This window comes from Colossoma macropomum, unplaced genomic scaffold (assembly GCF_904425465.1).
Source record: "Colossoma macropomum unplaced genomic scaffold, Colossoma_macropomum, whole genome shotgun sequence".
Lineage (NCBI taxonomy): Eukaryota > Metazoa > Chordata > Actinopteri > Characiformes > Serrasalmidae > Colossoma > Colossoma macropomum.
Window position 1 is genome coordinate 154,194 of NW_023495989.1, and position 66,670 is coordinate 220,863.

Here is a 66,670-nt window from a genome sequence, read left to right on the forward strand (position 1 = left end):
TGATGAATAGACTAACAGTATTTTTTTCATAACACTTACATTAAAAGTAAAGAATGTTTTTTGCTTTTTTTTCCTGTAAAGTTGCCGTTTTGAAGTTGTTTTTATGATATAATGAAATATAATCATTACCATATATATAAGTATCTGTACCTTTTAAAAATATAAGCATTGTTTGATGTCCACAGTGCAGTTTTAAAGGGTTCAATAACACACAGTTCAAATCTGTGATTAAAAGGCTCCAAATGTTTTGTCCTGTGTAACTCTACAGCTTGTTTCTTATTATTTTTGACTGTGGATGTATGAAACATTTCACACTTAAGTTACTCTCACACTTAAAACTCTGCTCTGCCTTTTACACAGCATGTAATTAACTACATGAAGTTATTGCAACCTAATATGGAAAATTAAACTCAGAAAATGTACAAGCATGCTAGAATAAACCATCTGAGGCATCTGCAGAACTGTCAGTTTAGGATTTACTGAGGTTCACCATCATTAATCACACTATATATAATGTACTCAGCTAATTAAACCCTTTAACTGTAGGCTTATTATTCATTTATTCAGTTTAGACTTTAGACTGCTACAAATTATTTAGTAACTATGATTCTAATATATCAGTTATGTAGTTAGAAATTTCTTGTATGTTATTTAGTTTGGTGTGTGTCATATCTGTGTTTTTCTGTGTTTGTGTCAGTAACATGATGTGCATTTCTTGTGCGCAAATCCATTATTTTCTTACAAAATAATTATATAAATACATACACCACATATAATAATACCTACTTTATATGAATACATTTTCAGTGCATCTATACAAAGTTTGCTAGGCATTTTTGTCTCGCAATGTTTAAAATTCTCAGGTGGTGTGACTGTCCAACCATAAATGCAGAGAAAATAAGCTATTAAAAAAGTTAATGTAGTCATATAAAATTCTAGAATAGTTTGGCATTATTTGATGGTTGTCTTTAATTATACCACAACATAACAACTTTAAAAGTAAACTAGGTCTATAAATTCTGATTTTGTCAAGCGGCACAACCGACAACAAAAGACTTTTATTCTGACATGCTGTTGAGAAAGAGAGGGCAGAATATTGCATCATAAATAAGACCCAGAGTGACCTTCATGGTGCAATGCTAGGGTTAATGACCCTTTTACAAATATTGAAAAATTGTCATTGTTGAATAATGGCTGAGTTTATGAAGTCAGGTGGTGTAACCCCAGGAAAAGACTGACAAGGTTTTATTATAATAATATTTATTTATTTGAAGAAAAATGTAGCCTTGAGTTCAAGGATTTTTGAAAAATGATATTTCACTTTATGAGTTTAAGAGATTAGTCATTTAAAAGTAAGTAATTTTCCAGCAAAATGATAACTTTAGGAACAGTTCTGATAACTTTGTTTTTATGTGTATAATCTCTGCTGATAATACACACACACATATTTATACAGTGCCTTTTAAAAGTTTTCAACCCTTTCCCAATCTTCAGATTTGTCTGGATTACAAATGACAAATGATGTTTTGTGTTGTGTCATATTTTAATTTTAAAAAAACTGACCTTCAAAATGAATTCATTTAAAGAGAATCTAGTTTTATGTACAAAAATATTTGTGAGTCACATCAAGTCCAGTCAAGTCAAAGTTTATTTATATGGCGCTTTTTACAATAGGCGTTGTCACAAAGCAGCTTTACAGAAAAATCCGCGTCCAAGCCCCCATGAGTAAGCCAATGTCGAGGCAAGGAAAAACTCCCTAAGAGCAAGAGGAAGAAACCTTGAGACTCAAAAGGTGAACCCATCCTCCTCTGGTCAACACCGGACAGCAAACAATAACACAAGCGCAAAATGAACAAAGAATAAGATTTTACCATTAGTATAAAATATTAAATTACAAAAAATGGGAAAAGCAGGTGGAGCAATGGCCATGATTAAATAGCATCATCAGGAGGGTCAGTTCATGCAGGTGAGGTTTACACACCGCTGTACAGCAGGAAGCGTCATGGTGGTCAAACTGGTTCAGAAGATGGACAAGCAGTGGGCACCTGATCAAGGCAGATGAAACAACAGCATCAGACCACACAGGATTGGCAGCTGTTCAGCTCGGCAATGTCTAAATGAAGACGAACTGAATGACTAACTGAAAAAGGCTGTTTGCATAAGTATTCAATCCCTGAGCTGTGGAAACCCCAAGTTTAGATATTGCACTAATAAGGAACAATGAGGAGCTTACAATTGGCCTTTACCTGAGAAACATTAAAGAAGTTCACTTTTTCTGGATAAAAGATCCCCTTAGTTCCAGTACCATTGGTGAGACTGTGAATTCAAAGGAAAAATGACAATTAAGACAAAGAGCATTCTAATGAAATTAGAGATAAAGCTTTAGATAGGCAGAAGAATGGAAAAGGCTACAAAATAATTTCCAAATCTTTGGATATGCCAGTGAGCACTGTTGGATCAATTGTGAGAAAAGGGGAGCAGCATCGTACCACTCAGGCACTGCCTAAACAAGGCCATCCTTGTCTAAACCAAAACACAGCTTCAGAGCAATTTTTCAACAAACACCACCCTAGCAGTGAAGTATGGGGGTGGCAGCATCCTGTTGTGGAGATGCTTTTCTTTAGCAGGTTAAAATTGAAGGACAGATGGATGGTGAAAACACAGGGGGATAATAATTCCAGGCGAAACGCTTAAGCAACACAAGAATGGTAGAACAACAAAAAGGTGAAAGTTCTACAGTCCAGATCTCAGATCCATAATCTAGATCTCAAGTCAAATGAGAATTTGTAGCATAGGAAATTGTGGTCCTTATTATGTCAGACTTAATCATAGGGAGATGTGGACAATTTGCACATGTGTTAAATGTATAGATTTCAAATCCAACATTTAACATTTACAATTATATTTAACATTCATATTTCTTATTTACATTATTTATTATATTTAATTTTTCAAACATATTTTACATTTTTACATTTGGTGCTCCACAATAAACAAGTGTGTGATGTGGTGGAGTTTAAAATCACCTCTAAAATATTTTGAATCACTGTTCAAAAGTTTACAATCACTGTTCGAATGTTTAAAGTCACCATTCAAAAGGTTGCAGCCACTGTTTAAAAGTTTACAATCACTGAACAAAAGTGTAGAATCATTGTTCAAAAGTTTACAATCACTGTTCAAATCTCTGAGACGCTCAAATAGGTACATTGTCTTGGTTCTGAGTTTGTGGACCATGTTTCAGTCTTTGTTGATGTGTTATGTCTCCATGTTATTTTAAAGGTTAAATCATGAAAACAGGCTTGCACCTTCAGAAAAAAGGGTACTAAACTGTCACAGGGATGGTCACCTCAGAGGTACATTTCCAGTGCTTTAGTTAGGATACACAATTATACCATATTCTGTTGGAATTATATTTTAAGTTGCATTGACTCCATATACACTGTTTTGACTCCAGGCTTTTATTTGACCCTTCTATTCATAAGCATTTAAGCTATGTAAAGGACAGCATTGTAGCCTATTGAAGGCCTAGAAGTTTTTCAATCAGTTCCTTGTAGCCTTTGACCAGATTATTCAATAAAATGGTTTAAATGCACCAACTAGCTCTAAAGGGATAAACTGCAAGTCTTTTATTAGTTATTGAGTTGTAGAAGTGTTTAGAAGTTTTAAGAAGAGGGACTTTTTTATTTTGTGTGTTTTGGATTGTTTTTTTTTATTTATGGTGTGTGTGTGTGTGTGTGTGTGTGTGTTGGTGATTTTTTCATAATGTGCATGCATGTTTTTATTATTGGTGTGTTTTTATGTGTGTGTGTGTGTATATTGTGTGTTTTTTGGTGATTTCCTTTTTGTGATGTGTGGATGTTTTTGTGACATACGTGTGTGCATGTATTTTATGGTGATTTTTTTTGTCATGCTTGTATGTGTGTATGCATATATAGTTTTTTGGGTAATGTTTGTTTTTTTTGGCGTTTTTTGTGATTTTTATTATTTTTTAAATTTATTTGTGTGTGTGTGTGTGTGTGTGTGTGTGTGTGTATTCTCGGTCATTGTTTCTCCTGAATGCTGAATGTCCGCTGTGTCCATTTCCCCATTTCATATTCTTGTCTTGCTCTACGGTCTCTCTTCAGTGGGTTTGTAGAAGGTGATCATCAAGCTACCACCAGTGGGGTCTTCTCACATTCCATTCTCCTCCACATCTCCTTCTTCCTCCATGAGCGCTTCTCTCTGTCTGTGGAGGAGTGGGCTCTACTCTAGAATGTTCTCTCGTTCCTCTCTCTCTGTTGTCCTCCACACTGTGAAAAGTCTCTGGAGCTGCACTCCTCTGGGCTCTGGAGTTGCTTTTTACTGCTCTTCTCCAGACTCACTCATATTCTTTATGATAAAGCTCCCAGTTCTTCCTGTTACCTTTCTGAAGAGCAGACTCTCTATCCGGAGGGGTTTCATTTACACTGAGATAGATTGTATCAGGTCTACCTACTGCTCTGCCTACACTCATGAGCAATTCTATTAGAGATTATAATTTTCTATATTTTTTATTATTATTTTTCATATTTTTTTAAAACTGTCAAATATTGCACTATAACCTCTTCACAACATTGCCCTAGCAGACTGGACAGGACTGTGATAGAGTGGTTCATAGTTTAGGGACCATGAGGCATGTACCTGTTCTCCTTTCCTCAGCGGCAATTCTCTACTCTTTGTTTCTCCCCTCCTTTGCTGATGGAGATGAGTTTTATCTTCTCCCGCGCAGGTTCTTGAGGCCTCTGGCTGTGTCCCTTGCTGTGTCCATCCATGTTGATTTCTCCATTGGCCTCTGGTTCCTTCTAAACCGCCTCTGTCTGCTGGAGCCATTCTCATCTACATCTTCTTTTGTCTCCTTCTCTTTATTGCCCATTTTGTACTTCCCAGCCTTCCATGAGTTCCTCTGCTGGTCTTTCTCTTTTTTCATTTTCTTCAGCTTTGTCCATAGGAGGGTCCTTCTTCATCACATCCGCTTCAGCTATTGGAGAAAAGTTGGAGAAATCAAGCAGCAGTTGTAGAGTTTGGATTTACTTTTTGTGTTTTGAATAGCTATAAAGTTGGGCCACTGATTTGCATTGCTTTGATGTTTTCTCAGCCATGAAAACTCAGCATTAGATGTTCCAAAGTTTGCTGTTTGTGTTCAGTGTTTAATGCCTTCAGGCTCAGATTCAAGATCCATTGGTGTCATGTTTTCCTGCTTCCATCCCTTTTCCTTACCAGGCCCCAGGTGTGACATCTCATGTTCATTACTTACCCAGCGATTTGTGGTCAGTTTGCAGTTTGGATGTTGACTGCTTTTGGTCCGACCATCTGAATCTGCAGTGTGCAGTGCATCTGTAAAAATAGAACAAATATTGGCCTAATTGTCCTTCTCTGTAATTTGACCTCTCATAAATAAAGGTTGATTCTTGAAGATATTTGCACAATACTTCATATATATATATATATTATAATATATATATATATATATATATATATATACATATATATATATGTATATATATCAGCATTTTATTCTTTAAAGCTTTGCAAGTCTGAACAGACAAAACAGTCAGTTGAAATCAATGAATAAAACAAGATGATATTATAAGGGGATAATCTCCAATCAGCTATTTGTTACTATGCAGTGTATACAGTTAATCTACTCTGGTTGCTGGCTCTCTTAATTTGTCTAAATCTGTCTTTTTCTGATTCATGCAGTTGTTAAGTTTTCTAGAAGTTCGGACCACACCATCATATACTCAGGAAAGAGTATCATGATATAAATGATCACAGTAACGGTAATACATCAGTATAATGACCACCCCTATGCTTATCTACTGTCCTCATACTTTTCCGTTACTTCAATTTAGCAAATTAAAAAAAATTGCCTAGCTGTACTGCAATTTTAATATATTCTTTTGTTTTACTTACCTAGAACATGGCTGTTAGTTATTTCAGTCTGATCCAAGTGAATGAGTTGTTCATTAAGGTACAGTCTTGTTGGAACAGGAACAGGCCTTCTTCAAACAGTGCCACAAAGTTAGAAGCGCATACTTGTCTAAAATGTCTTTGTATCCTGTATCAATAACATTACCCTTCACTGGAACTAAGGGGCTGAGCCCAAATCCTGAAAACAGCCCCAGACAATTATCCCTCCTCCACCAAACTTAACTATTAGTCCTGTGCATTCTGGTACACAGCATTCTTCTGCTATCTGCCAAAAGATTCATCCATCAGACTGCCAGATAGTGAAGCATGATTCATCACCTCAGAGAACATGTTTCTACTGCTCCAGAGCACAGTGCCAGCATGCTTTACATCACTTCAGCTGAAGCCTGGCATTGCAAGTGATTTTAGACTTGTGTGCTGTTTCTTGGCCATGAAAAATCATTTCATGAAGGTTCTGATGTACAGTTCTTGTGCTGATGTTGCTTCCAGAGGCCGTTTGGAACTCTGTAGTGAGTGACAAGACAGAGGATGTGTGAATTTTAGGCACTATGTGCTTCAGCACCCACTTTGAAAAACTGAGTTTGCATGGTCTACTGCTTTGTGGCTGAGCTGTTATTGCTCCTATACACTTTCTTTTAAGAATAGTAGCATGGTAGAAATTTCATGACTTCTGGAAAAGGTGGCATTCTACTTCCCCTGTTTGTTTATAAGATTGCATGGCTGGATGCTTGATTGTATACACCTGTTAGTAATGGGTGTGACCTGAACTTAACGATTAAGAGGGGTGTCCACATACTTTGGCCATATAGTGTATTTATTTCTTTTACTCAACCAGGGGTTAATCATTACTAGCCTCCGTCTCATTGAGGTGAAACTGCTCATCAGTGGTTTTAGTGTCCTTCACCTTCAGCATGTGTTCTCCTGCTGTTACATGAATAAATATCAGCAGCTGTCTGAATTTATCATTATGATTTGATCTAATTTGATGACACTGAACTGGCCACTCACCCTGAAGTTGGTCACTGACCTCTTTCATGGCTTTAATGATTTCAGCACCATTCACAATTTTCATGTCAGTTGCTGGAACAAATTATATTTTTCCTCGAATTTAAAACTTTATTTCTTGCCTATATATTTTCTGACTTCAGTATTTATACTAGGAAAAGGGTTATTTGTCATTCAATACACAACTATGACCTGATTTTAGTTCAGGGACAGAATAATACAGCAGTTAATCAGCTGTTTTATAGTCATTATGATGGCTAGTAATCATTTCATGCGTCATGCTAAATGTAACTGTGTTTTGCCTAGAGCAGTGAAATGTGCAGAAACTTGGACAGCAGTACTAATATTGAAGTGAATTCATTTAACATTATTATTATCTTGTTATACATTGTATTCACTTATTTGTCTCACCTAGAGGTTCCATCATAATCTCATTTCTGTCCTTGGTTGAATTCCTTCTTAAACAAGAACTAAGCATCAGTGGTTTACTTACCAGACGTTTCTCCATAGTCTCCTCCAAGTTATAGTCCATGAGCTCTCTGATGGCTTTGGTGTCAGTTTTATCAGCCATCAGCTTCATCTCATTCTCTAATTTCAAATCAATAAACATGCTCAGTTTTTCAGCTATGTTATTTTCATCATATCAGCTATTCATGTCCTTTCCTCACCTAGAAGTGTGCTGTTTGTTTCAGTGTCTTCCAGGAGAATTCACATCAGCTCTTTAATGCAAAAAAACAAAAACATCACAGTCTGGCTCAGCAATAACTTACTCCACTTTTTTTTTGTTGTGTTTGAGCAACATGTTTCTGTGCAAAATCATCACAGAGATGCACATGCAATTAGGGGGGTAGAAAGCAAGAGAAAGTGGCACTCTTTAGAGCAGAAAGCAACCATGACAAGGAGTTCTTGTGCTGTAAACTCCACCAACTGCAGAGAAGGTGGTTTGAGAATGTTTAATATCCCAAAGGGGATCACATTTCTTTACCAAACACCACAGATTATGGACACACGCCATCAAAAAGACAGATTCGGGTCCCGATGCTCCCAAAGGCAGCAAAAGACTGTATATCTGAATGTAATGTGTCTGACTACCACTTTTAATACCGGTAGTATTTTCTGACACAGTGATTTAGATGAGGCTGAAGTCAGTTTCCTATTCCTTTCATCTTGTTCAAATTTTCTCGTCCCACCTTAAATGGTGCATGAGTGGGCCTGAGGCACCAAAATGGAACTACTGCACCATTTAAACAGTTGGCAAATAGGGAGCTGACATCAGCTTCAAGTGATTTAGGCCATCAAAATATCCTACCTACAGTTTTTGTGTAGAGCTCTACTTATAAATATGCACTACAATAGGACATTTCAACAGGTTGAACAATTCGTCAGAACAATGGTATGTTTCTGTTTGCTAACATTAGCTACTTAGATAATGAGTAAGTTAGCACTGTGTGTGATTCATATAAATGATAGCTAAACTAAATAATATTGGTTTTGTTCAGTAGGTTATAACCTAACTGCCCAACTAAATCATCTGTTCGCTTAGCTGAGCAACACTAACAGTACCACCATGCTCCTGATATTATCAAATAAGGGGAGGATAGACAGGCTCAACAAACAACTAAACCAGGTTGGATGACATTCATGTCAGCAAGCCATAAAGGTTTTTGTGATTTGAATAGCTACTATTAGGTAAACATTTAGAGAATAGCAAACTTAGTGGGGTCTTCATAGAGACCTGTTGACTAGACCATACTGATAGTCAACTATTGTTACCTGATGGTTTGCACAATATTATATTAATAAGCAAATGAAAGACAAATAAACAGATCCAACTCAGAAATGGCATTTTATTATTGAGTAGACATACCCAGTGCATACCCAGTATTGTTTATAAACAGGAAACCCATCTATAGCCTCCACAGAATTTATTACACACTTTGTTTTATTATTATTATCATTTTTCAACAGTAGTCATAGTAGAATGTTGTTGAATTTTTGTTGACATTCTGATCTGATGTCATAGAGGACCAAAGGCTATGCTGTCTGATCTCATAATGGGTTAAAGGCCTTGCTATCTGATGTCATAATGGATCAAAGGCCATGCTATCTGATGTCATAATGAATCAAAGGCCATGCTGTCCGATCATATAATGGGTTGAAGGCCGTGCCATCTGTGGTCACAATGGATCAAAGGCCATGCCGTCTGATTTCATTATTTCTTAAAGGCCATGCCATCTGATGTCATAATGGTAAAGATGCAGATAAGTTCCATTCACGCTATCATTTCAAATCAGTCTGTGTGATGGCTGGAGAAAGCTGTGACACTGGTGAACTTGGGAATTCCACTACAGGAGTTTAACAGTGCTAACTGTTGATATTCACTAATGTTAACACAGGAAACCATGAGCTGAAGACAATGCACGCTAAAGCCGAGGCTGATGCCATTAAAGACTTTTTTGAAAACTGCTTCTTACAGCAGAAACAGTTAAAATGATGATGAGTGCAGAGGCTGAGTCTGAAGATGAGGCCATTGAAAGACAGCCCAAGCTGCTGGAATTGTCAAAAGGATCAGACATTCATGCATGTATTTTGGAGCTGCCCAGTAAATGTTTTTGGTGTAAGATTCATGATTGTAGTGAGGATGACAAATTATCAAATTCCCTTTACCCCTCACCTGTTTATTTTAAGTGACCCCTATTTTAAGTGATGAAAATGCTACCAACTGCAACCTCCCAGCTGGTTCATATGGCTATGATGGTGGGGAAGAGGTTTCTGGTACAAAAATGGAAGAGAGACAAGGCTACTTCTCTAAGAGAATTGCACCTTTCAATAGGTAGCATTGCAGCTTATGAAAGACTAGCTACCAAAGTAATTAACAAACTCAGAAAAATGGTATAAATACTTGAGATATATTGATGCCCATTACTATTAGCTGAGAAGCCTTGGAAAAGCATAAGTATGTATGTTTTTTAAGATCCCACCTCATTTTTCCATTCAAATTTTGTAGCTGTAGTTACTGAATTACATCTCCTTCCCTAAATCAGATGTTTTGGTTGTACACATAAGAATTTGTGGTAGACCATTTTACCCCCTTCATCATGATCATAATCAGAAGCAGCAGAAGGATCATCTTGGGCACCAAATAATTTGGAAAATTGCACAAAAATTACAAAATTGGCTACAATCTCACTGTATTGCATACTTATGAATAACTGTAGCTCAGTACACAATAGTTACCTCATGTGTAATGCTGTCTGGATCCAGCAGTTGTATTGTTCGGCCCTCAACTGTGAACCAAGAGATAATTATTTTGCACATTACACAATTGACGTTATCATCTACATGTTAGCCCACATGTACTAACTTTCTACCAAAGACTTGCAGATGCTGGAGCCATCTGGGTCAGAAGAGGAACTCCCAGCTACGCCCTCCATTAAAGCGTGGCCTGATTGTCACTTAAGGCCATTTCTTCTGCTACAGTGTATTCAGGAGGTGGAGGGCCAGAGCCAGTTTTTCTTTTTTCATTCCTTTTAGCTGTAAGAAATATCAGAGCACACTGTCACAGGCCAAATCAGCCAAAGAAAACAATAAGGCAATCAACATTATGGCAGAGGGCATACTTACCACTTGGTGTTATATTTTTAGATTTTGTCTTGATCTGACAATTACAATTAGCAGTTAGTTCTTTAAATTTTCATTTACAGTTTCTTTAAATGTGCTGGGAAACACACTGAACCTTTACATTATCTATACACACACATTTATGCAGTCAGCTTTTTTTTGGCCAAGCGCTGTCACAAGCCTTGGCAGCAGCAATAGTATTGTTTTTTTGTGGTAATTATGGCTTTAAAATCTTCAAAGGACAATATAATCATCACTCGTTCTTCTGCTTAGGAATATACAGCTTCAGTCAAATGTTTATATGTTTCATCAACACAAAATATATTGAGCACAAAACCTTTCATTTCAACTGCAATATAATATTGTGTCTATGTTCTTGAGTTTTGCTTTCTACCTCATTATAACAACTTATTTAGCCATGAAAATATTGTACTCACAGTGTCACATTAGAGCTGTTGCCAGATCAAACCCTGAAACCATGTAAACAAGAAACCAAGAAAACAAGTTTATTTAATCCCTTAAATGGCCAAAGCCCATCGGCAGGTCCAAAGATTTATTACATAATTCTATAACCTAAGAATAACTCAGCCTGTAGTTACTGAATAATATGCCTTAGTATGTAATAAGCCTGGGATTTTAAGGTGTTAAGTTATTAACTGCTTAGGGGAAAAGTGGTTTCGGACACGAGCATATGCCTGAACCAAATAATGCTTACAAAACTAACTAACATGAAAAAAAAGAAAGAAAAATGCATAACTGCCTACTTAAAACAGGAGAACATTTTCCCAAATGTTCACAAAGAGCTTCATAGAATCTAACAAAGAGAAGTGAAGAGAAGAATGGAGTAAAGAGTTTCGGGCTGACAGGCCCTAAACGTCTCCCTGACCTCTTTTATACAGGAGGGCACCCCCTTGTGGCCAATCACAGACCTGCACATAACACAACAAAACAGGGAAAAAAACACAAAATGCCAACACAAGGCATATATGTGTATATATATATGTGTGTGTGTGTGTGTATGTGTGTGTGTGTGTGTGTGTGTGTTACCACTCTGAATAACCCTGTTTGTGGATGCTGCACTCTGAAAGTATAATTGTGTTGAAGTGCTGTGTGAACATCTTACTGTAAATATCCAGCAGGTGTCTCAGTTTTATCACTTGTGGCTTGTTATAATGTTTGATACAGGATGTCACGTGTTGGTGCCGCGAGCTGTGAGACTTCTGGTGCCTAGTACGAGACACATTTACGGACTCTACCCATCTCTTATAAACACATGTTTGGTATTTCAGTAGAGAATTGTACTAGTAGAACCGTAGTAGAGTATTACACTTCTCAGATACCTTCTTGTCACGTAAGTTTCAATATGCCATATATTTTTGTCTTTTTTGTGCATCTGCTGGTGTATTCAGCCTGAGCAGTGTTGTTTCATTTAACCCCAGTCTTTAAGAGTTTGCATCACAGTTGCATTGCTATGAGTGTTTTGGTGTGTGTTTGTGCTGACTGCTTGCTGAGGTGGATGAAGTGCCATCTGCACTCCCTGTTATTTGCTGTTGCTGTTTGCCTGCTGACTGCTGGACTGCTCCTGCTTTGCCCTTTGGACGGGTATAGAATATTTAAGGACAGGGCCTGAAGTGCAGCAGGGGTGACAACTGTAGAGATAACAGAAATCAGTTTACTGCTAGATACAAGAGAGAAAGTAGCACTTTACTTCATAGATAATAAGTGATAATGATACGGTAATAGTTTGGTAACAAGTTCAGCTTGACATGCTAATTTTCAAGTTGTTACTAAAAAATAAGCTAGTAATTGTAATGACAGTAAGTTGGAAATCAAATGATAAAATAATGGTAACAAGTTGTACTAACCTAATTAATTTTAGTTGTTAATAAATGATAAGCTGAGAAGTTTGATTAATAAGTATTTTGCCAGATCTGTGCTTTACGTAACAGTATTACAGGTAACACAAAGGAAACATGTGATGTTGCATTTTCCAGCTCTGATTCTATTTAATTGCAGTATATTTACCTCATCTATTCCTGATTATCAACTCTTTTACATCTGGGCCAACATATCAAAGTAAAGAGCAACCATGGCTGATTATAATGCAGTAATTTATCAGAATTGATCAGAATTTCAGTGCAGTTACCTATATTATTTTGAAGAACTACCGATAACACCTGATGTGATATACAGCGACTAAATGAAAAATAAGACGTAAAGTAATAAGTTTGCATTTTACAAAAACTAGTTAATTTACTTGTTACCACATGAAGTAATTTTTTAAGTTGATTTTTACAATGTGGGAAACAAAGTAGAAACATGTAATTTGGTATTCTACAGCACTAATGACTACTTTGTTGTTTTTGGGGTAACAGCCCTATTAATTCACTTGTGATTCGAAGCAACTTTAAGCCTTTTGAATACACTAAGAGAATTTTGAATGCACTTCATGCACTCATATGAAACTTGGCTGTGCCTCAAGTTATCTGAAGTTACTTACTTCTGTGAAAATGGTGCTTTTCCTGTGGTTTTCTTTTGGTCAGCGCATAGCGCAGGCAGAAGTACAACTGCAGATTCTCAATACATTTCTCATGACCACAAACAATACAGACTCTTTCATTTACAATTACTGTAATAATTTAAAGCAAGGAGTTTTAAGTTGGGGGTGCTGAAATTGTAAGTAGTATATACATGCCATGAATGGTGATGTCATGCAAAATGATTTACCGTGGTAATATTTGGCAGCTCTGGTGCACAGAAATGGCCTACAGCTCTGCCCACGCTTTCACTCTTTGCACTTCAACCTACAAGCAGCCATCAGTGGGTGGGGGAAGTGATTTGGCTCTCTATGACGAAAATACATTAACATAAACAGCGCACAGCTGCTGCAGGTTTTAAATAAAACACATTATTATTATTATTTTATTTAGTTTTTTTTTCACAAGTTAAACAAATTGTCATTATTACTAAAATTATTATTAGTGGTAGTAGTAGAAGTAGTAGTAGTAGTATAGAACTGGGGTCTTTGGGATCCCAAACAACAAGAGAATAAAGCTAATTTCAACAGAACATGAGTGTTAAGCTACAACAAAAGTTAACACTACTAGGGTTTTAGCAGTAGGTGCAGAAAATATGTGAAGTCCTCTTTGCATTTTCTAGCATTGCTCTCCACCATTATAAAATCCTCAAGGCCTGTTACTATCAGCTAGCCTCAAAAATGTATTGCAGAATTAACCACAGCAGCTTCATGTGCCTGTAACTTGGTCAACTGTCCTATGTCTGAGTTGTAACTACAATTTTTTTAACCAAAAACTGATCACAATTAGATCGGCTCACAGGTGATCTTTCTTTTTGATTTTCAAGTAGAGGAGAACGCTCTTTTTATCATATAAAGGTTTGCTGCAGGCTGACTACAAGAATCAGACATGTCATTTGTAGCCACATGGCTGATGATGGAGCTCATCCATGTACTTTTCTTTCTTCAATGCCCAGGTACAGTATGTATTTTCCCTGTCTACTGCACACTCTCCACATATACACCCTCAGGCACACTGAGCAGGAGTCATACTACATTGTTCAGAGCAATGAATACTTAATAGTCAATCAGCTAAACAGGAAGCAATGCCAAATTAACATGCTATTTATTGTCCTAAATATCATGACTAAGCATGTTTTGTATTCAAATACATTCCAGCTATTGTAGCCAAAAAATCACATAGCTATATGACCTTTAAAATATTTTGGATTAACACTCTTAACCTCATAAAAAATAGTAATAAGCATCATGTCTTGTATGTATTCCATTGTGGTTCAAGGCGCAGGTGCTATAACAGGTATTCTAGTATATCACTGACTTGTACAGTCATATGCAAAACTTTGAATGCTGATGAAGTTATGTGTTTTGTTGATTTTCTAAGTAAAAATAGGTTAACATATGCTCTACAGGGAACTTATGGCAATTTGTCTGCAAACAAATTGCACTCTGCTTTTGTTTTATACCACTGACACCACCCAAAAAATAATCAAAACAAAACACAGCTAGTGCAGAAGCCTCTCATACAATGCAATAATGCAGGGTTACTCATTGCAGGGTAATGCTGCTTCCACTAAAGCAATAACAATAACAATGATGACGAGTAGCGCATGCACAGCTCACTCAAGTGCTCAAGCTTGAAGCAAAACCAGCCTTATCTCAGTTTCAGTGGTTTGCCCACTGACCATGAGCAGAGAAACATAGGTTTGTGCTATTAATAAAGGAAGAAACTTTGTCATACGGAGGAAAAGAACATCTGTGCCAGCATTTCACCACTGCTGACTAACATTACACTGAATTCAGTTCATGCAGTAAAGTTGCTGCTGCAGCCGCTTTGAGAGGAACAGTTCATTTTCTCCCTCAAAAGCTATCATCATCTGAGAGAGCAAGTTCTCAACAAGGAGTAGATGTTTGTAAATTGGAGCCAATGTTTGTGGCAAACATTACAGTGGCGCTATGGACCATGATGACCTGGCAAACCCTGCCAGGATGTGTGCATGTTTAGCTTTTTGCCAACTAGTTTATTGTTAGCAAGCTGTTTTAACACCTCCAGTTAACCTGGCTTATTTAGCATTTTGGCTATAGTTATTATCACCTATCCATCGATTTATCACTTTTAAGACGTTAGCTGACATTATTGTACCCTGATAGCTGTGAAGGAATTTTTCCATGAAGCATTTAGTTATATCCTTTATTTAGTTTGGACTCCCACATTGTTGTGTGTTTGGTGTTCTCCAACAATTCTGGACACATTCTCAAATATTAAGCTTGGCAACTATGACAAAGATGAAGTGACACACCTTTCTCTGTTGAGCTGAAGTGATACGAATGCCTATATTTCTGAGGTAGTAAATGTCCATAAGACAGTAGTGGAACTTGTTTTACCCAGCATTTACATGCTTCAGTTTCTTGTGAAAAGGGCCTACTAGTATTTTTGCACTTGGGCTCCCCCCTACAGTTGCAGAGTTTATTTCACTTTTACGCCACTGTCACAAATACAAATCACGCTCTGAGCCCCCTCACGTACACATGAATTTGTTGTGCACACGCATCATATGGATGCTACAGATTACCTTTGTGCTTTCTATGTTCCTATATATAAACAACCAAAATTACAAGTGTAATTTTAGCATTCATAGGCCTGCATAAAGCACATGCACACGAAGGGGAGTCGGATTCTGCTGGGCACCCGCAAAAACTGTAAGGGTCTGCACCCCCGGCCGCCAGCAGAGGGCGACAGCGGCAAGGTGCCCAGCCTGCGCCGCCGGCTGCCAGCAGAGGGCGACAGTGGCGAAGTGCAATAACTTTAGGGAACTCCAATTCCCAGAAGCCCTCGGGCTGATTAGGCCCAACCTGACACACCTGTGGACTCCTCTACTTAAGGCTGTGGCAAACAGCAGCCCTTTGTCACACCTTTGTTGAGGGGTGACTGGTACAGTATGCGGCCCCTGGTGGGTATTTAAACAAAAAGAAAAGAAAAAACAAACACAGAGGGCTGGAAAAAACAAAGGAGAGTAATAGCCCCAAAATTACTCAAAAAAAAAAAAAAGACACAAGAAGGCTTGAGCTACAAACCGCTCCAAGCCATACAAAAGGTATTTTGTTCTAAGAGCAAACAAGTGAAACAAAGTCTGCCTTCCCATCACAATTACAGTAGAAGTGTCTTTTGTTTTCTCGTTATCTTTTATTTCACGTTTCTAATTCAGCCTTTGTTTGAGCACGCTGCTTTCAGCTTCTCCTTTGTTTGTCGTTTTTCCCACCTTTTATTTCCCGTTCCTTGAGATACATTACATCAGTGGTTCGAACCTGGCTCTGGGTCACCCCAATCCCAACATGCCAAATTCACATCCCATTGCCTCAAAAAATTTATTTAACACCCTTTCTCACAGGTTTTTATCTTTCTCACAGGTTTTTATCTTTGCACTTGGGTCCATAACAAAAACATCAAATAAGAAAGAGCCATGTCGACTTAGAGTACATATTACAGGAGTAAGAGCAAGAGTAAAGGGAGAGTAAATATTACAGGACTTTATTACAGGAAGCTGCAAACTTTCAAGACTTATTTGGTGTGAGGTTGACAAAGACAAACCATACTCTTTGGCATGAGATGAATTTATTTCTTCGCATGTTAGCCTGAAATGGGACTCAGGTTAGATGACTTTCATCGCCCAGAAAAAACATAAAACTCTGTAAGACATGGGTGATATAGCCGTCAGTGTGTGCCGTAAAGCATTACACAATTCTTGTAACAGGTTTCGTGCCGACTCCTTCAAAGTTACCTAGCTCTATAGCAGGCATTTAACTCTAACGTTCGATCAATAGGGGGAGTAGGGCACTCATGATCCCTGACCTCAAACTCTGCCTACAAGCACAGCCATTGGCTCACAAGTCACTGACACTTTATTGCCTCCCTACTGAAACATTTGCGTAATTTAGTGTACTTTATGATAATGCAATTTAGCTTCAGACCTGTCCAGGGTGTATCCTGCCTTCCACCCAATGACTGCTGGGATAGGCTCCAGCTCCTCCCATGACCCAGAAGGATAAGCGGCTTAGGAGGTGTGTGTGTGTGTGTGTGTGTGTGTGTGTGTGTGTGTGTGTGTGTGTGTGTGTGTGTTTAGCTTCAAAGCTAGCCTTCTGTTAGTTTCAAATTTACCAACATATTTTATCCTTGACGTTTGACCCCAACAATTTAAACCTCTGGGAAATATCAAAGTTGTGGTGAAAATTCTGCCCCCCCTCACTACTAGCATTGTGGTTCATTTTGGTCCATTGCTCTTGGAAAACCATCCCCCTTGTAGAAACCATGCCTGAGTCAGTTTGATTGTTTGGGGTCACTGTCTTGTTGAAGTGTCCATCCACTCCCCTTTCATGAGTGATAAGATTAAATTCTCCTCTAATATCTCCTTGTACATCTTGTGATGATGAGCAATGACCCAGTACCGCGTGCAGGGTAGCAGCCCTATATCATGACACTCCCACCTCCGTACTTCACTGTGGATTTGGTGTTCTTGAGATCATAAGTGCAAGCCTTCTTTCTTCAAACATCATAAGCTGAATTATTATGGAGTAACAAAAGAGTTCTGTTTTTGTACAAAATTCCAAAAGAGTTCCAGTTTGACTAAATGCTGTGCCTCTTTTTTTTTAGCAGAAAAGCAGCTTTCAGGTTGTTCAGGTTGATTAGTTGTGGTTCCATGAACTTTCTCTTATTGAACTAACCGTGCTAACAAGGATGTTTATGGTCTTTGATAGGGCTATGTAGCTTTTTTATTTGAGTGTTGTTTACTAATAATGGGCCTTGTTCACCAATATCTTCCTAAGTTTTTTCTTAAATTTGTTCTTGAGAAAAGTCCCAAGAAAAAGTCTACATCATGACATGTTCTTAAACCGCAGAACTGTTAGCACCTTTTGTGCTCTTGAGTGTGTGTAGATTCTGTTTTTACCTAAGAACTAATCCCAAATAAGAAAACACTGGTGAATGCCAGAATCTTCCGAAAAACAGTGTAAGTGGGTTATAAGAAGAACGGTTGGTGAATGTGGCCCTTTGTCACTAAGAACTTTGTGAAGATCCTTCACCTTAACCATGACCATTGAAGAACTGGGTAAGGGGGTCTAACAAAGTATGCAGGGAAACAGATGGACTACAGTCTGTAATAGTAGAACTACAAAGTGCACCTATATGGTAAGTGAAGCTGATGAACTGCACAGTGAGTGTAGAAACAAGGATTTTAATGTTATGGCTGATCAGTGTATACATATTTTAACATAGTGTCTGAATACTTTTCCCTATCAGTTTCATTTTTTAAACATGTCTTTGTTCACAGCATGAATACATGCTTACATTCTTTCCATATTTCTAAATACAAAGCCAAAAGGTGTTACGTGTGTAAATTTGAAGTAGATATGTGTGCTAGAAATATATTAAATGACAAAACCTAAAGTGCTAGAATACCTGTTTCCCCTCACATTATACGTCATACTTTATTATGCCAGGTATCTTGCTATTTACTGGTTCTAATCAAATTGTAAACCTCTACAGGTACATTCTCCTCTTCAAACACCTCTAAAACTCAACCACATCTTCAACCTCTCATGTTGCCTAACAATCTTAAGAGGGCATTTTCTTCACCTTAAATTATGCATATAGTCATAGATTCATCTTCTCTGCAGTACAGGAATAGTGATGCTCTTTTTTCTGTTTTGTTTTTATTATCTGACCTTAGCCTTCTCACTGATTGTGATCTGTCATTGTCACTCACTTGTGCCACTTGCTGTCATTTGAGCAGGCTTAATAATTGTGATAAAGTTGTGGGTGTAACTTCAACTGTAGCTGCAGCACTGTAACTTTAGACCCCACACTTTCAGACCTCCTCCCTTACGACTACACCACCTAATGGCATATTTTGAACCACAGTTTCAGCTCTCTTAGCACAAGAGTAAAAGGTCAATCCAACTATTACTACAGTACTCTTATTAGATAAGAGAAACCATTTTTAAAGAGAAACTACTTGCATCCACATTTTTTATTCTTTTCTTTTATAGTATAGTATTTGTATATAGAGTAGGTTCACAATTAAGGTACGAACCAGTAAAGAGCAATGACGGCCATCATTTATTTATGTACCTTTTTCACAGTGCCTTATTAATTTGCTATATACAATAGTAAAGCACCATAGGGAATGTAAACCAGTACAGAAAGATAAGACCACATCAACTGCCTTTTTGTATTGTTCAGTTCTAAGGGGTGTGTACCTTTTTACTTTTAAACTGGGCCTTGTCCATACCCACAATACATACAAACATTCTGCATAAATCTTTTGAATGTATTTAGTTGGTTGACACTCTAATGACAGTCTCCGACAGCCTACTGGGAAGAAACATGAACACTGTGTCCCAATTCAGGGGCTGCACACCTTGAACCTCAGAATATGCTGGCTGGCGAAGGATCCACCCGTTGGATCCTTCGTTGGCGTGGAAAAGAAGGATACATTTCTCGACCGCATATGAAGGAGCCTTTGAAATGGGACAGCCTAGTCACACAGCTGTGACGCAATCGGCCTTCATTACTGATTAGCCACTCGTTCACACAGCCTGGCTCTCCATCTTCCAGCCAACGCTCATCCACAGCAGAGACGTTGGGTTTTTTTCAGTATGACATAGTCTCTATGCTATAAAACACACCCAGACAACAAATGTACACTGCACCTGATTGAGGGCAAATGTAGTGCTGCATCCGGTCCAGATCCCCAAAGCAGAGCTGGCCCTGGTGTCTTTTTGCACAACGGCCCAATACCAGAACCGATCTGTTTTACAAATCTGTACCAAAACAGATTAAAAACCAGCCCAGATGAGCAAAGAACAGTGTTACATCTGGCCCTGAATTGGTGCAAGTCTAAATATTATCTTCATATCTGACCCAAATGTGGCATGGACCCGGTTCAGAAGAGGTTCAAGCTCAAGTTCATACAAGCAGCTCTCTCGTTACAGTAGCTACCGAGCCTCTCGACCACTATGTCATATTACATCCAGAGCTGAGAGTTTGGGTCTGACACAGCTTGAGTCTGATAGTTAGACCCTTCTTGTTTCGTTTGAACTGCTATTGCCAAGAGAGATTGGCACTCATAAAAAATGCTTCTCAGCTTGATACTGCAAGGTCAGAAATAACTGTGGTGTAACTATTAAAATGTTCTTTCACACATTTTCAAAATGCACACTGTCAATGCACTGTTAGACCCCTATTAAAGAACTATTCTTTAAAAGCCTTCCTCTATGGCATCACTCCAAAGAATCTTTATTGGCCCTTTACCTTTTGAAAAGTGTATTTTTAAAAGGTACTAAACTTTCCTTATCAAACATTCATCATTTTAAAAGCTGTTGTTTGTGATGTGCAAATTTTGGCCAGATCAGTTAGAAGGTGTTAATTCTACATTGATGACCAGGCAGTGTGATCACAATATATGAACACTGCTCTCACTATTGAAGTAGATGATGGGTTTGCATGAGTGGCTACAATATGTGTTAGATAAACTAGCCAACTATTACAAGTTATTTTGTCTCGTTCTTTTAAACACTGCATGGACTACATGTAGCGCTTCAGTTCTGACCTTCTGACTGAAGGTTTTTCTGTAACAAAGGTTTATATTAGGGTTTACTTTTGTACAGAGCAATTCTGACAATGAAACTAAAGGTAAATTCTGTAGTAAAGTTCTTAGACTCGATTTGAGCCCCATAGACTTCAGACTCAACTCTCATTCACAGCCCAGAGACTTGAAGCTCAACTCAGAATTGACCTGTAAACAGCTATGCTATGAAATGCACCTTTTAGGAGCTGATCAAATGGATGGGTGTACCTAATAAAGTGGACAATGAGTGTATTGTATATTTAGATACAAATCGAAATGAATACACTGTATAAGAGGTTTAATACAACAGTATAACAGGTCTTTCTGACACTCAGGGTCATCTAAGTCTGCGGACACTGCACAACAAATGACAGTTAGGAAAGACATGGTTACTGAAACGTAAGGACTTTACGTACAATCCATCTAAATACCAAATTATGAACTCATAATTTCAGTTTTATTTGTTTATTAATTTTCTTTCTTTCTTCCTTTTTTATGGCAGAGACTTTTATGAAGCAACTTATGCAAACGTTAAGCCTGAGTGGCATCCAAATGACTCCAGTGCAGCATGTTTCTTATAAAATATCAAGCACATTTCCATCATGGTGAACAAAACCACATATCTCCAAAACCTTTATAGGAGAAGAAAAAAAACATCCTTCGCTTTTATTGTAGGTTAACGCTAAGATTTTTGGACCATTTCCACAGATGCATTCATCACGAAATTTTGGCACATTATAAACAGCAGCTGACATCTGTAAAAAAAATAAATAAATAAAATAAAAAGCAAGAAAAATTGAGAAGGTTTTGTTGACTGCAATGATTTGTTTTCAACCCCTAAAAATCCCAGGCTTATTACATACTAAGACTTTTTTTATCAGGAACTACAGGGACTCTAATGCAAACTGATTAAGCTATTCTTAGCTTATGGAAGTGTGTTAAGACTTTGGACCTGCTGGTGAGCCTTGGCCTTTTAACGGGTTAAAGGGGATATCCACTTACTTTCATGCATTTTCATGCACATTGTACCTACTTTTTTTTCTTTATTTACTACTATTTCACCATCATTAACATTACATATAAAACACAGAAGACACATATACGACCATTTTAGATAGCAAATAAAATCACTATGTTTGTGTTGTAGACATTGCGCACCCTGGTTCTTGTCATTGCCACTGTAAAGAAATTACTTTACAATGAACCATTTCACATCAAACCACACTGAATAATTTTGGTTGCATCTCAATGATTGAATTATGCATCAATTTTGTAAAATCAGTGAAATATTATGGAATCCTGTTTCCACCACTGAAGAAAATAGCCATTTAGTGAGTCATTATAATGAGAAGGTTTCCCATAATTATAACATAGCAAGTCATAATTTGAGATGCTAAGATAAGTATCTCAGAAGTGTGCCTTGCTATCTCATAATAGAGATCCTATCTCATAACATCAGCTAGTATCTATTGGTATAATTTGTATTAGTATAATTATGACTGACTATCTCATAACACAGGGATCCTGTCTCATAATTATGACTTAGTTTCTCATAATTATGATTTATAATATCAGAAATATGACTTGCTATCTCATAATTATGACTTACCATCTTCTTAACTCTTACATATTAACAGTGATGGTGAATGTATAATTTGTATAAACTGCAGGTTCCAAGAGATCATAATTTTACATCTTGAGGAGATGTCATTGTATATAAAGGTAACCATGTGTGTGGGCTCTCATGTTCTGTGTGTCATGGTGAACTGAGTCAAAGGCCACGCTGACATTTTAAATGCAGAAGTGTTTCAAAACAAAGGATGTAAGTAAACCAGTAGGCTGAGAACACATCTCGTTGACAAAGGAGATAAATATCTTTGTTTAAAAATGCATGAATGGGTCTTTTTTGCTGGTGGGGAAATTTATTTTGAGAGCATAATATATTTCTTTGTATTTTGCTATATTTTGGAAATGCAACGTTTCTTGTATACAGATATAATCTATTTTGCATGGAATTTTTTTTTTTTATAAAGTGAGTTCTTCATAATTCATGATTCCACATGATTGTGGATCTGACTAAATGCTGTTAATGTAAATTAAGTTTTATTTTAATGTTTTATAGCCAGTTATACTATATTACTATGTTATAGCAAACTAGATTGTTTTCAGTTTTAATATTTTAATACACAGTTCAACTAAGCAAATGTTATGGAATTTTGCCCTATACTAGTAAATGTACTAATTAACCATTTCAATATGTCTTATTTATTTATTGATTGATTGATTGATTGATTGATTTGGATTAAGCCTAGTCTTGGACTAAATTACAGTGCCAGTACTGATTCAACACTAAAATTCTTCTTAGTATAGGTTAAGCCTTAATCTGAGAAACTGGCCCTGGGAAATTTTTGAAAAGCATGATGCACAAGTTATTACAACGCTATGAAAAAGTATTGGCCATTCTCAATTTCTTCTTTTACTTCATATTTGTTACAATTAGTGCTTTTATATCTTTAAATGAAATATAATGTTGTACAAGGAAAATATTATCAAACTGAAATACATTTTTATTAATTATTTAATTTATTTAGGTAGCAAAGATATTCAACATGTTAATCACCTTAAAGTTTGTTTTTCATAATTAAATGGTTACAGTGTAAATAATAGCTTGTTGCATGAATGACAACAACCAATATTTCATATTGTTGTGGAGAAGTTTGAACCCTCTCTTCTTTGCAGAACTGCATTTCAAGCACAAACTGCTCTTTGGAAGCCCTGCCACGGTATCTTTCCTGAGTCCAAGACTTCAGGATCACTAATTTTGTTTCTTTCAGCCATCCAGATGTAGATTTGCTTTCTTTGTTTTGGATCATTGTCTGTAGAATTGGCATTTCTGGAATTCCTGAATGATTTGCCTTTGTGCCTTCAAAGACATTATGGCAGGCCTGGGAAGTTCCTAGGCTTCTCAATTTATAGATAATGGCTCTCACTGTCGTTAAGCGAGGTCCTATGCATCAGCAAATAGTCCAAGAGTTAAACAAGTGTTCACAAGGATTTCAAGCATTTCACCCTCTGCAGTGCATAATAACATCAAAACATTCAGAGAATCTGGAGAAATCTCTGCGCATAACGACAAGGCTGAAAACCACAAATGAATGCTCATGATCTTTGACCCCTCAAATGACTCTGCCTTAAAAACCAGCATGTTTCTGTGATGGATATCACTGCATGGGGTCAGGAGTACTTTGAAAAATGTCAGTAAACACGTCTGGCACAAATGCAAGATAAGACTGTACAATGCACAGTGGAAGTCATATGTCAACAGCGCCCAGAAACACTGCCGAATTCTTTGGGCTACAGCTAATTTGTGAAGAACTGATGCAGAGTGTAAACCTGTATTGTGGCCTGATGAGTCAGCCCTTCAGGCTGTTTATGGAAATAATGAACATGTTCTCTGGGCCAAAAAAGAACTGCCCAGATTATTAAAAAAAAAAAAAAGTTCAAAAGCCAGCATCTTTTATGGTATTGGAGAGTATTAATGGGTAACCTGCACATCTGTGGAAGCACCATTAATGCTGAACACATTTTGGAGAAAGATGCTGCCTTTTAGACATCGTCTTTTTCAGGGACATCCATGCTTATTTCAACATCACAACACCAAACCACATTCTGTACGCTACAATAGCATGCCTGCATAATCAGAGAGTGCGGAAGCTAAACTGGCCTTCCTGCAGCCCAGACCTGTCTCTCCCTGAAAACATACATCTTATTAACCTTAAAATATGATAAGATGAATTTAAAACTGGATCAGTTGGTGCCTTCTGTCCCCAAACATTAGGTGTTTTTTAAAGGAAAGGTGATGTAACACTGTGGTGCTCCTTTTCCAAATTTTTGGAAACGTGTTGCAGGCATCAAATATATATTTACAAAACACACACACACACACACACACAAACATCTAAACCACTTATCCTTTTGGGCCATGGGGGAGGAGCTGGAGCCTATCCCGGCAGTCATTGGGCAGAAGGCAGGAAACACCCTGGACAGTTTGCCAGTCCATCGCAGAGCACTACTTTCAAACAGAACTTAATAATCACTACTTTTGTTTTCATTAGCATTTCACATACTGTTCCAACTTTTCTGGAATGAGGTTTGTATTTTTAAAAGAGTTTAGGTCAAGTTGTTAAAGGCAGGTCATTAATGTCTCGTAGCAGTTACTAATATATTTATTTATATTTGTTTGATTGCTGCTCTTGAAGAATTTTGACTTTTTAAATGAGAGAAACTGTGTGGCATTTGATTTGCAGTTTTTTATTCTATTTGATTCTTTACAGTACAAAATTTGCTTGGTGAATCATTGAGACTCAAACTGCAGTGTTTGAATAGAGGCCTCCACCACTCAGCAAAGGGTGATAATAAAACATGAGGCAGAGTTTCCTGTAGCTTCATACCTCAAGCTTCATCAAGGTTGCTTTGCTTGTGTCATGCTGTGTTGGCCCAGTGTACCTAGTAATGATAAAATTTCCCTGTGAAAAAATCTTTCAAAAATTTTCTTTTCTTAATATTGATAGTTTTGAAAGAAAACATTAGAGATGATTGTGTATGTGGTGGTTAGAGTGAAGCTGCAGAGGTGATAATGTAAAGCTAATGAGGTGCTGTGATCACACCGGATAGAACCAGCCCTGACTGTCATCCTGACCTTTAAAGTAAAGGAAGCGCCTGAATTAGTGATCATCTTACATTCAGTGCTTAATAACATCAGTTGTATGTTTAGGAGAAGTGACCAAAATGAAGATGGAGCTCGTCCAAATAGTTTTCTTTTTATGTTGCTCTCCAGGTAGGATGCTTAACTAACAGATTTTATCTTACTGTTTATCTCTGGATTTCATTGTTTTACAAGTGTAGTTCTTGTGCTATTATCATTATTTTCATACCTTCTATTATTATCTTTTTAATTTCTCTATGGCACTCAGCTGCACTTGAAAGGGAATTCTACCAATTTTTTAATATTTCTGTATAATTAAATCATTACAGTGTAAATATAGTATTTCAGAGTGGTTCGCTGTGAAATGTTACATTCTAGAGAAACTGAGTCAGAATTGTTTACAGCACTGGTGAAAGGAATCAGACATCTACAGAGCTACACTGAAAGCTCCCTCATGGAAAGTATCACATTGTTTCTGTTAGTCAGTTTTGAGAGAAGCTTTCAGTCTAAAATATATATTTGTTAAACGAACATTCAGGGCAGAGGGGTATATGCAGGATGTTGTATGAACAAAGAAGACAAATTTTTGGATTTACCCCATTTTACCCTTCTCAGACATTAAAAACTCAAGACACAATTAGGTTTACTGGTGGTTTTGGATAGTAAACAGCATGACTGTATTTGCATTGTAGACGTCCCAACTTCTATTTCCTATCACCACTTTAAAGAAAGCACAGTCAGTAATTTCTCTACAATGACACATTTCACATGAAGATTTCCCTTAAAGTAATATGAGCTCAAATAATGCTTAATGAATGGATAAAAGAAAGACTTATAAATACTTATAAATATAAACAGTTTGATTACTGCTGTTAGGCACAAAGCAGTGTTCTGAATTATTTTATTATTATTAGATTTTATTATTATTAATAATAATAATAATAATAATAATAATAATAATTTTTATTCATATAGCACTTCATGCTGGTAGCAGCTGAAAGTGTTTTACAGACTGGTGATAAACCATAGTTATACAAGAAAGTATAAGTATTCATTTAGAATCATATAAGAAAACGACACAGATCAAATTAAAAGATAAATACCACGAGGCGTAAAGTTTTAAGTAAATCCTAAGTTAATGAGAGAGGGTTTTAGATGCTTCTTAAAAGTGAGCATTGAACTTAACTGCCTAATACAAGGTGGAATTGAGTTCCACAGTTTAGAAGCATAACAACTGAACAAGGCCTCTCCGTGTTTTCTGTACTGTACAGAGGGTATTTGTAGAAGGCCAGTATCTGCAGAACTAAGATCACGTACTGAAACATAAACAGACACTCTGTGATGTAAGCAGGTGCTAGGTCATTTAGAGCCTTAAAAACTAGTAGCAGAACTTTTAAAATCTATCCTGAATGATACAGGTAGCCAGTGCAGTTCTTTTAAAACGGGAGTGATCTGATGTCTCTTTTTTGTTTTTTGTTAGGATGTGTGCTCATGCATTTTGTATGAGTTGTAGTGGATGTATTGTTTTCTTAGGAAGTCCAGCAAGAAGAGCATAACAGTAGTCAAGTCAGTGTAAAAAATGCATGAACAAGTTTCTCTGGGTCACTCTAAGATAGAAAAAGCCAAACTTTAGTGATATTTCTCAAATGATAGAAAGTTACTTTATTGACTGCATTTACATACAGGATAAAACAGAGCTCAGAGTCTAAGATCACACCCAGGTTTCATACTTGAGGTTTGGTATATGAAGCTAAAGAACTAAGTGTCTCAAAGTATTCTTCTCTTTTCTTTACCAAGTTTCTGTACCAAGGATCAGTCTTGCAGTTTTTTCATGATTTAATTATAGAAAATTTTGCAACATCCACTGCGTCAGTCTGTCTACATAGCCATGATCATCAGAAGAAAGGGAAATGTATAACTCGGTGTCATTGGTATAGCTATGAAAATTTATATTATGCTTAGTAATCATATCACCTAGAGGTAGCATGTAGAAAGAGAAAAGCAAAGGCCCTAAAACTGAACCTTGAGGTACTCGACAAGTATGGCAAATGCCAAATCTTTTTGATGAATGATTTCCAAGAGAAACCATGAATTGTCTATTACCTAAATATGATTTAAACCATTGTGGATTAAAATCTTGTGGTCAACGGCATCAAAAGCTGCAGCAAGATCAAATAAAAACAGAATAGATTAATTTTGTGCTTCAGTGCTGAGCCTGAGGTCACTCATAACGTGAATCAATGCTGTCTCTGTACTGTAGTTACAACGAAAACCTGACTGAAACTTCTCATATAACTTGTTTGATATTAGATATCTTTTATTTTTTAAATTAATTGCAAACTCTTCGCAAATTTTAGAAGATAAATCACCATGAGCGGCACTAGCAGAAAAGCTGGGGTCAATTAGTCTGTCTATGGTGAAAAAAAGGATTTTGGTATTATCTTTGTGTGTGTTAATTATACTACAGATGTATGACTGTCTGGATATTTTCATAGCATTATTATAGATTGGGGTTTCATTTTCTGCTCAATACACTATGTGTTTGTTTACACGGGGTTTGATGACTCTAATGATGTTATTGGAGCAAGTTCTCCCTTCACAGCTAGCAGAAGCTTTAGTATTGAGACAGCAGAGAGAGAGGGGAATAGTAGAAATGGAAGAGGCATTGTCTCTATCATAAAAAGCACTTACCTGTCTGCTGTTTAAACTATTTACCCATCTGTTGTTTACTACCGTTAAGTCCAGTCAGGCCTGGCGCAGTACTTTCTCTATATTCTCGGGTGTAGTCCGTCCCTGCGGTAAAATGCCGGTCACTCCCAGAAAGCACTCTAGTTGCTTACATAGCCGACGCCGTTGTTCTTACACCAGCCTTGGAGCCAATAGTGTTGCGCCTAGAGCTTGCTGAACACCTTGGATCTTCTCCAGTAGGTGGGCAACGGTCCCAAGATGACATGTTAATATGAATGTTTCTGTTATATCAGGTCTCATGGCAGAAAACAAGTGGTCAATGACTGTACCTGAAGCTGTCGACCAAAACTTTGGTGAAGATGCCATCATCCCTTGCACTTTTACAACTCCGTATCCATACTACAGGCATGATATAACAGCAATTTGGCAAACCAAATGGCAAGTAATTTACCGCTGTGTGAGCAAAGGAAATCTGTCAGAAAGTGGACACAACTGCACTGAATCTACTGGACATTACTCATTATCGGGTGACCCAAGAAGACACAACATCTCATTGAGGATTAAAAATGTCCTGTTTGTGGATGCAGAAAGGTATTTCTGTCGTGTTGAGTTGGATAAGCAAGGAGATGCCTACGAAACTAGTACAGGAACCATCTTGAACATCCGAGGTAAAATATGAATTTTTGATTCTTTCTAAGAATTCAAGCATTTTCTCTGTAACATTCCTGACAAATTTTACCAAGCAAGCTGTGATGTTTGTAAGAATAACTTAATGATGGTCCATAATGGTAGAATTGGGTCACAGGATAACACTAACAGTGAGATACTTTTTTTCCAGCTGTGCCTCAAACACTAGACAGCATCTACATACAAACACTTCCATCAGGGGAACAGTTTGTTACATGTGATGTTAAAGGAACACCTCCTCCAACAGTGACATGGATCATTCCAGAGAACATGAATGCCTCTTTGGTGTCTGTTCAAAGTGGCTTTGCAGGAGCATCGTCCTCTATTCCTGCAAATCTGCCCAACACCAACTACACCTGCCAGATACATGGAAAGAATGGACTGCAGAATCGCTCAATTTACTTTAGTGGAGCTCAGAAGCAACAGCAGCAGATCCCTTTGATACTGCTCATAATCTTCGTCATTCTTTCTGGAGTTTTCTTCGTTCTTTTTGTGGTCACTTTGGCAGTTTTGTACAAGAAAGGTAAGGAACACACCCATCACTTGTCTATAGTCCTGAAAGACTGTCTGCTGTGTACTAGAGATATAATTATTCAAAATACTTCAGAGGACTTTTGTGCATTCAGCAATGCAGCAGCAGACTATGGTCAACTGGGTTGTGAGCATAACTCAAGGACATCACCATTTCTTGGGTATTTAAGGTTTGATAGGGAAAGAACACACTTCTAGACCATCCATTGTAATGTGGTGTCCCTGACGAACTCAAGGGGTGTAGCCATGCAAAGTGGCTCTCGACTTTGATGTGTGCCACTCCTGGGTAAAACAGGATGTTTGTTTGTAGCTGTTGTTGTTGTTGTTGTTGTTGTTGATGTTATCAGCTCAGTTGTATTGCTTAGTGTGAACTGTATCCGAGGTGGGTGGTGTTTTGTGTGCGAGTTTGTCCATCATCCTTGTATGTCGTGTCCTCCCGTGTTACGCTTTCCCTACATTTTGTGTCAGGCAGTTTCCTTGCTGCTATTCAAATTAAAAGAGCCTTCACCTGTATGATGTTCTTATCTTCTTCGTCAATGCTGCATTGGTATTAGAAGTGACATGCAGTTGCCAGGTTTGAAGAAATTGAGCAGGGCATCGAAGGCAGGTAGCAAAGAAAACATGACCCCAAGGATGGGGGTACTGAGCGCTGAGGGTCCAGCCAGCCGAAAGCAAGACGGCTGGCTCGGGAAATAAGCGAAAAGAAACAGTGTGGTGAGGCTCAGCTGCAGAGGCCAGTTGCAGCTAGGTGAAAGAGAGACAGTGTGCATCTATGCACCATGCTACAGTTGCTGCACGCCATACAGCTGCATGCAGTCACTGGGCATGACGGCTGAACGGCAGCTTTTACTGTGACACAACTGTAATTGGCACTGGAGGGGAAATAATGTCAACCTAGAGGTGTTGACTACGGTCCTCCAGCAATGCTTCTGCCTGGTGCCTGTGGGGTTGTCAGCCAGGTGGCTGCTCCTGGAAAATCAGAGGCTAAAGGGTGAGCAGATAAGCCTGCTGGCAATGGAGCTGAGCACCATTATATGTGTGACATACCAATAATACACTTAGCTATAAAGTCAATTGTCATAACACGCTATATCATTTCACCCCAGAAAGTGTTATGATACAAACTAATGTGAGAGAAAAGCTTGTCACTAACGTTACTTGCTTATATTTATCTTTTCATAACGAAAGGTCGACAAAGTTGTGTCGTCCAATTTGCCTGCCCTCTTTCAGAAATGTCAAAAAATTCTCCTTTTTCTCAAAATAGTCATAAATGTGGCCTGTACTGTAGCTGTGGCAGGTAGCATGTGCTGTACACAGTTAGCTAACTAATCTGTGGGCACAGTTTCTAAAATTGAGAAAATTGAATAAAAATCGGAGGTCATGGAAATTATATTCAAATTAAATTCTACAAAACTGCGGGGACAGATTTTCCTCCTCACGTTTTTTCTCGTTAGTGACTCTTACTGGGCTCTGTAGTATAAATCTGATTCAGATGCATTTTTTTTTCAATAAATCATACACTATTTTTTTTTATCCTGGCACGACGTAAAGCTTGAGCCACATAGTATACATTGCATACATTGCTTGGTGATGCTATATAGTGTTAGATACTTTAGAAAAAATATATAAAATATATGCATTTAAATTTATATTTAACTTTGTGTGTGTGTGTGTGTGTGTGTGTGTGTGTGTGTGTGTGTGTGTGTATGTATATATATATATATATATATATACACAGTGTGTGTATATACACACATACACACTATGGTGGTCTACCAGGTCATGCATGGTTGTAAGGAATCTTTTTATAATTGTTTAACATTATGTTTCTTGCTTTTTTAACACTGCAAAGTGAATAACTTGTACAGGGAGGTTCACTCGAAAGAGGCCCCGAATATTCTGTTGTAACTCCTGTTAGGATGAAGCAATATGAACCGAAAAAATACCCTACATACATTGATGTGTGTGTAATCGATTGCATTACTTGTGATGCTGGAAGTGATCTCCATTTTCTGCCAGACACATTTCGACGCAGCGCTCCATGTTCCTCAATGTATCGGCAAGCATATCGGGGGGAATAGCAGCAATTTCACATTGGATGTTTTCCTTCAAATCTTCCACAGTGCGAGGTTTGTTCCGAGCTTTGTTTGAGCATACCCCAAAGGAAGAAGTCTGGTGGCTCAATACTGTACACCACCATCCTAATGAGAAGTCGAGTGACTGAGTGAAGGGGTACGGGGGTATGCACCTGGATATTGCAAGTGGACGTTAAATGTAGCGATGGCTGTCTGGCACCTACCTCATCGCCCTGACACAGGGGCTTGTTCGAAACTCCATATACTGAGGAGCACATTGCATATTGTTTTGCTCAGATTGCTTTGTCTTAGCGAGAGTTATTACAGAATATTCGGGGCCTCCTTTGAGTGATTCTCCCTGTACTTAATTTTGAGTCAAAATGCCCATTAATTAAAAGAAAGGGTGGTCTCTGACTTTTGCACACTACCGTATTACATATTACACTGTTAAACTGTTTCGTCAAAGGTTACTCAGTAAAGACAGTGGTTATCTACTGTCAACACTCATAAGTATTTGAATGCATAAATGGTTCTTTACGTGGTTAAGTTCTTCTCTAAGAAGGAAAATCAATTTTTCTTTATGGGTTTCTTTAAAGGATCCATTTTTAAAAATGGTTCTGTATAGCACCAAAAAGGTTCTGCCACTGTTAGACATCAGAAAGCATTTTTTGCTAAGAGTGTATAGCCTTGATGTAACATTCCTGTGATTATTTTTTTAATATAACTTCTTTCACTGCTAGTTTTTGTATTCATAATAGATACAAACCCAACACAAAAAATTTGTACAGTATGTGAAATGCTAATAAAAACAGAACACAGTAATGAGTAAATTATGTTTGACATGTTATAAATTGATAACAGTACAAAAACACAATATTCTAACTTTTACCTCATTAACTTCGTTGTTTTTTTGTAAATATACACTCGTTCTATATTTGATGCCGAAACGGAAGCAAATACAGGAGCATATTTACCACTGTTTGTTACCACCTTTCCTTTATAAAAAAACTTATATGGGGACTGAAGACACAAACTGATCCATTTTTTGCTGTCCTTCTCTTATACAAGTCTTCAACAGTGCAACCTTAAGCAATTTTCATCGCCATATTTTGAGCTTCAGAATGCATCACACGTTTTCAAGGGGAGACAAGTCTGGAAAGCAGGAAGGCCAGTCTAGCACCTGCATTCTCTGATTAAGCAGCCATGCTACTGTAACATGTACACAGAGCCAGTCTGCCCTATACGCTCACTATGCACATTGTGTAGTGCCCTGCAAATTACACAAGGGCCCCACCTCCCCCTGATGTCAAAGATGAGAGGATGAAGTGGAACTATCCATCTGGTTACAAAAGACAAAAGAGATAACCATGTAGTGTGTAAACTTGTGTTCATATGCGTGTGCACGAAGTGAAACTTACGCTTTACATCAGCAGCCTCTGTGGAGTCCAGTCTAGTCTAGTCCACACAATATATGGGTGTGATGATACACTCCTCATAGGCACACATCATTTTAAAATAAGACAGTGATTATCTAGTCTCTCAGTCAGGGTTTAGTTACAACTCTGGACTAATGTAAAATGGAAAGCAAAGGATTGACATTGACTATTAATTAAATATTGGATTTAAAGTGATTAGCTCAGCATACTCGGCAATATGGATGCACATTTCTCAGCCATAGATATAAATAGTATTTTATATTTAAAAATGTATAAAAGGAAATGTGGAGGAGCCTGTATGAATGACCCTGATACAGCTGATGAAATTATGCATAGTATAATCTATCATTTAAATATTGTTTGTACCTCCATCTGTAGGTCTAATTATTCAAAGACCTACAGATGGAGCCATCTGTTTTAATGGAGAGTGGATTGTAATGGAAGTACGGGGGTGTCAGGTGTGACTGTGTTGCAGTTGCTGGTGGTTTACATGGCCAATGGGTCAGGAAAATGGATGGCTTGGTGAAACAAGCTTGTACCTCCTTGAAAAAGACAGGGTCTAAAAGGCAGCATATATTGCTCTACAATATGTTCACCGTTAATGGAACTTTCACAGATGTGCAGGTTACCCACTCATACCCCCACTGACAGACACTGGTTCAGTTTCTCTTTGACCCGGAGAACATGTTTTGATATCCATCACAGAAACATGCTAGTTTTTGAATGTAGATGTTTCTATTCACTATAGAGGTCTGGTTGAGGTATGCTTTTCTTAAACTGTTGGATTCTTGCTGATGCTTTTTTGCCAAAGTGGCGAGCCTTGACCATCCTTGCTCATAAAGGTCTAGGCCTTCCTTGGATGCCCCTTTTATATGCCAGCAGGACGGCATCACCTGTTTAAGATGTTTTCAAAATTTCAAAAATGTCCTAGTCTTAAACTGCCACGCCTCAACATTTTTTTTATTGCGGATATCAGTTACAGAATGAGTTGCTTTTTTTTAAAAACAAAGTTGATAAAATAAAATATTCTATATCTTGACTTTGTACTTTTTTTTATATAAATACAGATCAAAAAGATTTATACATCACTGCTTTCTGTTTTTATTTGAATTTCACCAATAATCTCAAATTTTTGGAATTGGGTTTGTACATAATAACCCTGATGTAACCGAAACATATGTTTGTGCACAATAAATAATGTAAATTACAAAATACTCAAGTGATGCTTCAGGACATGTACTTATACTGTAAGAAAAGGTCTAAACATGAGTAAATATCTAAATGCATGTACTGTATCTGAGGTTTAATAATTGTGTCAGCAAAGGAATCAATAACTTGACACTGTCTTGTTTTAATCAGGGTCATCTGATCCTGTGGACTCACCAACAGAAATGGACACTGGGAAAACTGAGTCTATTGAAAAGTAAAGACTACATTGGCATTTGCATACTTCCATTTAGATAGTAATTTATCTTTTTTTATCCGTACATTAATATTCTCTCTTTCTTGCTTTTCCCCACAGAGATGAAGACATTTATGCAAATGTTTAAGCCTAGATGATGGGTGGGATCCCAAAACTCCAGTGCAGCATGTCTTCTTATAAAACATCATTTATCTTTTTAACTTTTTTTCCAGGTATTGTTTTCTTTCTATTATTTCTCATTATATTTTATTTTTTTGGAACTTTTTTGGAACAATACATTTTGGGCCAGCAAATGTCACTGTTTCTTCTGTAAAATATATGTATGTATGAAAGGTGAAAAAGGCTTAAGCACCATATTTGTGGTTGCTCAAATGTTCTTGTGAACTGTGTCAAAGGGCACTCTGACTTCTGCCATTTTAACCACAGATATTCTTCAAAATAGAAAAAGTAAATAAACTGATGGGTAATTTTTAAAGTGTTTTGAATGATATAATCACTGAAATGAACTCAACTCTCATTGGCAAGTTGCATATTTAACTTCTCTTGCTGAGTTTAAGAAATGTATGCAAATGTATGAATGTTTTTCAAGCACATGAGTCTTTTTTGGCTGTTGGTGAAGAATTCTGCCCTTTAAATCAGTCACACTTGGTGGCATTTAAAGGTAGATAGGAATTCATCACTAAGTAGTGCCCATCTTTGTTTACATATTTGAAAGCCTAGTATTTTTCTTTCTGTTTTTCTGTAACAATATTGTGGAAATGTAATAGACTCTTTTATACTATTGTCATTTTTGTGTGCATGTGTTCTTTTTCTAGTGAGTTCATAATATGATGGGTTATTGATCTGCAAAACATCAACAGTTTGAATGTAAATTACTTTGTTTTATACCGGTTATATTTTTGTGCTATCACCAATTATTTTACAATTTTTTCAATTCAAGTAAGCAACCACATTGGTCCAAAATTTTGTCCTTTACTAATAAATGAAAAATTAAACAGTTCTAACATTTTAAGCTTTACTTCTGTATTATTGCTCCAAGTTATAAAACTGGCTTGAAAAAGTTTATTTACTATTCTCTATTTTACTATTCTTCATTTTACTAATTTTCTACGGTCAGACATTTGTAATGCCACTCCTCCTCTAATAAAACATGATGTTTTTCCTTGGAAATTCACGTATTCCACTTAATCCACAACATGTCTGAAAAAATGTATTAGCATGTATCTGCACAGCTTCCATCCTTTATATTTTGTGGAAAACTTATGCTGAGTAGGATCTAGAAATGCTCCAAAATCACTTGAAATAAAACCTCTTTACATTAACTTCCATTAAAAGTTAGAACATTCTATGCCTCTCATGGCCTAGAAACACCTTAGTGGCCACATAGCAACCACAAAGCAATGCCCTAACCACAAGCTGAAATCCCATAACAACCTCATAGCAAAAACAATAGCAGCACCGTTAAATTATTATATAAACCTGTAATCCTGGGAAAAGAGAAGAACTGTTTTAATGCTATAGATGTGAAAGCATCATCACAAGAGGAAAAGTTCAGCATTTAAAAAAAAATAAGAAAAAACATAAGTTTGAAAAGAAATATGTAGTTTTAAAAAGAAAAAAAAAGTTTAGTTGGGATGTAGATACTGAACATCTGCTCAGTGCAACTATTATTAAGTAGATGTGTTATTTTTCTTTTATTTACTTCTTGATTGGACAGATTTCTTGGACAGAAGTTCTTTAGTCAAGAATCTTTTGGTTCCCATATAAAGAGGCGGGAGAGGGAAAGAGAGCTCACGGACGGTAGGAGTACGGCGGAAAATAAGTAGTTCATTTCATTAGTTACTACGGAGCCCCGCTGGTGACCTCCTGTACAAATAAAAAATAATGCGTGACTTCGTAAGGCGTGGGAATGAGATGATTAAGTCGTGGCCACGACTTAGTAAAGCGTGGGAACGAGATCACGGCTTACTAAGTTGTGGGCACGCATTAGGATCTCGTTCCCACGCTTTACTAAGTCGTGGCCACGCATTATTTTTATTTATACAGGATGTCACCAGCGGGGCTCCGTAAATTACAACAGATTAGTTAGTTTCATTTTTGCAGTAAAATAGTCTTACTACCCGCACTAACTGTCGGCAAGACAACTTTTTATGCTGTGTATTAATGTTCCTGCAATGTAATTTTGAGTGAATACCCCAGCTTTCAGTTTGAAGGTTATCAAGCCTGAGTACTTTTGAACTCGGGTTTCGTTTGTGCGTCGGGTTTGTCTGAAATAGTCAGACGAGCTCAGAGCTACTGTAGCTACCCTTCTGTTTTCCTTCATTTTACTCGTTCTGGAGTGAAGCGGCCGCTGCAGTTACTGTTTTATGGCTACACTGTTCTCGAGCATGGAAACAGACTAAACAACTGGGGTTAATTTCCGGTGTTGTATCCGATTCAGTTCCCCCTGGAAATCATGTTCCCTTTGAGAAATCAGGTCCTCGGGCACGCGCATTCAGCAAAGCTGGAACTACGGGAGGCGAAAGGGTCCAAAAAGCATGTTTCCACCGGCGGAGAGCAATACGAAGAGTATTTCCCAGTAAAATGCTACCAAAATCGGCCTTTTGTACGATGTATTTCTGTTCACTGTGATCTAATATAATTTCTGAAATGCCAGTTCTGTGTTTGTTGTGTTTATTAACCACCGCTCGTGCAAATAAAAATATAGTCATCACGATAGCTTCATGGTTACTGTTATTAAGAACGTATCAGGTTTTGTTGCATTATATAACACAAACATATTACTCGACTCAACACTTTTATGTGGTACAGACTTCACCATGCTGCAAACAGTGTAAACAATAGGATCATATGTAGACGAGTGAATAGTCTCATCCAAATGTCTTCCCCCTACCAAACATAACTCAAGAAGTTTTCTTCTTTTGGGAAATACACTTTGAATGAATTAAAAGCCTTGCCCACAGCTGTTGCAGCAAATAAAGCTCAGGGAAGGGGTCTCCTCAACACCAACCATGGTGATGAAATACTTATGGTCATACTAAGCCATGCTGCACCAATTATTTAGAGAACCTGCACACAAAGGGTTCAGTAAGGGGAATCCATTTCGAATGGGACAAATGCCTCATCTGTGTCTCTCACCATTCACAAACACAGCCTTGAAATACCTAAAATATTACTCCATTATAGGTCAGAGGGGCTTTGTAAACAGCATGTATATGACAGACATTGCTTGTTTACCAGTGTAACACAAATATTATTGTTCTAGCAATGATGACTGTGTTTCAGTATAAAAAGAGTTCTTCCAAACAGTTGACTCCAATTTAACTGATTGCTTTTTTGAAATATGATGGAAAACACTGATTCAAACATATGAATGACCTTAAATGACCTGGAAAAACACAAAATGATTGTTTTTATTAAAGACAGAACAAAATTCCTTCACACAACATAAATCATAGTATTTAGCAAAGTTTTCCATCATTTTATTTGCAATTTTATTTGTTCCACGTTTCTGTTTGTTAACAATATTTGTACAAAGCCAATGTTGAAAATAACACTATAAAGGAAAAAGTGACAACCACTCAAGGACAAAAAACACAAAGGAAATCACTGATTTATCATCATCATCATCATCATCATCATCATCGTTAACCGCTTAGTCCAGATAGGGTCGCGGTAGCAGTTGGGAGAGCAGAGAATCCCAGGTGACCCTGTCCCCCGCAACTTCCTCCAGCTCATTCCCGGGGACCCCAAGCCGCTCCCAGGCCAACTTGGAGATATAATCCCTCCAGCGGGTCCTAGGACGACCCCGGGGTCTTATTCCGGTAGGCCGTGCCTGGTACACCCCCACCGGGAGGCGTCCCGGGGGCATCCGGATCAGATGCCCGAACCACCTCAGCTGGCTCCTCTCAATGCGGAGGAGTAGCGGCTCTACTCCGAGCTCCTCCCGGATGGCCGAGCTCCTCACCCTATCAAATAGAGTGTAGCCCGCCACCCTGCGAAGAAAGCTCATTTCTGCCGCTTGTATTCGCGATCTCATTCTTTCGGTCATTACCCACAGCTCATGACCATAGGTGAGGGTCGGGATGTAGACCTTACGGCTCAGCTCCCTCTTCACCACTACAGTCCGGTACAGCGACCGCATTACTGCTGCCGCTTGTCCCAGCCTGCGGTCAATCTCACGATCCTTCTTCCCATCACTCGTGAACAAGACCCCGAGATACTTAAACTCCTCCACCTGGGGCAAGTCCTTTCCCCCTACCTGGAGTGGGCATACCATCCTTTTCCGGGCTAAGACCATGGACTCAGACTTGGAGGTGCTGATCCGCATACCAACCGCTTCACACTCAGCTGCAAACCGCTCCAGTGTGCGCTGGAGGCATCCATGTGATCCAGCCAAAAGAACAACATCATCTGCAAATAGCAGAGATGCCACCCTCCGGCCTCCACACATAATGCCCTCCTGACCCCGGCTACGCCTTGACACCCTGTCCATGAATATCACAAACAGGAGTGGAGACAGGGCACAACCCTGGCGGAGTCCAACGCTAACACTGAAAGAGTCCGACTTAATGCCGAGTATACGAACACAGCTCTCACTCCGGGCGTACAGAGATTGAATGGCCCGGAGTAGTAACCCCGGCACCCCATACTCCCGGAGGACCTCCCACAAGATATCTCGGGGAACACGGTCGTAAGCCTTCTCCAAATCCACAAAACACATGTAGACTGGGTTGGCAAACTCCCATGCCCCCTCAACAATCCGTGAGAGGGTGAAAAGCTGGTCCATTGTTCCACGGCCGGGACGGAATCTGCATTGTTCCTCCTCAATCTGAGGTTCAACTATCGGCCGAAGTCTCCTTTCCAGCACCTTGGCATAGACTTTCCCAGGGAGGCTGAGCAGTGTGATACCCCGATAGTTGGCACACACTCTCCGGTCCCCTTTCTTGAAAATAGGGACCACCACCCCAGTCTGCCAGTCCAAGGGTACTGTTCCCGAGGTCCATGCACTATTGCAGAGGCGTGTCAGCCACGACAGCCCCACAATATCCAGAGCCTTAAGCATCTCCGGACGAATCTCATCCACCCCCGGTGCCTTGCCACCGAAGAGCTTGCCAACTACCTCAGTGACCTCCACCAGGGAAATGGAGCTTGACACGCCAGAGGCCTCTGGCCCTGACTCCCGTGAGGGAGGCATGTCACCCGGATTAAGGAGTTCCTCAAAGTGCTCTTTCCATCGACCGACAATATCCTCATTTGAAGTCAGAGTTTCTCCACCCCTGCTGAATACAGCCTGGGCGCAGTCACCCCGACCACTCCTGAGTCGCCGGACAGTTGTCCAGAACCTCCTCGAGGCCGACCGAAAGTCTTTTTCCATGGCCTCACCAAACTCCTCCCACGCCCTGGATTTTGCTTCTGCCACTGTTGCAGCTGCCACCTTTTTTGCATGTCGGTACCTATCTGCTGAATCGGGAGTCCTTCGGGCCATCCAGTCCCTAAAGGCCTCTTTCTTCAGCTTGACGGCCTCCCTCACCACCGGTGTCCACCAGGGGGTTCTTGGGTTACCGCCATGACAGGCACCGACAAGCTTTTGGCCACAGCTGCGCCTGGCAGCTTCCACAATGGAGGTTTTGAACAGGGTCCATTCAGACTCTATGTCCCCTACCTCCTCCGGGACATGAGAAAAGCTCTCCCGGAGGTGGGAGTTAAAATCATTCCGAACAGGGGCCTCCGACAGTCGTTCCCAGCACACCCTCACTATTCGCTTGGGCCTACCGGGTCTAACCCTCAGTCTTCCCTGCCATCTGATCCAACTCACCACCAGATGGTGATCAGTTGACAGCTCAGCACCTCTCTTCACCCAAGTGTCCAGAACATATGGTCCCAAGTCAGATGAAACGACAACAAAGTCGATCATTGACCTTTGACCCAAGGAGCTCTGGTACCATGTACACTTATGAACATCCTTGTGTTCGAACTTGGTGTTCGTTATGGACAATCCATGCCTGGCACAGAAGTCCAATAACAATTCACCATTCGGGTTTAGATCGGGCAGGCCGTTCTTCCCAATCACGCCTCTCCAGGTCTCCCAGTCATTGCCAACATGAGCATTGAAGTCTCCCAGTAAGACTATGGAGTCTGTAGTTGGGACCCTTTCCAGAACCCCGCCCACTTGCTCCAAGAAGGCCGAATACTCCGACCTGTTGTTTGGTGCATAAGCACACACAACAGTCAGAGTTTTCCTCTCTGCGATTTTAATACGCATTGAGGCGACCCTCTCGTCCACCGGGACAAACTCCAACTGTACTGCCGCCAGCCGGGGACTCGTGAGTATCCCCACACCCGCCCGGCGCCTCTCACCTTGTGCAACCCCGGAGTAGGAGAGGGACCAACCCCTATCCAGGAGTTTGGTTCCAGAGCCGATACTGTGGGTGGAGGTGAGCCCAACTATATCTAGTTGGTACCTCTCAACCTCCCGCACAAGCTCCGGCTCCTTCCCCCCCAGTGAGGTTACGTTCCACGTACCAAGAGCCAGTTTCTGCCGCAGGGGCCTAGGCCACCAAGGGCCCCCCTGCAATCTCCCACTGCCTGTACGGCACTGCACCACTCCCCCATGCTGGACCTTGCGGGTGGTGGGCCCACATGGTCCCCCCACGTTGCCTCTTCGGGCTGAGCCCGGCCGGGTTACGTGGCCTGCCCGGCCACCAGGCGCTCGCCGAGGGACGCTACCCCCAGGCCTGGCTCCAGGGGTAGGTCCCGGTGACCCTCTCCCGGGCAGGGTACACGATGTTTTGCGTCCGTTTTTCATGGAGGTTTTTGGATTTACTGTAACACAAATCTACAGAAATTACACACATGCACATGCTATGCATGTATATTGTCCCTCCCGCTCAGGGTTATTGATGCAGACTGTGTGGAATCTTTCACATTTATCACAGGCAATCTGTGTAAAACAAAAAGAAAAGTGTCTGCTTTTTTCAAGTTCATGTAATAAAAATAGTAGTGGACAAAATGCAAAACTCATGTATTTGAGGGAAAATAGAAAATTGAAACGTTATATTCATATTTATATTAATACTCTTGTAAAGTATTTGTACTATTGTAAAAGTATCCCCCCCCCCAAAAAAAAACCTCTGCTCCACAGCAATCACCCTGGCGTAACACTAAATTAGTTTTTATAACAGATACTTCTTGAGTTATATTTGGTGGGGGGAAGACATTTGGATGAAACTCGTCTACATATGGTCCTATTGTTTACACTGTTTGCAGCATGGTGAAGTCTGTACCACATAAAAGTGTTGAGTCGAGTAATATGTTTGTGTTATATAACGCAACAAAACTGATACGTTCTTAATAACAGTAACCATGAAGCTATCGTGACGAGCGGTGGTTAATAAACACAACAAACACAGAACTGGCATTTCAGAAATAATGTTATATTACAGTGAACAGAGATAAATCGTACAAAAGGCCGATTTTGGTAGCATTTTACAGCACAGCCAGAGGAATTTTTTGATCTATGTGGGAGCTGTTCATTGATTAAGTTTTGGAACTTTTCGTTATTTTGTATATATTTGCACTGTGCACAAGTTTTGGGAATATAAAGTTCTGGAAAGAAGAACCTCTGGGCGTCATCCTTATTACCAGCATGTACATATAAATATTCATTTTTCCTATTCTAGCTGATTCTTTACAGTACAAAATTTGCTTGGTGAATCATTGAGACTCAAACTGCAGTGAATAGAGGCCTCCACCACTCAGCAAAGGTGAAAATAAAACATGAGGCAGAGCTTCCGGTAGCTTCATACTTCAAGCTTCATCAAGGTTGCTTTGCTTATGTCATCCTATGTTGGCCCAGTGTAGGTTGTAATTTTCTCTAATAAAAATCTTTCTAAAATTGCTCTTCTTAATATTGATAGTTTTGAAAGAAAACATTAGAGATGATTGTGTGTTGTGGTGGTTAGAGTGAAGCTGCAGAGGTGCTAATGTAAAGCTAATGAGGTGTTGTGATCACACCGGATAGAACCAGCCCTGACTATTATTCTGACTTTAAAGTAAAGGAAGCACCTGAATTAGTGATCATCTTACATTCAGAGCTGATCAACATCACTTGTATGTTTAGAAGAAGTGACCAAAATGAAGATGGAGCTCGTCCAAATAGTTTTCTTTTAATGTGGCTCTCCAGGTAGGATGCTTAACTTTTTCAGATCTACTTCAAATTTATACTGATACAGATTATGAAGGTTTGATCCTACTGTTTATCTCTGGGTTATTATCAATTTGACACTTTCTATGCTTATCATTTTAATCTCCCTATGGCACTCAGCTACCCTTGAAGGGGAGCTTTTCCATTTTTCTGTATAATTAAATCATTACTGTGTAAATATTGTCCTTCAGAGTGGTTTGATGTGAAATGTTACATTGTAGAGAGTTAGGTGTTACACTGTAGAGAATTTGGGTCAGAAATGTTTACAGCACTGGTGATAGTCTAAATATATATATATATATATATATATATATATATATTATATATATATATATATATATATATATATATATACAAATACACACACATACATATATATACATATAAAGTGGACACAACTGCCCTGAATCTACTGGACGTTACTCATTATCGGTCGACCCAAGAAGACACAACATCTTATTGAGGATTAAAAATGTCCTGTTTATGGATGCAGAAAGGTATTTCTGTCGTTTTGAGTTGGATAAGCAAGAAGACGCCTACGAAACCAGTACAGGAACCATCTTGAACATCCGAGGTAAAATATGAATTTTTGATTCTTTCTAAGAATTCAAGCATTTTCTCTGTAACATTCCTGACAAATTTTACCAAGCAAGCTGTGATGTTTGTAAGAATAACTTAATGATGGTCCATAATGGTAGAATTGGGTCACAGGATAACACTAACAGTGAGATACAGTTTTTCCAGCTGTGCCTCAAACACTAGACAGCATCTACATACGAACACTTCCATCAGGAGAGCAGTTTGTTACATGTGATGTTAAAGGAACACCTCCTCCAACAGTGACATGGATCATTCCAGAGAACATGAATGCCTCTTTGGTGTCTGTTCAAAGTGGCTTTGCAGGAGCATCGTCCTCTATTCCTGCAAATCTGCCCAACACCAACTACACCTGCCAGATACATGGAAAGAATGGAACGCAGAATCGCTCAATTTACTTCAGCGGAGCTCAGGAGCAACAGCAGCAGATCCCTGTGATACTGCTCATAGCCTTTGTGATTCTTTCTGGAGTTTTCTTCATTCTTTTTGTGGTCACTTTGGCAGTTTTGTACAAGAAAGGTAAGGAACACACCCATCACTTATCTATAGTCCTGAAAGACTGTCTGTTGTGCTCTAGAGATATGATAATTATTCACAGTGGTTCAGAGGACTCTCTCTTGATTTTTTGTAAAATGACTTGTCCTTTTAGCAATGCAGCAGCAGACTATGGTCAACTGGGTTGTGAGCGTAACTCAAAGACATCACCATTTCTTGGGTATTTAAGGTTTGACAGGGAAAAAAAACACACTTCTAGACCATCCATTATAATGTGGTGTCCCTGATGAACTCAAGGGGTGTAGCCATGCAAAGTGGCTTTTGGAAGGCACCACACTCCTTGATAAAACAGGATGTTTGTTTGTAGCTGTTGTTTTTGAGGGATACCTCATATGTTGTGTCCTCCCATGTTACCCCTTCCCTATATTTAGTGTTGGGCAGCGCTGGGCTGGGGAGTTTCCTTGCTGCTATTTAAATTAAAAGAGAATTCACCTGTACTTGCTATGTTCTTCTCATCTTCTTCATCAATGCTACATTGGTATTAGAAGTGGCACACAGCCGCCAAGTTTGAAGAAGTCAAGCAGCGCATCAAAGGTGAGCAGCGAAGAAAACATAGCCCTGAGGAAAGGGGTACTGAGCGCTATGCCTGCCCTCTGGATAGGGCCAGCCAGCCAAGAGCGAGGCGGCCTGCTGGGGAAATAAGTGTGTGGCAAGGCTCAGCTACGGAGGCCAGTTGCAGCCGGGCGAAAGAGGGACAGTGTGCAACTATGCACCACGCCACAACAGCAGGGCTGCCTGAGAGCTGCAGATTTTTAAATTAAAAGCAAAACTGATTTTCTCCTGTCTTTAAAAGATTAAAACATTTAGTACTGTTTGTCTAATGGTGGCAGTTTGGTGGTCTGCCAGGTTATGCATGCTTGTAAGCAATCTTTTTCTAATTGTTTAATATGTTTCCTGCTTTTTTAACACTGAAAAGCGAATAACATACTTAATGGGCATTTTGACTGAATATTAAGTAAAAGAAAGGGTGGTCTCTGACTTTTGCACAGTACTGTTACATATTACACAGTTAAAAAATGTTTCTTCAAAAGTTACGGAGTGAATGCAGTGGTTATCTATATAACTGTCAAAACTAAAAGAAGTACTTGAATACATAAATGGTTCTTTACATGATTAAGTTCTTTTCTATGAAGGAAAACCTGTAGTTCTTTATGGGTTTCTATAGGGGTTTCTGTAAGGATCCGTTTTTAAAAATGGTTCTGTATAGCACCAAAAAGTTCTGCTACTGTTAGACATCAGAAAACACTTTTTGCTAAGAGTATATAGCCTTGATGTAACATTCCTGTGATTTCTTTTTTGTTTGTTTGTTTGTAATGCGGCTTTAACTTTTTTCACTGCTAGTTTTTGTATTCCTAATAGATTCTGTTGATACAAACCCAACTCCAAAAAGTTGGTACAGTATGTAAAATGCTAATAAAAACAGAACACAGTAATGAGTAAATTATGTTTGACATGTACCAAATTAATAACAGTACAAAAACACAATTTTTTAGGTTTTACCTCATTAACTTTATTGTTTTTTTGTAAATATACGCTTGTTCTATATTTGATGCCAGAAACAAGTTCCAAAAAAGGAGCAAATACAGGAGCATATTTACCACTGTGTTACATCACAATTATTTGGGGAGTGAAGACCCAAGCTGATCCACATCTGTGAGCGTAATTTTTCGCTGGTCTTCTCTTATACAAGTCTTCAACAGTGCAACCTTAAGCAGTTTTCATTGCCTTATTTTAAGCTTCAGAATGCATCAAACGTTTTCAAGGGGAGACAAGTCTGGAAAGCAGGAAGGCCAGTCTAGAACCCACACTCTCTGATTACGCAGCCATGCTACTGTAACATGTACACAGAGCCAGTCTGCCCTATACGCTCACTATGCACATTGTGTAGGGCCCTGCAAATTACACAAGGGCCCCGCCTCTCTCTCATGTCAAAGATGAGAGGATGAAGTGGAACTATCAATCTGGTCACAAAAGACAAAAGAGATAACCATGTAGTGTGTAAACTTTTGTGTTCATATGCGTGTGCACGAAGTGAAACCCACGCTTTACATCAGCAGCCTCTGTGGAGTCCAGTCTAGTCTAGTCTAGTCCACACAATATATGGGTGTGATGACACACTCCTCATAGGCACACATCATTTTAAAATAAGACAGTGATTATCTAGTTTCTCAGTTAGGGTTTAGTTACAACTCTGGACTAATGTAAAATGGAAAGCAAAGGATTGACATTGACTATTAATTAAATATTGAATTTAAAGTGATTACTTCGGCATACTCGGCAATATGGATGCACATCTCTTAGTAAATACTGACCATCAGTTATTCCGCCAAGCCATAGTTTAAATAGTATTTGAAAATGTTTAAAAGGAAATCTGGAGGAGCCAGTTTGAATGACCCTGATGCAGCTGATAAAGTTATTAATAGTATAATCTATCATTTTAAATATTGTTTGTATCTCATTCTATTCTGTACAGGTCTAATTATTCATAGACCTACAAATGGAGCAAACTGTTTTAATGGAGGGAAGATTGTAGTGAGAGTACGGGGATGTCAGGTGTGACTGTGTTGCAGTTGCAGATGGTTTCCATGTCTTATTGGTCAGGTAGGAAGACCCTTGCAGAATTTTGCTTAGGGAGGTCACGATTGGATCTGCATGTGCAGAATGTGGCTTGGTGTTGCCATGATGAAATAAGCTAATGGTGCTTTCACAGATGTGAAGTTACTGATATCCCCACTGACAGACGCTGGCTGTTGAACTTTACTCTGGTAACAATCTAGATGGTCCTGTTTCTCTTTGACCCGTAGAACATGTTTTGATATCCATCACAGAAAAATGCTAGTTTTTGAATGTAGATGTTTCTATGTCTGGTTGAGGTATGCTTTTAAACTGTTGGATTCTTGCTGATGCATTTTGGCCAAAGTGGTGAGCCTTGACCATCCTTGCTCATAAAGGTCTAGGCCTTCCGTGGATGCTCCTTTTACATTCTAGCATGACGGCATCGCCTGTTTAAGATGATTTTTTGAACATTTTAATACTCTTCTAGTCTTAAACTGCTATGTCCCAACATTTTTCTTTTTTTTTATGGCAGGGATCAGTTTCAGAATGAATTGATGTTTTCAAAATACAATACAGTAAATAAAATAAAACATTACATATCTTGTGTTTGTACTGTTTTTATATAAATATAAATTACTGCTTTCTGTTTTTATTTGAATTGGGTTTGTACATAATAATCCTGATGTGCACAAACAATATGTTTCAGTTATACTAAACACTGTAAATTACGTTTCATGACATATAATTTCGCAATAACAAAATGTCTAAACCTGAGTAAATATCTAAATGCATGTACTGTATCTGAGGTTTAATAATTGTGTCAGCAAAGGAATCAATAACTTGACGCTGTCTTGTTTCAATCAGGGTCATCTGATCCTGTGGGCTCTCCAACAGAAGTTAACATTAGGAGAACCAAGTCTATTGAAAAGTAAAGACTACATTGGCATTTGCATACATCCACATTCTTCAAAACATAAAAAGTAAATAAACTGATGGGTATTCATGAAGGGTTTTCAGGCATGAGTGTTTTTGGCTGTTGGTGAAGAATTCTGCCTTTTAAATCAGTCACACTTGGTGGCATTTAAAGGTAGATAGGAATTCATCACTAAGTAGTGCCCATCTTTGTTTACATATTTGAAAGCCTAATATATTTTTTTTCTGTTTTACTGTAACAGTATTGTGGAAATGTAATAGATTCTTTTATACTATTGTCATTTTGTGTGCATGTGTTCTTTTTCTAGTGAGTTTTCATAATATGATGGGTTATTGATCTGCAAAACATCACCAGTTTAACCGTTAAATTACTTTTATACCAATTATATTATTGTGCAATAGCCAATTGTTTTACAATTTCAATTCAAGTAAACAACCACATTGGTCTAAAATGTTGTCCTTTACTAATAAATGCAATATTATACAGTTCTGAAATCTTAACCTTTATTTCAGTATTATTTCTTAAAAAAGCTTACTGATTATTCTTCATTTTCTTCTTACTATTACTATTTACTATGGTCAGACATTTGTAATGCCACTCTTCCTCCAATAAAACATGAAGTTTTTCCTTGGAAATTAATGGCAAAATGCTTAACATTCCACTTTTTCTACTTATTCCACAATTTATTGTCGCTGTCTAAAAAAAATTGTTTCTCCATGTATCTGCACAGTTGCCATCCTTTATATTTTGGGAAAACTTATACTGAATAGACAATTAGGCCCAATCCCATTTCTGCTTTTAACCCCTACCCCTTGTTCTCGAGTGTCAGCCTAACCTCTTGGACCTGAGTTACAAGGGGTAGAGGTTGAAATCTTGCCCAACAAATTGCGACAAAACACTGCTTCATTAACAGGCTACTAGCGGTGCTCTGTAGGTGACCCGGCCCGTCCTCAGCGATAGTGGAGAAGGGGAAAGTTCAGCAACCTCACTGCTGAGCTTTAGTTACATTTAGGGCAACCACATGAGAGAGCGCAGCAATGGCCTAGAAACACCTTAGTGGCCACATAGCAACCACCTAGCAATGCCCTAACCACAAGCTGATATCCCATAACAACCTCATGGCAAAAACAATAGCAGCCCCCCTAAATTACTGTATGAACTTGCAACCCTGGGAAAAAAAGAGAAGAAATCATTTGTTTTTGAATAGTTGTCTAAAAGAAATGTTTCAATGCTTTAGATGTGAAAGCATCATCATAAGAGGAAAAGTTCAGCATTTTAAAAAAGATTAAAAAAAAAGATAAAGATATTTTTTTTAAAAAAATTCCTGCATTCCTGCATTGCGAGCTGAGAGAGAGAGAGAGGAGAGAGAGAGACAAGCAATAAAATAATGATCTGCATTAAATTTTGGCACATGGACTGTGGAGCAAATTTTTGGCCAAGCATCGACCGGATTGGTTACATTTAAATTGGTATACACATAGATGATAAGCGTCTCTATTTTCTGTTTTTCTGTTTACATTGTGGTGAATGTGAGAGTAACAGAGCGCTGGCATCCCTCCAAAACTTCTGACCAACAAACTCCCACGTGTGTAATTTAGTCCACTTTAGCCCTTGCAGTTCACCATCTGAGCCAAAGTAAAGAGGTACAATATCACAAAAAACAAACGGGTGCTGCCTTTAGAAAATGAACGGGATATGAAAACAGCCTGATTTTCTTCAGAAATGTTAGCTAACAAATATTGCTGTCTGAGACAGCACCTACTGAAGCAGCATCAAAACAACCACTGACTCTGTGCATGATCAGGTCAGAGATGGGTAGAGGAGTCTAAATCAATACTTAAGTAAAAGTATTGATACTTCCATAAAATAATTACACAAGTAAAAGTGCCTTCCCCAAAACAACTTGAGTAGAAATATGAAAGAAGCAGGTTGAAAATCTACTTAATTACTGAGTACTGCAATGGAACTTCTTAGTAGCAACGTATCCAGCATTTATCAGCATAGGAACCGAAGACTGGGCAGCTCTGTTCTTCTCTTTTTAGCATTTTTTGTTCGAAAACACAAAGATGTTCAATGTCAGAGATGTAACAAACGCAAAGCAGTAAAATATTGCCAACATCAAAACATATTAAAATTAAACACAACGAAAGATTCTTTATCTTAATATGAATGGCTAAAATGTAATGGAGTAAAAAGATTCCTTTAATCACTTTAATCACAGTAGAAGTAATAGTAATACGATTTGAAAATACTCGAGAGTAAAAATCATCAAATCCATCAAAATGTCAGTATTTTACTGAAGTACATGTACTTGAGTGAAAGTAACTAGTTACCACCCACCTCTGAATAAAGACGGGTCATTAGCATGATATGAAAGGCAGTTTTACTCAGTGGCCTAATTGCATTTTGACACTTAGCCAGCTGCTTTTTTTTTAACTCGTTCTGGAGTGAAGTGGCCAGTGCAGTTATTGTTTTATGGCTACACTGTTCTCGAGCATGGAAACAGGTCTTCAACAGGGGTAAAGACTACACAACTGGGGTTGATTTCTATCACAAACTGAGCTTTGTTATTACCGAGCGCTCATAGCTAGCAACAAAATTAGGACACACTCACAGTGCAACCAGAGGAATTTTTTGATCTATGTGGGAGCTGTTCATTGATTTAGTTTTGGGACTCGTCGTTATTTTGTACATATTTGCACTGTGCACATGTTTTGGGAACATTTTAAGTTCTGGAAAGAAGAACCTCTGGGCGTCATCCTTATTACCAGTATGTACATTTAAATATTCATTTTAAAGGGAAGCTACAAACCCAGTTTCTGTGTTTCTTATTCTAGCTGATTCTTTACAGTACAAAGTTTGCTTGGTGAATCATTGAGACTCAAACTGCAATGTGTTTGAATAGAGGCCTCCACCACTCAGCAAAGGTGAAAATACAACACGAGGCAGAGCTTCCTGTAGCTTCATACTTCAAGCTTCATCAAGGTTGCTTTGCTTGTGTCACACTGTGTTGGCCCAGTGTAGACTGTAATGCTAAAATTTTCCCTTATTAAAAATCTTTCTAAACTTTCTCTTTCTGATATTGATAGTTTTGAAAGAAAACATTAGAGATGATTGTGTAATGTGGTGGTTAGAGTGAAGCTGCAGAGGTGCTAATGTAAAGCTGATGAGGTGTTGTGATCACACCGGATAGAACCAGCCCTGACTCTCATTCTGACTTTAAAGTAAAGGAAGCGCCTGAATTAGTGATCATCTTACATTCAGAGCTGATCAACATCACTTGTATGTTTAGAAGAAGTGACCAAAAATGAAGATGCAGCTCGTCCAAATAGTTTTCTTTTTATGTGGCTCTCCAGGTAGGATGCTTAACTTTTTCAGATCTATTTCAAATTTATACTGATACAGATTATAAAGGTTTGATCTTACTCTTTATCTCTGGGTTATTATCAATTTGATATTTTCTATGCCTATCTTTTTAATCTCCCTATGGCACTCAGCTGCCCTTGAAGGGGAATTCCACCAATTTTCCAATAATTCTGTATAATTAAATCATTACAGTGTAATATTGTCTTTCAGAGTGGGTTGATGTGAAATGTTACATTGTAGAGAACTGTAGTCAGAATTATTTACAGCATTGGTGATAGGAACCAGACATCTACAGAGCTACACTGAAAGCTCCCTCATAGACAGTATCACATGAAATAGTTATGAACATTCTACCTGATGCCCGTGACATTGTTTCTGATATTTTTGAGAGAAGCTTTTGGTCTAAAATATATATAAAAAAAACACTCAGGGCAGACGGGTATACGCAGGACGTTGAATGGAAAGTAGTACCCAAAGAAGACTAATTTTTGGATTTACTCCTATTTTACGCTTTTAAACATTGCATTTAAAAACTCACAAGACACGATTAGGTTTACTGGTGGCTTTGGATGGTAAACGGCATGACTGTACTTGCATTGTAGACATCGCAACTTCTATTTCTTATCACCACTGTAAAGAAAAGACAGTCAGTAATTTCTCTACAATGACCCATTTCACATGAAGATCCCCCTTAAAGTAATGTGAGCTCAAATAATGCTTAATGAATGGATAAATGAAAGACTTATAAATGTAAACAGTTAAATGACTGCTGTGAGTCACAAAGCAGTGTTCCTAATTACATGTCAATATGAATGTTTTTGTTATATCAGGTCTCATGGCGGATAACAAGTGGTCAATGACTGTACCTGGAGCTGTCGACCAAAAATTTGGTGAAGATGCCATCATCCCTTGCACTTTTACAACTCCGTATCCAGACTACAGGCATGATATAACAGCAATTTGGCAAACCAAATGGCAAGTAATTTTCCGTTGTGTGAGCAAAGGAAATCTGTCAGAAAGTGGACACAACTGCACTGAATCTACTGGACGTTACTCATTATCGGGTGACCCAAGAAGACACAACATCTCATTGAGGATTAAAAATGTCCTGTTTATGGATGCAGAAAGGTATTTCTGTCGTGTTGAGTTGAGTATGCCAGGAGCTGCCTACAAAACTAGTACAGGAACCATCTTGAACATCCGAGGTAAAATATGAATTTTTGATTGATTCTTTCTAAGAATTCAAGCATTTTCTCTGTAACATTCCTGACAAATTTTACCAAGCAAGCTGTGATGTTTGTAAGAATAACTTAATGATGGTCCATAATGGTAGAATTGGGTCACAGGATAACACTAACAGTGAGATACTCCAGCTGTGCCTCAAACACTAGACAGCATCTACATACGAACACTTCCATCAGGGGAGCAGTTTGTTACATGTGATGTTAAAGGAACACCTCCTCCAATGGTGACATGGATCATTCCAGAGAACATGAATGCCTCTTTGGTGTCTGTTCAAAGTGGCTTTGCAGGAGCATCGTCCTCTATTCCTGCAAATCTGCCCAACACCAACTACACCTGCCAGATACATGGAAAGAATGGACTGCAGAATCGCTCAATTTACTTCAGCGGAGCTCAGGAGCAACAGCAGCAGATCCCTTTGATACTGCTCATAATCTTCGTGATTCTTTCTGGAGTTTTCTTCGTTCTTTTTGTGGTCACTTTGGCAGTTTTGTACAAGAAAGGTAAGGAACACACCCATCACTTGTCTATAGTCCTGAAAGACTGTCTGTTGTGTACTAGAGATATAATTATTCAAAATACTTCAGAGGACTTTTGTGCATTCAGCAATGCAGCAGCAGACTATGGTCAACTGGGTTGTGAGCGTGTGGTGTCAAGGGGTGTAGCCATTCAAAGTGGCTCTCAACTTTGATGTGTGCCACTCCTGGATAAAACAAGGAATCTTTTTATAATTGTTTAACATTATGTTTCTTGCTTTTTTAACACTGCAAAGTGAATAACTTGTACAGGGAGGTTCACTCGAAAGAGGCCCCGAATATTCTGTTGTAACTCCTGTTAGGATGAAGCAATATGAACTGAAAAAATACCCTACATACCTTGATGTGTGTGTAATCGATTGCATTACTTGTGATGCTGGAAGTGATCTCCATTTTCTGCCAGACACATTTCGACGCAGCGCTCCATGTTCCTCAATGTATCGGCAAGCATATCGGGGGGAATAGCAGCAATTTCACATTGGATGTTTTCCTTCCAATCTTCCACAGTGCGAGGTTTGTTCCGAGCTTTGTTTGAGCATACCCCAAAGGAAGAAGTCTGGTGGCTCAATACTGTACACCACCATCCTAATGAGAAGTCGAGTGACTGAGTGAAGGGGTACGGGGCTATGCACCTGGATATTGCAAGCGGATGTTAAATGTAGCGATGGCTGTCTGGCACCTACCTCATCGCCCTGACACAGGGGCTTGTTCGAAACTCCATATACTGAGGAGCACATTGCATATTGTTTTGCTCAGATTGCTTTGTCTTAGCGAGAGTTATTACAGAATATTCGGGGCCTCCTTTGAGTGATTCTCCCTGTACTTAATTTTGAGTCAAAATGCCCATTAATTAAAAGAAAGGGTGGTCTCTGACTTTTGCACACTACCGTATTACATATTACACTGTTAAACTGTTTCGTCAAAGGTTACTCAGTAAAGACAGTGGTTATCTATATAACTGTCAACACTCATAAGTATTTGAATGCATAAATGGTTCTTTACGTGGTTAAGTTCTTCTCTAAGAAGGAAAATCTATTTTTCTTTATGGGTTTCTTTAAAGGATCCATTTTTAAAAATGGTTCTGTATAGCACCAAAAAGGTTCTGCCACTGTTAGACATCAGAAAGCATTTTTTGCTAAGAGTGTATAGCCTTGATGTAACATTCCTGTGATTATTTTTTTAATATAACTTCTTTCACTGCTAGTTTTTGTATTCATAATAGATACAAACCCAACACAAAAAATTTGTACAGTATGTGAAATGCTAATAAAAACAGAACACAGTAATGAGTAAATTATGTTTGACATGTTATAAATTGATAACAGTACAAAAACACAATATTCTAACTTTTACCTCATTAACTTCGTTGTTTTTTTGTAAATATACACTCGTTCTATATTTGATGCCGAAACGGAAGCAAATACAGGAGCATATTTACCACTGTTTGTTACCACCTTTCCTTTATAAAAAAAACTTATATGGGGACTGAAGACACAAACTGATCCATTTTTTGCTGTCCTTCTCTTATACAAGTCTTCAACAGTGCAACCTTAAGCAATTTTCATCGCCATATTTTGAGCTTCAGAATGCATCACACGTTTTCAAGGGGAGACAAGTCTGGAAAGCAGGAAGGCCAGTCTAGCACCTGCATTCTCTGATTAAGCAGCCATGCTACTGTAACATGTACACAGAGCCAGTCTGCCCTATACGCTCACTATGCACATTGTGTAGTGCCCTGCAAATTACACAAGGGCCCCACCTCCCCCTGATGTCAAAGATGAGAGGATGAAGTGGAACTATCCATCTGGTTACAAAAGACAAAAGAGATAACCATGTAGTGTGTAAACTTGTGTTCATATGCGTGTGCACGAAGTGAAACTTACGCTTTACATCAGCAGCCTCTGTGGAGTCCAGTCTAGTCTAGTCCACACAATATATGGGTGTGATGATACACTCCTCATAGGCACACATCATTTTAAAATAAGACAGTGATTATCTAGTCTCTCAGTCAGGGTTTAGTTACAACTCTGGACTAATGTAAAATGGAAAGCAAAGGATTGACATTGACTATTAATTAAATATTGGATTTAAAGTGATTAGCTCAGCATACTCGGCAATATGGATGCACATTTCTTAGCCATAGTATAAACAGTATTTTATATTTAAAAATGTATAAAAAGAAATGTGGAGGAGCCTGTATGAATGACCCTGATACAGCTGATAAAATTATGCATAGTATAATCTATCATTTAAATATTGTTTGTACCTCATTCTGTTCTGTACAGGTCTAATTATTCGTAGGCCTACAGATGGAGCAAACTGTTTTAATGAAGGGAGAATTGTCGTGGGGGTACGGGGGGTGTCAGGTGTGACTGTGTTACAGTTGCAGGTGGTTTACATGGCCAATGGGTCAGGAAAATGGGTGGCTTGGTGAAACAAGCTTGTACCTCCTTGAAAAAGACAGGGTCTAAAAGGCAGCATATATTGCTCTACAATATGTTCACCGTTAATGGAGCTTTCACAGATGTGCAGGTTACCCACTCATACCCCCACTGACAGACACTGGTTCAGTTTCTCTTTGACCCGAAGAACTTTTTTTGATATCCATCACAGAAACATGCTAGTTTTTGAATGTAGATGTTTCTATTCACTATAGAGGTCTGGTTGAGGTATGCTTTTCTTAAACTGTTGGATTCTTGCTGATGCTTTTTTGCCAAAGTGGCGAGCCTTGACCATCCTTGCTCATAAAGGTCTAGGCCTTCCTTGGATGCCCCTTTTATATGCCAGCATGACGGCATCGCCTGTTTAAGATGTTTTCAAAATTTCAAAAATGTCCTAGTCTTAAACTGCCACGCCTCAACATTTTTTATTGCGGATATCAGTTACAGAATGAGTTGCTTTTTTTGAAAAACAATAAAGTTGATCAAATAAAATATTCTATATCTTGACTTTGTACTTTTTTTTTATATAAATACAGATCAAAAAAGATTTATACATCACTGCTTTCTGTTTTTATTTGAATTTCACCACTAATCTCAAATTTTTGGAATTGGGTTTGTACATAATAACCCTGATGTGCACAAAACATATGTTTCGGTTACAATAAATAATGTAAATTACAAAATACTCAAGTGATGCTTCAGGACATGTACTTATACTGTAAGAAAAGGTCTAAACATGAGTAAATATCTAAATGCATGTACTGTATCTGAGGTTTAATAGTTTCAGCAAAGGAATCAATAACTTGACACTGTCTTGTTTTATCAGGGTCATCTGATCCTGTGGACTCACCAACAGAAATGGACATTGGGAAAACTGAGTCTATTGAAGAGTAAAGACTACATTGGCATTTGCATACTTCCATTTAGATAGTAATTTATCTTTTTTTATCCGTACATTAATATTCTCTCTTTCTTGCTTTTTCCCCACAGAGATGAAGACATTTATGCAAATGTTTAAGCCTAGATGATGGGTGGGATCCCAAAACTCCAGTGCAGCATGTCTTCTTATAAAACATCATTTAACTTTAACTTTTTTCTAGGTATTGTTTTTTTTTCTATTATTTTATATTATATTTTATTCTTTTGTAACTAAAATATTGACAAGAAATTTTGGGCCAGCAAATGTCACTGTTTCTTCTGTAAAATATATGTATGTATGTAAAGGTGAAAAAGGCTAAGCACCATATTTGTGGTTACTCAAATGTTCTTGTGAACTGAGTCAAAGGGCACTCTGACTTCTGCCATTTTAACCACAGATATTCTTCAAAATAGAAAAAGTAAATAAACTGATTTTTAAAGTGTTTTAATGATATAATCATTGAAATGAACTCAACTCTCATTGGCAAGTTGCATATTTAACTTCTCTTGCTGAGTTTAAGAAATGTATGCAAATGTATGAATGTTTTTCAAGCACATGAGTCTTTTTTGGCTGTTGGTGAAGAATTCTGCCCTTTAAATCAGTCACACTTGGTGGCATTTTAAGGTAGATAGGAATTCATCACTAAGTAGTGCCCATCTTTGTTTACATATTTGAAAGCCTAGTATTTTTCTTTCTGTTTTTCTGTAACAATATTGTGGAAATGTAATAGACTCTTTTATACTATTGTCATTTTTGTGTGCATGTGTTCTTTTTCTAGTGAGTTCATAATATGATGGGTTATTGATCTGCAAAACATCAACAGTTTGAATGTAAATTACTTTGTTTTATACCGGTTATATTATTGTGCTATCGCCAATTATTTTACAATTTTTTCAATTCAATTCAAGTCCTAATTCAAGTACTAATAAATGAAAAATTAAACAGTTCTAACATCTTAAGCTTTATCTCTGTTTTATTGCTCCAAGTTATAAAACTGGCTTGACAAAAAGTATTTACTATTCTTCATTTTACTATTTTTCTACGGTCAGACATTTGTAATGCCACTTCTCCTCCAATAAAACATGAAGTTTTTCCTTGGAAATTAATGGTGGAATGCTTAACATTTCACTTATTCCACTTATTCCACAACATGTCTGAAAAAATGTATTTGCATGTATCTGCACAGCTTCCATCCTTTATATTTTGTGGAAAACTTATGCTGAATAGGATCTAGAAATGCTCCAAAAACACTTGAAATAAAACCTCTTTACATTAACTTCCATTAAAAGTTAGAACATTTTATGCCTCTCCTGTAAATTGGTATTTTGGAAATACGTGTTTTTCTTTAGACACTGAGGATACAGCACTTATACCTACCACAGTCAGTAAACACTCTTTACTCAAAAGTTTTTGGACACTTCTCAACTCTTCTTATGTCACCATCATACAAGTTGCTATCGACACCTTAGCAACCACATGGGATACCACAGCAACAGCCTAGGAACACTTCAGCAACCACCTGAGATGTCGGCCTAGCAACACCTTACAGACCACCTGGGATATCATTGCCTTCATCCCTTGTTTGTATTTTTCACAGTGAAGAAGAAAGTGCATCTCTGTCTCGACCTCACCTGTCAGACAGTGACCACACCGCCTCTCCTCTCTGGGCAGCCAGGACTTTTTATACCTGCCCCGTTCTATGGCCAGGCTGTGGTCACTGAGTCTGTACTTGGTCAGAATCTGTCTCTGCTCTGTATCTCTGACAGTCAGAAGATACTCTTCCAATTCATATTCTGTTTTTTGGGCCTGATAGCATTTTAATTTACTCTGAGTGTTAATTTCTTTTCCCCAATGTTCCAGATAGTCATTCTTACTGTTTTTGATGGCGTGATTGATGTTTAGTCTGGGCTGTAAAGCAGTGCTGGAGCGAGGCTGCTGTGTGTTAGCAGCTGTTAGTGGGTTAGTAAGCCTCAGAACCAGCTGACTGAGGGAACTTTTCTCAGGGTTCAGTTCTTGGGTCTGTAGCGCCTTAAACTGCAGCGTTTCTCTGGGACTCGTCTTCAGGTGCATCCAGAAATTTAGAGATCTTTTTTGAATGTCTATTAACAGAGGAAATCGGCCTAATTCTGCCCTGCATGCAATGGTTGGTGTTTTCCTTTGGACTTTCAGGATCGTTCTGCAGAATTCCGCATGCAGGGCTTCTGTTGGAAGCTTGTCCCATCTAGTGTAGCCGTGCTCACTGAGTAGACCCCACACCTCACCCCCATACAGCGCAATGGGCTGGATCACACTGTCAAACACTTTACACCAGATTGAGATGGGAATGTCAATATTGTAGAATCTCCTCCTGATTGCATACAGCGCTCTGCGAGCTTTTTCCTTTAGTGCATTCACTGCCGGACTGAAACTCCCAGATGCAGTAACGATGAGGCCGAGGTAAGTGTACTGCATCGTGTGCTCCAGGGCGGTGCTGCCCAGAGTGAACTGGTACCTGTGTTCCTGACACCTGGGCCTTTTCTGGAAGATCATAACTTTTGTCTTCTTCAGGTTTACTGCCAGGGCCCAGTTCTGGCAGTACTGCTCCAGCAGGTCCAGGTGCTGCTGTAGCCTCTCTGCACTCGGAGACAGCAGCACCAGGTCGTCTGCGTAGAGCAGGAACTTCACCTCCTCATCCTGTAAAGTGAGTCCAGGAGCTGCAGACTGTTCCAGCTGCACCGCTAGCTCATTAATGTAGATGTTGAACAGTGTTGACTCAGGCTGCAGCCCTGCCTCACTCCTCTTTTCTGAGTGAAGAATTCTGTATGTTTGTCTCCAATTCTTATCGCACATATATTTCCCGAATACATTGATTTGATTATATCGTAAGCTTTACCCCCCACACCGCTCTGTGGAATTTTATAGTAAAGCCCTTCATGCCAAATAGAATCAAATGCCTTCTTGAAATCTACAAAACAGGCAAAAAATTTTCCATTTTTTGTTTGGTGTAAGTGTTGATTAATTAGGGTGTGTAGGGTGTAAATGTGGTCGGTAGTTCTGTGATTTGGAAGGAAGCCAATCTGATTTTTGCTCAGGACATTGTGTTCGTTAAGGAAAGTCAGAATTCTGTTATTTAAAATGCTATTAAACACTTTCCCCAGATAGCATAATCAACTACACTAGCTCCAAGAGCTGAACAATACGTGAACCTCCCTAAAGAGTCCCCTCTGATCCTGCCATTAAGTATGTACAGACCTGAGGCTCGACAGAGATGCACTAACTCTTTTCCGTTCTTATTTACAGTGCAGTCGAGGTTGTTTCTGCGTTTGAGGGTTGGTGTGAGGTACAGAGAGCTTTGGCCAAACACATGTTTGTCGCCCTGTGGGTCTACATAGTCATATTCAGTTCCAGTTCGTGCATTGAAATCTCCCCACAGTAGCACATTTCCCTGGGCCTGGAAATGGCTGACCTCTGTGTGGAGATTGTTTAGGTACTCCTCGTCATAATAAGGGGATTCAATTGGAGGAGTGTAGACAGCACAGAGGTACGTGTCTGTCTCTGATATGCCAATTTCTTCATTCATTTTTAGCCAGCAATGTGATTTTCCAAATTTTTCAACTGAAAAGTGGTTGGCCAGGTCTCTTCTGTACCACACCAAGATTCCTCCAGAATCTCGACCACGCTGGACTGTACTTAATTTGAGCGAGGGCACAATAACCTCACAGTAGTCTGAGGGACAGTGGGTAGGTGTGTCCTCATGACACCATGTTTCGGTGAGGATGAGGACGTCTACACCTTCAATATTCTTTAGAAAGTCAGGATCTCCACTCTTCGGTCCAAAGATCGAGGAGTAGAGACCCTGAATGTTCCAACAGCTAACACAGAGTGAGTGCATTTTAAACACTGGAAAATCTATCAAATCAGATCAGTTTAGTGAGACTTAACAGTCAATAAAAATTATTATTATTGTACAAAAGTACGAACTATTTAGTCATATGTTAAATAAACAGTGCACAGAGTGAACAGTGCTGTTTCTTAAAGTAAGTGCTACATGAATGCTGTATCTGCACGTGGGGGGACGGCTCTTACTTCAGCAGCAGTCTTGTGCACAGGGTGTACAGCATCTGTTTTATCTCTCCTAGCTCTGTTGTAGCTGGAGGGGGGGCTCTAGCTGAGGGTGGTGGGGGCTGAGCCACCGCTGCAGCATAGCTCTGTGGCCTTTGCTGTGAAGGGGGCCTCCTCACAGGTGACGCTTTCAGCTTTTCTTTCTTGGTGGGGGGGCGTGGAGCAGTAGGTATGTGTGGGGCTGTGGCTGCAGGTGAGTATGGGGATGCAGGAGGGTGTACAGGAGGAGCCCAGGGCCTGCTGTGCCTTACAGGTGAGATCAGGGCATACCTGGGCATGTACTGGGGAGGTGGTCTGAGGAATCCTCCAGGTGGTGTGAAGCCTGTAGCGGTGTTGCGGCCCAGGGCTGCATCTTTAAGGGTCTTCGCAAAGATCCGGATGCTGTACTTGTGTAGACGGAGCCCATCGTACATGTCGTGGGGCGTGATGGTGGGGTGGTAGGCCAGATGAACATTTGGTAGGGTGGCGCATCCTCTGCTGATCTCCACGTTAATGCCATTAATGACATGAGGGGGTGTGTCAGAACGTGCTAGCAGAGTGGAGATCACGATACGGCTCTCTGGGAACTCGGCGCTGGCTCTCTCTGCCACTCTCCGCACGGCTTCAGCAGTGTCACTCTGCTGGGTGTGGAGGTCGTTGGTGCCAGTGTGGATGATGATGCACTGGGGGCTCCCGAGGGTCTCCTTCTTCAGAAGCTGGTGGGTGTGGCTGGTGGTGCTGCAGCATTTCGCTGTTACCTGGTGTCCAGGGAAGAGCTTCTGAGGTTCCAGGAACTTCCTGTTCGAGTCCATTAGAAGAACCACATGAGGTCTCTGCTCTGCTGGTTTGACTGTAGTGGTCTGGGGAGGATGCGGGGGCTCAGCAGGAGGTGTCTGCATGTCAGGCGGAGGTTCACTGTGTGCTGCTTCCTCATGTGAGTCTGGTGAGTTAGGGGAGCTAAGCATTTCTGTGCTTGGGGGATTTGTAGTTGTGGTGAGTGTAGGTTTCTCATTGTTGGTGTCTGTGTTGGAGGCTGTGTGTGTGGAAGCTAAAGAGCAGGGTCTTGTGTTCTGGAGCTGTTCTTTAATGTCTTGTAGCTGTGTTATTAAGGTTCTCTCTTTTGTTGCTCCTTCTTCCTTTAGTTTTCTTATCTGTGCTCGTAGGCTGTGGTTTTCCTGCTGTAACTCTCTCAGGCTCTCTCTGAGCTCGGCTATGCTGGCCTGGCTTTCCTTCTTTAGCTGCTTGACTTCCTCCTGGAGCTGCTGGATGGGGCTGTTGGTGTTGCTGTCCGAGAGTCTGGCCTGTGTATGCTCTTTGAACTCAGTAAAGTCCAGCTCCAGCAGAGCCAGACTCTCTCTCTCAGCTGCCTGTCAGAGGGGGGAGGGGGAGGGGCTGTGGTGGGCAGTGTGGCGGAGCCTCCGCACCATCTTCCTCAGAGTCTGTACTGTCCACAGTGGCGCTGGCCGCCTCTCTCTCCACTTCAGCCTTCAGCTGGGGAAAAATCTCCTCAAAGGAGTCCAGGCTCATCTCGTTTCCCTGCACTAACACTGTGCCCTTAGTGTAGTAGGTGATGGTTAGTACAGGATTGTTAGTGTCCAGGTTTTCATCTGTGTAGACAGTGATTCTTCCTCCTCTGCCGATGCCCTCTTTAAAGGTGAATTTGTATTGTCTGCAGATTGCATATTTCCATGCAGACGAGGCGGCGGTGTGGAAGATGTTTTTACAGGTTGTTTTTACTCCTCTTGCAGTAAAGCTGGATGAAGTCTGTGTACAGAGTGTCTGGGTTCTCTTTTAGGGTCTTTTCTTTGTGTTTTTTCTGTGCCTGAGCACTCTTACACTTCACGGGAAACTCCACCTCTCTGCACTGCACTGGTTCGGTTTCCATGGCGACCAAACATCTAACGGCTGCGTCTGGGGGGCGTCTGGAACTTTAGCAGCTAGCTTAAGCTACTAGCTGTTAGCTGGAAAAGCTGAGTTTGAGCTGTTTGTTTTTGTGAGTTTTCAGCTTTTAGGCAGTTTTAGAGTTTTATAGTTCATCAGTAGGTCCTACCTTGCTGTGTGTTTTGTATCGTCAAATCTGAAGTTCTTTTTCCTTTTCTCCTCTCTTTAGTCCAACCACTGTGTTCTGAATTCAGCTAGCAGTTAGCCTCTCTGTCAGTCCACAGAACTTTGATTTCTTCTTTTGGTGTTTTCTCAAAGGATTTCAGTTATTTCCTCTGTTTGTCTCACTGTAAGACCTAAATTTTGATCGTATTTCAGGGGCTCATTTTAACAGTGGCGTCTCTCTCTCTCTCTCTGAAATATCTATTTTTAAAAAGGAAAAAAAGAATGTTAAGTTTGGTTGGGACGTATTATTAAGTAGGTCTGTCATTTTTCTTTAATTTACTTCTTGACTGGACAGATTTGAGTTATTTAGTCAGAGTCTTTTGTGATTGGTTCCCATGTATAGAGACGGGAGAGTATGCGCATGTGTGCCCGGGCGAGAGAGGGAAAGAGAGCTCACGGACGGTAGGAGTACAGCAGAAAACAAATAGTATACTTCAAGGTTTTTGGAGTAAAATAGGCTTACTACCCACACTAAGTGTTGTCTAGACAACTTTTCATGCTGTGTATTAATGTTCCTGCTATGTATTTTTGAGTGAATACCCCAGCTTTAAGTTTGAAGGTTATCAAGCCTAAAGTACTGAAATTGAAATCGGGTTTCATTGGGATTGCATCGGGATTGGCTGAAATAGTCAGACGAGCTCAGAGTAAAAGTTCCACCGTACACTACAAGAGAGAGACTGTTGTCAGGACACAGGAGAGAATTTTGAGTTCGGTGAAACTGAAACTGAGAACTTTGCCTAGCTCAACGAGGACATGACGTCGTTGGGACATGACGTCACCAAAGCAGCGTCAGCCAGAGCTTCGGCGCAGGGCCGCCAGAACCACAGTGGCAAGCGGGCATTTTCCCCACCACTTTTGAAAGTCCTGTGGCGATACCCCACTACTTTTGAGTTGAGCACGCGCACATAAATACCTCTGCTTTCCCTCAACTGCATGATGCGCTGGTCATGTTTCATGCCGTCCAGGGAAAGCATGAACAGACAGAGTAAAACTCAGCAGCAATGCCAATCAGAATCTCCATTTCAGCTGGGAGGTACTGTCAGACCCGCCTTGGATGGCGTGGTGTTACGGGACGGCGGGGAGGCGGACCCACGTGCAGAAATGGAAACAGAGAAAAATGGAAAAATGAGTTTATTGTGGCACTGGGTTGTGAGTTTGAAACATGCATATGAGGTGACCCAAAGCCAGGTTCGAACCGGCGATGTACTGATCGACACTACGTGGCGTTACCACTGAGGAGCACAGGTGACTACTGGCAAAAATACCTCAAGGAAGGGGAAAAAGAAAAGGCGGGAAAACGACGAATGGCAGACATAAGAGACGCTGAGAGCAGCGTGCTCAAACAAAGGCTGAACTAGAAAGGCGAAAGGACAGATAATAGGAAAACAAAAAACACTTCCACTCCAAGAACGAAGGGAAGGCAGACTTTGTTTCAGTTGTTTGCTCCCGGTGGAGCAAATAGCTCTTCTGTTTTTTTTTGTTTTTTTTTGAACCGATTGTAGCTCAAGAACCTTTTAAAAAAGTTTTGGGGCAGTTTCTTTTCTTTTCTGCTGGACACCCTGCCGCCGTTGCCCTCTGCCGGCAGCAGGCGGGGCCGGCAGCAGGCGGGGCTGGCTGAACCCTTACACGTGGACTATCTAACTTTTTGTTTAGTTCGATTTTGACATGTGACTCCACCAGAATTCACCAAACAACTGAACCACATGGGAATTCAACACCAGAGCACATTATTTCCAGAGCACATTTTCGCTGTACTGTCTGCACAGTCTGCTGCTTTAACATTTCACTCTTTACAGACACTCAAATCGTTCCTGCATTGAGAGCTGCTGTAAAAAAAAAAAGAGAGACAAGCATCAAAATAATGATCTGCATTAAATTTTGGCACATGTACCGTGGAGCAAATTTTTGGCCAAGTATCGACCGAATTGGTTACATTTAAATTGGTATACACATAGATGATAAGCGTCTCTATTTTCTGTTTTTCTGTTTACATTGTGGTGAATGTGAGAGTAACAGAGCGCTGGCATCCCTCCAAAACTTCTGACCAACAAACTCCCACGTGTGTAATTTAGTCCACTTTAGCCCTTGCAGTTCATCATCCAAGCCAAAGGAAAGAGATACAATATCACAAAAAACAAACGGGTGCTGCCTTTAGAAAATGAACGGGATATGAAAACAGCCTGATTTTCTTCAGAAATGTTAGCTAACAAATATCGCTGTCTGAGGCAGCACCTACTGAAGCAGCATCAAAACAACCACTGACTCTGTGCATGATCAGGTCAGAGATGGGTAGAGAAGCCTAAATCAATACTTAAGTAAAAGTATTGATACTTCCATAAAATAATTACACAAGTAAAAGTGCCTTCCCCAAAACAACTTGAGTAGAAATATGAAAGAAACAGGTTGAAAATCTACTTAATTACTGAGTACTGCAGTGGAACTTCTTAGTAGCTATGTATCCAGCATTTATCAGCATAGGAACCGAAGACTGTGCAGCTCTGTTCTTCTCTTTTTGGCATTTTTTGTTTGAAAACACAAAGATGTTCAATGTCAGAGATGTAACAAACGCAAAGCAGTAAAATATTGCCAACATCAAAACATATTAAAATTAAACACAACGAAAGAATCTTTATCTTAATATGAATGGCTAAAATGTAATGGAGTAAAAAGATTCCTTTAATCACTTTAATCACAGTAGAAGTAATAGTAATACGATTTGAAAATACTCGAGAGTAAAAATCATCAAATCCATCAAAATGTCAGTATTTTACTGAAGCACATGTACTTGAGTGAAAGTAACTAGTTACTACCCACCTCTGAATAAAGACGGGTCATTAGCATGATATGAAAGGCAGTTTTACTCAGTGGCCTAATTGCATTTTGACACTTAGCCAGCTGCTTTTTTTTAACTCGTTCTGGAGCGAAGTGGCCAGTGCAGTTATTGTTTTATGGCTACACTGTTCTCGAGCATGGAAACAGGTCTTCAACAGGGGTAAAGACTACACAACTGGGGTTGATTTCTATCACAAACTGAGCTTTGTTATTACCGAGCGCTCATAGCTAGCAACAAAATTAGGACACACTCACAGTGCAACCAGAGGAATTTTTTGATCTGGGTGGGAGCTGTTCATTGATTTAGTTTTAGGATTCTTTGTTATTTTGTATATATATGCACTGCGCAGGTGTTTTGGGAATATCTTAAGTTCTGGAAAGAAGAACCTCTGTTTTCTGTTTCAACTCTAAGTTCTGAACTGCATATAGTCCAGCACACTGTGAATTTGAGTTTATGTAGACAGATTGACATAATCAGAGAGCTAAATATTTTGTTTTTCAAGAAAATATCAATAAATATGTGTAACCTGGGACATTTTAAAATGGTGTAAATGTGTTCAATTCTAACTTGTGCTGTAGTCTAATTAATTGTGCTATTAATTTGTTGGGCACACATTCGTCAATAGCTCACAAAAACAAAAAACAAGCGCCACAGGTGGGCGTTATGGCAAAGATAGCATATTTACAGAGCCCAGGGTCCCGTCCTTATTACCACCATGTAAATTTAAACATTCATTTTAAAGGGTCGCTACAAACCCAGTTTCTGTGTTTCTTATTCTGGCTGATTCTTTACAGTACAAAATTTGCTTGGTGAATCATTGAAACTGCAGTGTGTTTGAATAGAGGCCTCCACCACTCAGCAAAGGTGAAAATACAACATGAGGCAGAGCTTCCTGTAGCTTCATACTTCAAGCTTCATCAAGGTTGCTTTGCTTGTGTCACACTGTGTTGGCCCAGTGTAGATTGTAATGCTAAAATTTTCCCTTATTAAAAATGTTTCTAAACTTTCTCTTTCTAATATTGATAGTTTTGAAAGAAAACATTAGAGATGATTGTGTAATGTGGTGGTTAGAGTGAAGCTGCAGAGGTGCTAATGTAAAGCTGATGAGGTGTTGTGATCACACCGGATAGAACCAGCCCTGACCATCATTCTGACTTCAAAGTAAAGGAAGCACCTGAATTAGTGATCATCTTACATTCAGAGCTGATCAACATCACTTGTATGTTTAGAAGAAGTGACCAAAATGAAGATGCAGCTCGTCCAAATAGTTTTCTTTTTATGTGGCTCTCCAGGTAGGATGCTTAACTTTTTCAGATCTACTTCAAATTTATACTGATACAGATTATAAAGGTTTGATCTTACTCTTTATCTCTGGGATATTTTCTATGCTTATCTTTTTAATCTCCCTATGGCACTCAGCTGCCCTTGAAGGGGAATTCCACCAATTTTCCAATAATTCTGTATAATTAAATCATTACAGTGTAATATTGTCTTTCAGAGTGGGTTGATGTGAAATGTTATATTGTAGAGAATTGTTTACAGCACTGGTGATAGGAACCAGACATCTACAGAGCTACACTGAAAGCTCCCTCATAGACAGTATCACATGAAATAGTTATGAACATTCTACCTGATGCCCGTGACATTGTTTCTGATATTTTTGAGAGAAGCTTTTGGTCTGAAATATATATAAAAAAAACACTCAGGGCAGACGGGTATACGCAGGACGTTGAATGGAAAGTAGTACCCAAAGAAGACTAATTTTTGGATTTACTCCTATTTTATGCTTTTAAACATTGCATTTAAAAACTCACAAGACACGATTAGGTTTACTGGTGGCTTTGGATGGTAAACGGCATGACTGTACTTGCATTGTAGACATCGCAACTTCTATTTCTTATCACCACTGTAAAGAAAAGACAGTCAGTAATTTCTCTACAATGACCCATTTCACATGAAGATCCCCCTTAAAGTAATGTGAGCTCAAATAATGCTTAATGAATGGATAAATGAAAGACTTATAA

At 39.1% G+C, this 66,670-nt stretch overlaps 3 protein-coding genes across 3 annotated transcripts; all 3 read left to right on the forward strand.

Annotated features, from left to right (window-relative positions):
- The first annotated feature begins 11,840 nt into the window (after positions 1-11,840).
- LOC118803897 (sialic acid-binding Ig-like lectin 15) lies at positions 11,841-30,037 on the forward strand. The gene is made up of 4 exons (XM_036564430.1): positions 11,841-11,926; positions 28,417-28,791; positions 28,962-29,502; positions 29,896-30,037. Exons 2-4 carry the CDS (start codon positions 28,422-28,424, stop codon positions 30,035-30,037), a joined length of 1,053 nt encoding a protein of 350 aa, XP_036420323.1. The 5' UTR covers positions 11,841-11,926; positions 28,417-28,421.
- Positions 30,038-30,264: 227 nt separating this feature from the next.
- On the forward strand, positions 30,265-44,372 carry LOC118803898. The gene is made up of 5 exons (XM_036564432.1): positions 30,265-30,332; positions 42,871-43,055; positions 43,226-43,639; positions 43,728-43,765; positions 44,235-44,372. Exons 1-5 carry the CDS (start codon positions 30,265-30,267, stop codon positions 44,370-44,372), a joined length of 843 nt encoding a protein of 280 aa, XP_036420325.1.
- A 6,030-nt stretch (positions 44,373-50,402) lies between these two features.
- Positions 50,403-55,602, forward strand: LOC118803899 (sialic acid-binding Ig-like lectin 15). The gene is made up of 4 exons (XM_036564433.1): positions 50,403-50,479; positions 51,320-51,694; positions 51,863-52,234; positions 55,535-55,602. The coding sequence occupies exons 1-4, from the start codon at positions 50,431-50,433 to the stop codon at positions 55,600-55,602; spliced, it is 864 nt and encodes a 287-aa protein (XP_036420326.1). The 5' UTR covers positions 50,403-50,430.
- Positions 55,603-66,670: the final 11,068 nt, after the last annotated feature.

Coding starts and splice junctions, on each gene's coding strand:
- LOC118803897 (XM_036564430.1), top strand. CDS start 28,422: ATGGCAGAAAACAAGTGGTCAATGACTGTACCTGAAGCTGTCGACCAA. Junction 28,792..28,961: donor AACCATCTTGAACATCCGAG/GTAAAATATGAA, acceptor CTTTTTTTCCAG/CTGTGCCTCAAACACTAGAC. Junction 29,503..29,895: donor AGGACATCACCATTTCTTGG/GTATTTAAGGTT, acceptor CATTGGTATTAG/AAGTGACATGCAGTTGCCAG.
- LOC118803898 (XM_036564432.1), top strand. CDS start 30,265: ATGCTTCTGCCTGGTGCCTGTGGGGTTGTCAGCCAGGTGGCTGCTCCT. Junction 30,333..42,870: donor GGAAAATCAGAGGCTAAAGG/GTGAGCAGATAA, acceptor ATACATATAAAG/TGGACACAACTGCCCTGAAT. Junction 43,766..44,234: donor TGGTCAACTGGGTTGTGAGC/GTAACTCAAAGA, acceptor CCCTCTGGATAG/GGCCAGCCAGCCAAGAGCGA.
- LOC118803899 (XM_036564433.1), top strand. CDS start 50,431: ATGAAGATGCAGCTCGTCCAAATAGTTTTCTTTTTATGTGGCTCTCCA. Junction 51,695..51,862: donor AACCATCTTGAACATCCGAG/GTAAAATATGAA, acceptor GAGATACTCCAG/CTGTGCCTCAAACACTAGAC. Junction 52,235..55,534: donor GGCAGTTTTGTACAAGAAAG/GTAAGGAACACA, acceptor TTGTTTTATCAG/GGTCATCTGATCCTGTGGAC.